The sequence below is a fragment of the Chanodichthys erythropterus genome, chromosome 5, assembly GCF_024489055.1.
Source record: "Chanodichthys erythropterus isolate Z2021 chromosome 5, ASM2448905v1, whole genome shotgun sequence".
Lineage (NCBI taxonomy): Eukaryota > Metazoa > Chordata > Actinopteri > Cypriniformes > Xenocyprididae > Chanodichthys > Chanodichthys erythropterus.
Window position 1 is genome coordinate 29,332,433 of NC_090225.1, and position 72,089 is coordinate 29,404,521.

Consider the following 72,089-nt stretch of genomic DNA (forward strand, 5'->3'; position numbering starts at 1 on the left):
CCAGAGAAATACTGGCATAAACTTGGCTTGGCATTGGATGTTCCATATTCACAAATTTAGGGACCATCTCTAGAGTTACACATGTCATTTCTAACTTAAAGTGGTCTTTTACAGTTCCTTCTGAACCAAAACAATGAGCTCTGGCGTTCGCGCTCTTGTGCACGCACCTGTTCTGTGTCTTTGCGCTGATTGCGCTGCCTACTTCTCCCTGCTCTTTGTTTTAGTCTGTGTCCGGGAATTGTTGTACGTGAGTGTGACTCTTTCTTCGCTCTTGTGCTTGACAAAACTTATATATGCGTGTGTTAGCAGCTATTATTCTAAATCTGAGTTCCAGTCCCAGTCCCAGTTCCAGCCCGGGGCTTATTCTCTGCTGTCCTGTCGGCGGTACAGATCCACCTTTCTACTGGCGTGGTTACATCTATCTGCCAGCCTGCACCGTCTCCATCAGTCCACTACAGCGGGACTACTGTCGAGGATCTGCGGCTCGGGAAGTCTCTGTTGACTCTATTGATCTCCAGCTGCAGCGCGTTTGTTGTTTTGCACCTGGCAGTCTGTTTTTGTTTACTAATTGGGACAACAATAAACTTTGTGAACTACTTTCGCCTCTGGGTCATCAAGGGTCACCTGACAGATCCGTAATCCGTACGGATCAAAGCCCCACGGTTCGACACGCATGTGATTCGCAGATCAACTGCAAGTTTCACCGCAATAGAGTAAGGTTATCATTTGCATGTGTTTTGTCTAGCTAGCTTTAAATAGATTTAAATAGATATAAAACCATTCCAGTGCTACAAGAGGCAAAAGTAGATTTAATTCGGTATCGCACTCCACACTGTTATCGGTGCGCATAAATTCACAGACATACAAGGCTTTCGTGCATACACAGAGAGAGAGGTGTGTTTTAGATAGCTCATGATTTCTTTTTCGCGTCATCAGTGCACTTGGATGGACACATACACGCATTATGTTAGTCAAAATACCCCTCTCGGCAAGTATTCTCGTAAACACATTCGGTTATGTCTTAATTGAATGAAGTGAGAATTCGGATGTGTATCTATCGGATGTGTGCGCGCATAGAGTCTTACTCTAAAAGTGAAAGCAACCTATAAATACCTGCTGTTGTCTCTCATGTAAATCAAACAACAAAACACAGCTTTAACAAAGATTAATCTATATTAAATTTATACAGTGAACAGTGTCATTTTATATTTAATTATTACATTCCTGTACATGAGAATGAATACTACTACAGTTAGACCTTATAATTTATTTGTAACTGTATGTTGTATTTATCTATGCTTGTAATTGGTGTACAGTATTTGTTCTTTTTACAGTCTGTTCACTTGCCTTTACTAATGTATTAGTTAGGCTAGTAGTTTCTGCTGTGGTATCGGAGTAGTTAAAGTGGGCTAAGTAATAAATGCATAGTTACCCCAGCCCCTTATCTGCTTATCTCGAAAAATGATCCGATCCAGTGTATCTCTCTTGAGCAGAAGACAGAACAGGGGGTATGTCCAAAATCACACCCATGCCCTTAAAGTCTGCGTGAACTGGAAGTTGCAAACGACTTTTCTCCAGTGTTGTGACGTATTTCCAAGTGAAATGGAATATTTACAGTTTTTTACAGACGCTAGGACACATTTCTCAATACTTAGGTCACTTTTGCAAAACTCTTCACACAGTGAGCACAACAGAAGTCTATGTGGGCTAAACTGAGGATCAGTTATCATTGCTTTGGCACAAAATGCATTCAATGACTACATCTCTCAAATTTCATGAATTCTTTTCTCACTCAGACACAACAACTGCCAAAACTCTTTGTACGTACAGGCCAATTTGAACATGCTTACATACTGTTTTCAAAACTGTTAAACTTATGTTCAAAACCATAACATAATACAAAACGTCTCGGTTACATAGGTAACCCTCGTTCCCTGAAGGAGGGAACGGAGACGTACGTCGGACAGACCGACGAATAGGAATCTCGCTAGAGAGGCCAATCTACTTCGAGTGTAACTAAACGAGCCAATGCACATTGGCATGCAATCATATGCATCAGCTGCTTGCCTCGCAGCGCGGGTATATAATGAGCAGCAGGTGCGTTGCATCTTCAGGTTTTCGCTGAGGAGCCGAACCAAGCAGGCGGCAGCATCAGCAGGACAACGCCTGTGGCGACGGGACGTACGTCTCCGTTCCCTCCTTCAGGGAACGAGGGTTACCTATGTAACCGAGACGTTCCCATTCAGTCGGTCACGTTCGACGTACGTCGGACAGACCGACGAATAGGAATCCCTACCAAAGCGCCACAGGAGCTGCCCTCTTCCAGCGCTCTGACGTGAGCCACCTGAACCCCCTTGCCTAAGGACGGTGGGACCAGGCTCACGCAGAGAGGGTCGATCACTGTTGTTCCCAAAACCCACTCAGTGCGACAATTGGATAACGCTGGGAAAGCGTAGCCTTACATGCGATAAGGAACGCTGCGGAAGCCATATCCTTCCCCGAAGGAGTTATATGGATAAGTACATATGGACTAACCTTGTAGGTTGTACAACATATGGAAGAACTGGGGTGACTCCACTCGATGAGAGATGGGTTCTCCCAGAGGGAAAGACACGGGCTTCGTTTAGGAGCAGCCGTGGAAAAAGCCATATGGGATCCCCGTAGGGTCACACATATGGAACCCAGCCTAAATCCGGTTCTCAAGGATACAACGGAGTATAGGCCTGGCGCCAGACGCTCCGCCACGTCGGCTGCCGAAGGGTAACCGGAGGACTCAACAGGGTCTGCCCGTAGGGACTCTCTGGAGAATAGAATGCGCATGTAGCGCAGCAAGTCGACACTAAGCCGGGGCCTCTCCGTGCCTCTGACCTGAGGCGAGAACACGGGAGGAGACCGGCTCGACACGAAGGCTATAGTATCTAGCGAACGTGTTAGGTGTCGCCCAGCCCGCAGCTCTACAAATGTCTGTTAGCGAGGCGCCACGAGCCAGCGCCCAGGAGGATGCCACACCTCTCGTGGAGTGGGCATGCAACCTGAGCGGGCAGGGCACGCCCTGAGCTTGGTAAGCCAGGGCGATGGCATCCACTATCCAGTGGGCCATCCTCTGCTTGGAGACAGCCTTTCCCTTCTGCTGGCCTCCATAACAGACAAAGAGCTGGTCTGAGGTCCTGAAGCTTCGAGTTCTGTCTAAGTACAGTCGCAAGGCGCGAACTGGACAGAGCAAAGCCAGGGCTGGGTCTGCCTCCTCCGAGGGCAGCGCTTGCAGGCTCACTACCTGGTCCCTGAAGGGAGTGGTAGGAACCTTGGGCACGTAGCCAGGCCGGGGTCTCAGTACCACGTGGCTGTCACCCGGCCCGAACTCTAGGCACGATTCGTCGACCGAAAATGACTGCAGGTCCCCTACCCTCTTGATGGAGGCCAATGCCACCAGCAGCAAAGTCTTCATAGAGAGAATCTTTAAGTCTGCTGACAGCAAAGGCTCAAAGGGAGCAATCTGGAGTGCTCTGAGCACCAGAGTAAGGTCCCAAGAGGGTATGGAGGGGGGACGAGGAGGATTTAACCGTCTCGCCCCCTAAGGAACCTGATGACCAGGTCGTGCTGACCAACAGATTTGCCATCTATGTGGTCGTGGTAAGCGGATATGGCAGCAGTATGGACTTTGAGGGTGGAGGGGGACAGCCTACGCTCCAACCCTTGCTGCAAGAAGGAAAGCACGACTCCGATTGAGCATCTTCGGGGGTCTTCTCGACGAGAAGAACACCACTCGACGAACAGGTTCCACTTCGAGGCGTAAGCACGTCTCGTAGACAGTGCACGTGCCGAAGTGATGGTGTTAAGTACCTCAGGGGGTAAGTCACCTAGAACCTCCGCGTCCCGTCCAGGGACCAGACATGGAGTTTCCAGAGGTCTGGACGCGGGTGCCAAAGAGTGCCCCGTCTCTGAGAGAGGAGGTCCTTCCTCAGAGGGATGGGCCAGGGAGGGGCTGTCGCGAGGAGTGAGAGTTCTGGGAACCAGGTCCGGTTGGGCCAGTAAGGCGCAACTAACAAGACCTGCTCCTCGTCCTCCCTGACTTTGCACAGGGTCTGTGCAAGTAGGCTCACTGGGGGAAACGCATATTTGCGCAGGCCCCGGGGCCAGCTGTGAGCCAGTGCATCTGTCCCGAGTGTTCCCTCGGTCAGAGAGTAAAACAACTGGCAGTGGGAGGTTTCTGGTGAGGCAAACAGGTCTACCTGAGCCTCTCCGAACTCTCTCCAGATCAGCTGAACCACCTGGGGGTGGAGTCGCCACTCTCCGGGCAGCGCAGCTCGTGATAGCTCGTCGGCCACACGGTTGAGCACACCGGGGACATGAATGGCGCGAAGCGACCTCAGATGCTTCCGACTCCACAGGAGGAGATGGCGGGCGAGTTGCGACATGCGACGGGAGCGTAGACCACCTTGACGGTTGATGTACGCAACGGTCGCAGTGTTGTCCGTACGGACCAGTACATGCTTGCCCTGAAGCAGGCCTTTGAGGCGGCTCAGAGCAAGGCGTACTGCCAGCAACTCGAGGCAATTGATGTACCAATGCAGATGGGGTCCCGTCCAAACCCCTGAGACTGCATGCCCGTTGTACGTGGCACCCCAGCCGGTGGCAGAAGCATCTGTGAAAACCACAGCATGCCGGGACACTTGTTCTAGGGGCACTCCTGCCCGAAGAAACAAAGGGTCCGACCACGGACTGAAGGTTCGGCGGCACTCCTGAGTGATTGGCACCCGGAACGTGCCGCGTTGCCACGCCCATCTCGGGACTCGGCCGTGAAGCCAGTGCTGAAGCGGTCTCATATGAAGCAGACCGAGCGGTGTTACAGCCGCTGCAGCCGCCATATGCCCCAGGAGCCTCTGAAAGAACTTCAGTGGGACCGCTGTCCTGCCATTGAACGTATTCAGGCAGTTCAACACTGACCGAGCACGTTCCTCTGTGAGGCGTGCTATCTGTTCGACCGAATCCAACTCCATACCGAGAAAAGAGATCCTCTGCACTGGGGCGAGTTTGCTCTTTTCCCAGTTGACCCGAAGCCCCAACTGGCTGAGGTGACTGAGCACCAAATCCCTGTGTTCGCACAACTGATCCCGAGACTGTGCTAGGATAAGCCAGTCGTCTAGATAGTTGAGAATGCGAACACCCTGTTCTCTCATGGGAACAAGGGCTCCCTCCACGACTTTCGTGAAGACGCGGGGAGACAGGGCCAGCCCGAAGGGTAGAACCCCGACCTCAAATCGGCTGGAGGGACCGGCTCTATCGCGTCCTTCGCCAGTAGGACTGCGATCTCCGCACGCAGAACAGGGGCATCGGCATCTTTCACTGTAGTGAAGAGGATGCCCCTGAACTTGGGGGGGCGCCGGGCGAACTGAATCGCATAGCCGAGCCTGATGGTCCGAAGGAGCCAGCGAGACGGACTGGGGAGCGCTAGCCAGGCTCCCAGAGACCGCGCAAGCGGCACCAAGGGGACCACCGGCGTACCCGCCGCGGGGCAGCGAGGTGGAACGCAGGGACGCGGCCCGGGAGGCTCTCTGTGTGAGGCGGCCCGAAGCGGGGTCACAGTGTGCTGTGCAACACTTACCTGCTTCCACGGGTGGACAGAGGGAGCAGTCGAGGTTTTGCCTACCTGCTGCTCGCTGCTGTCCGCTGGCGACAGAAGAGGTGGATGAAAGTGGTGAGGTTCTAGCCCTCCCACTGCTCTCCGAGCCCTCTTCGGACCCGGAGATAGAGGAAACTGCTCTTTTATTGAAAATTTGGGTACCGCTGGCCGTTGAGCCAGCGGCGGAACAAAAAGGGGAAACAAAAGATTCTCCACCCGGCCCTCCTCCGGGGGAAGGAGCGGTGCGGTCACCACTTCCTGAAGAGCAGTCCCGTCCATCTCCGGGTCGCCCGTCCTAGGGCCGCTTGGACTTGGCCTTGCCACCCTTCTTCTTAGGGGGTGGCTGGACGGGCTGGGCACCCCGCCCGCGACCGGCTCCACGACGCCGCTTGGATGGAGGCTGCTGCTGCTGGGGCGTCGGAGCGGGGGCGGCTGCAGGGGGGCGCCCTCGGCGACGGGCAGTCTGAGGTGCCGCCGGCGGTGGAGGTGCAGCAGCTGACCGCCTCGGCAGGATGTGACTGATCGCCTCTGACTGCTTTTGTACAGCCGAGAACTGTTGGGCAAAGTTCTCGACCGCGTCGCCGAAGAGGCCGGTCTGGGACACGGGGGAATTAAGAAACCTGACTTTGTCGGTATCCCTCATGTCCGCAAGACACAGCCAGAGATGGCGTTCCTGGACCACCATGGTGGACATCGCACGACCCACTGACCGCGCCGTAACCTTCGTCGCTCGGAGCGCGAGGTCCGTCGCGGCACGAAGTTCTTGTAGAACTTGCGGATCGTGACCACCCTCGTGCAGGTCCTTCAGTGCCTTGGCCTGATGGACCTGCAACAACGCCATAGCGTGTAAGGCGGAAGCGGCTTCCCCACAGGCCTGATAAGCCTTGCCGGTAAGATCCGACGAGTACTTACAGGCCCGGGAAGGGAGAGACGGCTCCCCCCGCCAGGTGGAGTTAGGGCACAGTTGCATAGCAACGGCCCGTTCCACAGGGGGTATGCGTGTATAACCCTTAGCCGCTCCACCATCAAGGGTGGTGAGGGAGGAGGACCCACCGACACGGCTTCGGGCAGTAAAAGGTGCCGTCCACGTGCCAGTGAGCTCTTCATGCACCTCCGGGAAGAAGGGCACTGGGGTGGGGGGCTGAGAACCAGCCCTTGCCACCCCGAGATACCAATCATCCAACCTCGAGGGCTCGGGACACGGTGGAGGGTTCCACACGAGCCCGACCCTGTTGGCGGCCCGGGAAAGCATAGCCATCATTTCCAGGTCTGAATCGGGCACAGTCGTCACTCCCGAGGGAGGCAGCTGCGCCGAATCGTCATCCCCAGAAGCGTCAGGCTCACCCTCCGATGCAGCGATCGACATCCGGTCGTCTTGGGGAGCTCCGAAGGATACGGATGGTACACACCTCTGGGGTGGTCCACCGCGTTCCCCCGGCAGCTCTACTGGCTGCGGAGCGCAAGAGGGGTGAGGGTTCCTAGGGGGTTGGTTCCCCGAAGGAAACGCGCTCACCGTGATCCTCAAGTCACCAGCCCCGCCGCCCGAAGCAACCCTCTGAGGAGGGTTGGAACGAGGCGTCGGGACCGGGACTCCACCCCTTTGCAGAAAGTGGAGTCTCGACCGCAGCTCCGCGACGGTCATCTTCCCACAATGGGTACATGACTCGTCCACAAACGCCGCCTCAGCGTGCCTTAAGCCCAAGCACGCGATACAGCGCTGGTGACCATCCCGAGGCGCCAGGTAACGACCGCATCCAGAAACACACAAGTAGAACGACATCTTTAAAAAGACGCGAACTACTCGTGTGAGCTCTTTCAAGGACTGACTCTTTTAGGTGCTGAAGCACGCAGGGGAAAAGCCGCTGCAGCACAGACAGGGAAATGTGCAGCCTGTCGTGTGCACTCTCCTTGAAGGCGCTCTCTTACCAGCTGTAATAACAGCTTTTTAGCGCTCTAGGCGCACCGTTTCACCAGCCGTGAGAACGGCCTTCACGCTGATTACAGCTTTTGCTCAAATAAAAAAGGCAAAGAAAAACAAAGGAGAAATCGGCCCCGCTGCTGCGCTGTCCGCCTGCACCGCAACCAAGAGACGTCTCGAAGAGCAGACTCGTTCACACTCGTGGTTTCAGTAGCTATCTTCTTCAGTGTTGAGAAGGTTTGGCTCCGAAGCGAAAAGCTGAAGATGCAACGCACCTGCTGCTCATTATATACCCGCGCTGCGAGGCAAGCAGCTGATGCATATGATTGCATGCCAATGTGCATTGGCTCGTTTAGTTACACTCGAAGTAGATTGGCCTCTCTAGCGAGATTCCTATTCGTCGGTCTGTCCGACGTACGTCGAACGTGACCGACTGAATGGGAACTGAATAAGACAGCAATTTGCTACATTTCTACAGTAATATTGTAATGAAATATATGCTGAATCTAAAAAATCAAATACGATCAAAGCAATTAGATGAAACTGAACACCTACACAAGCATTCGTTTTTCAATTTCATTATCATCCATTCAAAGAGGAAAACTTCGGAATAATTTTGTACTGTTATGTAAACAAGGTTCATGTAACAAACTGCAGTGAATTATAAACAATAGACAGTGTTATTCTTGTTTTGTTAAGAAATTTTACAAAAGAAAACATTGCATAATGATACCTGATGTCAGTGTTTTTAGGTCAGTATTTTATGACTGACAACGTGTGTTTGCTTGGTGAAAACCTTTGCTAGTGTTCTGGAAGAATGAGTTGATTTGAGACATGAATTAAGTGTTTTGGTAGATTTAATGCATTTTGAATGTGAAATTAACTGCTGTACCAAGATGAAAGTTGGTTAGGAGAATTGTGTGAAGAGTTTTGAAAAAGTGACCTAAGTATTGAGAAATGCATCCTAACGATTGTAAAAACTGTAATTGTTTTCCCAACATTCATGCTGGTAATGCAGACTGTGTGAAGAGTTTTGAAAATGTGGTTTCGGTATTGAACAATGCTTGTTAGCAACTGAAAAAAACTGTAATTCGTGTTACAAATGCTTTCAATAAAGTGAAATTGTGTTACAGTATTCTATATGAAGAACTGATTTATGTGGAAAATAAGGCTTCCTTGTTGTTAGTGTTTTTAGGTCAGTGCGTTGTGAATGAAATGTGTGTTTTCTGAATGAGAATTGTTGCCAGTGTTATGTTGGTCTGAGTGAGTTTTGTAGGTGAGATTAACTGTTTGGCCAACATTCATGCTGCTAATGCAGACTGTGTGAAGAGTTTTGAAAATGTGGTTTCGGTATTGAACAATGCTTGTTAGCAACTGAAAAAAACTGTAAATACATTTTTTTAAAAACAGAAATAGTATATTACAGTTTTTTACAGATGCTAGGACACATTTCTCAATACTTAGGTCACTTTTGCAAAACTCTTCACACAGTGAGCACAACAGAAGTCTATGTGGGCTAAACTGAGGATCAATTATCATTGCTTTGTCACAAAATGCATTCAATGACTACATCTCTCAAATGTCACACTCAGACACAACAACTGCCAAAACTCTTTGTACGTACAGGCCAATTTGCACATGCTTACATACTGTTTTCAAAACTGTTAAACTTATGTTCAAAACAATAACATAATACAAAACTGAATAAGGCAGAAATATGCTGCATTTCTACAGTAATATAGTTATGAAATATATTCTGAATATAAAAAATCAAATACTATCAGAGGAATTAGATGAAACTGAACACCTACACAAGCATTCGTTTTTCAGTTTCATTACCATACTATCAGAGGAATATATTCAATATATACTATCAGAGGAATATATATTCAAAAGGGGAAACTTAGGAATAATTTTGTTCTGTAATGTTAACATGGACCATGTAACATATACTGCGGTGAATTATAAGCAGTAGAGAGTGTCATTCTTGTTTTATAAAGAAATTTAAAAAAAGAAAACATTGTATAATGCTAACTGATGTTAGTGTTTTTAAGGTCGATGTTTTATGACTGACAAAGTGTGTTTGCTTGGTGAAAACCTTTGCTAGTGTTCTGGAAGAATGAGTTGATTTGAGACATGAATTAAGTGTTTTGGTAGATTTAGTGCATTTTGAATGTGAAATGAACTGCTGTACCAAGATGAAAGTTGGTTAGGAGAACTGTGTGAAGAGTTTTGAAAAAGTGACCTAAGTATTGAGAAATGTGTCCTAGCGATTGTAAAAAACTGTAAAAGCACATTTTAGGTCATATTTTATGGTGTCTCAAAATAGCACACTTGAGTACACTTAGGTGTTCTTAAGATTATCTTAAGAAGTACTAAAGAAGAATGTTTAGTATATTAAGTACAAAATTAGTGAGAGAAAATAGAGCGCTTTAAGTACATTATAGAAGTGTACTTTTTTTCACCTGGGTGGCCTCTGATGGGGCCCAGCTCATAGGTTCAGGTCTCTTAACTGAGGTTGTTGAGGCCATACTTAATTCCAGAGCTCCCTCCACAAGGAAACAATAAAGATTTCTTCAAGTGTATGAAGATCTTGAAGTAAATGTAGAGTATTCACTTCATGGTGTGGAAATTGCCTTCTGGACCCAGTTAACTGCCCACTTGGTACAGTCCTAAGTTCCTGCAGGAGCGGTTCTATGAAGGGTTGGCCCCCTCCACCTTTTAGCTGTTTGTAATAATAATAATAATAATAATAATAATTCCTTACATTTATAAAGCACTTTTCAGGACACTCAGAGCACTTTTACATATTGAAGGGGGAATCTCCTCCACCACCACCAATGTCCAGTATCCACCTGGATGATGAGACAGCAGCCATATTGCACCAGAATGCCCACCACACAACAGCTTATTGGTGGAGAGGAGACAGAGTGAGGAAGCCAATCAGAATATGAGGATGATTAGAAGGCCATGATGGACAGAGGCCAATGTTCAAATTTGGCCAGGATATCGGGGTTAAACCCTTGCTCTTTTCAAAGGACATCCTGGGATTTTTAACGACCACAGAGAGTCAGGACCTCGGTTTAACATCTCATCCGAAGGACGGTGCTTTTTGACAGTATAGTGTCCCCATCACTATACTGGGGCGTTAGGACCCACATAGACCACAGGGTGAGCACCCCCTGCTGGCCTCACTAACACCTCTTCCAGCAGAAACCTAGTCTCCCATCCAAGTACTAACTAGGCTCAGCTTCAGGGAATGTGGCTGCTTACCACTCTCCTTTGGGTGATCTGTTGTTGGGGAGAGACTGGTTTCTTCTTCCGAAGCCTTATCTGGTATACCTGGACTGGGGCACTTGTAAGTATGGAGGCATGGGTATAAACATTTCCACAGCGTCAAAGACTCTGATTCAGCATGAGTTCCTTCGAAAAGGAACATCTCAGTTTATGCATGTAACCATGGTTCCCTGAGAATAGAACGATATGCTGTACCCCTTTGCCATGCATCCTGCATACCTGTGGCCGACTTGCTTCGGCCTTTTTAGAAGCTTCCATTGTTTGGTCTCAGGGATGCTTTGTAGCCTCCTGGTCATGACGTCACCTGCCTATGATGCTCCATCATGCCATTGGACTGATTTCACATGTGCTCCATGATGCAATCACACAGAGGCGTTCCCACAGTGTTGAAGCGTTGTCATTATACTAGTCATTTTTTTGTTTCTTTTTTTTTTTAAATATTTGTTGTTGTTGTTTTGTAACTATTATTTCTTCAGGACTTTGCTGTTGTTATTTAGTAAAAAAAGTATTTTGTTGGTCTGAGTGAGTTTTGGAGGTGAGATTAACTGTTTGGCCAAGATTCATCTTGGTAATGCAGACTATAAGAAGAGTTTTGAAAATGTGGCTTCAGTATTGAATATTGCTTGTTAGCAACTGGAAAAAGTAATACAGTATATCAGGAAGAAACATTTGTAGCTCTTTTGTTGGTTTTACAGAATCATAAATTCATGCATTCACATGTTTTTTTTTTTTTTTTTTTCTATCCTCTATTATGCATGATAAGAATATATTTTGTGATGTAGATAAAATTCTCTGGCCAGTTGAAAATTAGAGACATGATCAATAAAGTTCATTGATTGCAGTACTGTACAACAGAAAACATTTTCTGCATGTTTGTGTATGCAATTTTTTTGGGATCGGGGAAAAACATATATAACAAAATCCCTCATTGATGAACTTTATGATAAATGTGTATATTCATGCAGTGAATATTGAAATATGTTTTGTCAGCACAAGATTGTTTAGTTTTCTTAGTTAATTGTTTTGAGAGTATCTACTTTCATTTGAAGAAGAGTCAAATCTACTGAGAAAATAAGGCACTGCTAAAAATTATTTTTAAACTCAAATTATGCAGTGGTGACCATGGTGTTTTATGTACCCTTGTTGTACTTACCCTTGTCTTTTTGTCTCTTCTAAAGAATTGAGAAATTATTTATTTTTGCTTCTCCAGCAACAGAAAGGAGGAGACAGGAAGTGATTTTCAGCATTCAGCAGTAAGCAAAATCCATGAGGTTACTGTAAACCAGAGCTGCACAAAAAAGGCACCAAACAAAAAGTAAAAAAAAAATGAAAGAAAGAAAAATCCTAGCCAAACATAAAAAAAAAAGGCTATATAAAAATATAAAAACATTTTTTTTTAAATGTATGAGGCCAAAAGGTGTAATCACAATTCCAGAAATGTACAACCTAGAAATGGTTGTTTTTAAACTCAGCATTTTTTATAGGCACACAAATAAGCATCTTACTTCACTGTTGTAGAAACTTTGTTCTAAAGCTTCTTGAAGTGCCAAATTTAAAAAAAAAAAAAAAAAAAAAAAATATATATATATATAAAATACCCCACAAATGTAGGTGCATTTACATGCATGCAGTGTAAATAAAGCAGTTGAAATGATAGTAGTCCGTGGCCACACCCCCGTGTTAATAGTACAGCCCACTGTGCAAATTACAAGACAAAAAATGGAAAAATAGAAACTTGGATTTTATTTATTCAAATGATTGTGTCTAAAGCAAAAGTAAAATTGAAAACAGGGGGGAAATGGCAAATATCTATTGATTAATAGATATTAATAGAAATTAACCGAAAAACAAGAAAAATGAACGTCTGGTTTCAATTTTTCATTTTTGCATTTGCATTGTATGGTCTGAAAACTGAATTGTGAAGCATTACATGGATCATAAGTAAATGTACATCCACAAACCTCATTAAGTTAAAATGCATAGCTTAAATTGTGGGATACGCCCTTATGGAGACTGTCACTTAAACCAAGAATTTTTAGTGCCCTACCTTGTGCACAGCAGTAACAGATTCCAGCGTTTTCTTTGCTTTATGTTTATTCACAGCCAGGAGCCTCTTCAACAGAGAAACTCACCCAAGTTTATATACTGTAGGAAACACATGGCCAAAGTTAGCATATGACACTGTGATTGATTCTATCCTTTTTATATATAAGCAGTTTCATATTGCAATAGGCAGATAAAACGTGACACAATTAGTGCAGCTATTGACAATGTTCTTGCACAAATATAGTACACTGCACAAACTAAAAAGAAAAAACAGTCAAAAGTTTCCCAAAAGTCACTGTTTGAATTTAAACAGGCAAAAGTTAAGAGTATATAATTGGATCATTATTGCAGTGATTATTATGTTTCTAGCATGATATATATTTGGGAACAGTTCATATAACCCTAATTGATGGAGTGTGTACTGTAGCTTTTCATTTCTTAAACAACCATGTAGGAAAACACATCATGACAAAGCCAAGATTCATCAGGCTCAAGTTGTGAAAGAATGGTTGATAGGGAGCATGAAGAATCATTTTCACACATGAATCGGCACCTCTGAGTTCAGACCTTAAATTCTTCAAGTCTTTGGGATGTGCTGGAGGAGACTTTACAGAGTGATCCTCCTGCATTGTCAATACAAGATCTTGACCAAAAATTTATGCACCTCTTGGTGGAAAAACATCACAACATATTAGGTGCTTTCACACCAGAGGAAACTTAGCTCCTTTCATTTTTCCTAGCCGAGGTGGGTAGTGACAAAATACATTTTGATATGTTTTTGGAAAGTTTGTACTTTTGAGAGTAGATTTAAATGTGGGTACTTTTACTTTAACTTGAGTACATTTCTAAGCTGTACTTCTACGCTGGGCAACATTCCTCTCATTACTTTTTTTTAATGCAATACTGCACATGTTAAGAAATTCATAGTTTATTCCATCTCTCTTTTTTTCTTTTCTCAGCTGTCTCTCTCTCTCTCTCTCTCTCTCTTTATATATATATATATATATATATATATATATATATATATATATATATATATATATATATATATATATATCTTAAAAGCACGAAAATTCTAACTGGCTTGGCTTTCCATAATAGGTAGGCTACCCACGAATTACCATGGCAAGTGTTCCTTTCATAGCATACTCTCTGAACAATGGTAGCTCATTTAATGTATAAATTAAGATATGTGTCCAAAAACAGTAAATAAAAGCTACATACTTTGTAGTGGTGTTATTGCGGCGTAATAATCTGTTTGGTTGTAAAATGTAGGCTTTAGGCTGTATGAACTGAAATTAAATGAAAATGATACCTGTGGAATTGTTCACAGACAGCACACACAGTTCAACTAATAAAGATCTTCATCGCTGGCTATAAATCACACCAAATAATTCAAGCTACAATAAAATTAATAAAGAAAGTTATAAAAGAAAATTGAATGCTTGAGGAAGGATGTGGAGATGTTGGTAAAAGCAGCAGAGATGGAGAGAGTGAAATTAAAAGAAAACAAAAAACAGTGTTAATGGCCATTTTGAACTATGCAGACATTGAACATATGAAAACATTTCCAAGTCAAGACAATATCTGTGGCACATGATTAAAGACAAAACGACTTACTGAACTTTTTACCTTTCTTGAATCACACCATAAAATGAATAAGGAATAAAACAGCCTACCTGCAACCGGTTTGAATTCACTTTGTGTATGCAACTTTCAGAGTCTGCAGCACACAGCTCATGTTATCTTTTATGAAAACATTAAACCACATCCTTTCAAACAACAAGCCTGATGTTGAATTGATTCTATGCCACTTTTCATGGGCATGAAATCTTCACATTCATCAATGTATACAGGAAATCTCAGTGGAACAGACATAATAAAAACATCCCCTGATCCCCTCTGTCAAGGCACACAAAAAAAACCAATGGCATTTGCCATTACTAATATGAGGTCAATCTTGTGTCTTGAAGTGACAATTTGTACTGTTTAAATGAACGCATACTGCAGAATTTAAGTGCAGTTACGAATTGATATGATTATCGGTGCATAAAGAAAAGTTAAATTATTATTTCCATCACAGCGAGCAGTCATATTTTTGATGTGCTATATAGAACATACACAAATATATATTCAAATATAATAGATTACTGTAATTCAAGTTTTATAGTGCATTTGTACTTTTTTAAGCTGCAGATACTCAAAAGAGTAATCACAAGTACAAGCCAAGTACAGTATACTTGCTTACAATACTTTATACTTTAAGTATATTTTTATCAAAGATTAAGTTCAAGTATAGGCCAAATATACTATCTGTGTCACGGAGTCACAGCCAGCACCATTGTCACCAGATCTTCACACTCCACCCACTTGTTCACAGTCCCCTGAGTTTTGATCACCTGCACCTCATCACCAGACACTCTTAAAAGACGCTCACTCCCTGCACTCAGTGTCTGGTCTCGTCAGACTAACATGGACTACTTACCTGTTACTCACCAGTGTCTTCCTCCCATCGTCTTTGGTCTTCAGTCTTCTGCCCCTCACTAGATTCCATACCTGCAAGAGAGACTCTTAGTCACTGTTTCAAAGTGCTTGTTCATCAACTTACCTGCAATCGACTTTCCCTGTGTTCCTGTCTCTGTGTCAATAAACATCTGTGTTCACTTACATCTTTGTGTCCTGACAGAAGACCAGACCCCATGCAGAGCACCTCGGACACAGGCGGGGATTGTACTGCGGATCCGTCAACGCAGTACGATCCTCACTCCCTCAGCCAGCCACAAGCACTACACCCACAGTCCCGGCTGATATTCCCCACACCATTTGCCACGCACTCCAGCACCCAGCACCTGCTGCTTCTTCTGCAGCTGCCTCTGTCAGTCCCATGGCCCGACCAGCGACATTCACCGGCACAGCAGAGGATTGCAGCAGGTTCCTTCTACAATGCTCCCTCTATCTAGAAGCCCAATCTCAGCTATTCCATTCCGAATGAGCCATTGGGCACAACCTCTCTGGGACTCCAACACTCCAGTTACAACGTCCATTAACTCCTTCTTCGCCTATTTCAGAGAAGTATTTGGACAAACTGTGGAGTTTTTGGTACATGATCAACTATTGAATCTACACCGAAATTATGAGTCTGTGAGTATGTATGCCCTCCGACTTGACAGTTGTCCAGAAGACGATCATCAAAACCCTCTACAATGAGGGTAAGCCACTGAGGGTCATTGCTGAAAGAGCTGGCAGAGTGCAGTCCCAAGACATATTCATGGAAAGTTTACTGGAATGAAAAAGTGTGGTAGGAAAAGGTGTACAAGTAAAAGGAAGGACCACAGGCTTGAGAAGATTGTCAGGCAAAACCAATTTAAGAACTTAGGAGAGCTTCAAAAGGAGTGGACTGAAGCTGGAGTCAGTGCATCAAGAGCCACCACACACAGACGTCTTCAGGAAATGGGCTACAACTGTCACATTCCACATACCAAGCCATTTCTGAACCAAAGACAACGTCAGAAGCGTCTTACCTGGGCTAAGGAGAAAAAGAACTGGACTGTTGCTCAGTGGTCCAAAGTCCTCTTTTCAGATGAAAGTAAATTTTGCATTTCATTTGGAAATCAAGGTCCCAGAGTCTGGAGGAAGAGGCACAGAAACCATGTTGCTTGAACTCCAGTGTGAAGTTTCCACAGTCAGTGATGATTTGGGCTGCCATGTCATCTGCTGGTGTTGGTCCACTGTGTTTTCTGAAGTCCACAGTCAACGCAGCCATCTACCAGGACATTTTAGAGCACTTCATGCTTCCTTCTGCTGACAAGCTTTATGGAGATGCTGTAAGGATTTTACAGGTATTTAATCAATTAGCTCAAATCATGGGTGAAATATATATAATAAATCATAAAGCCTTATGATTAATTATGATATATGTTGACCCAAGAGGGAATTATGCACATATATTGTGAATTAATTACAACGGATTATAATCAATTACGTATATGATTAGTTTTAGTTTAATAGTTGGTCTAGAAAAACTATCCTAGTTTGTCCAGCAAACCATCAGTTTTCTCATAAACTATTATAAAAAGAATGTTATTCTCTGGCCACGAGAATAACTTCCTATTATAGCATTAAAGCGTAAAGCAATGTTGCTGGATCGAAAACGTAGAAGTGACTTGGTTTTCTGAATGAGCAGCAGAACAATCAAGCATGAATATAATGTATTTAATAAATGAAACTACTAATACAGAGGTTATACATCTAAATATGCACAGATGATATATATATATATATATATATATATATATATATATATATATATACAAAAGCAAAAGTAAAGACAGGAAAAGAGAGAAGACAAGTAGCAAAACTTACAGACAGTCTTTGAGAGCCAGCAAAGAATCAGTATCACTTTGGTAGGTCGTATGACTTATCACATCTAAGATAGAGAGAAGCGGTACTTGCATGAGTTTGCATGCTGAGTTTCAAAAGATACAGGTGATGGTTCAGTGCTGCTGGAGTTTGTTGGCTTCTTCCATTTCCACAGGAAGATTTGAACTGAGCACTTGAAAGTTTGTTTCGCCGGAGATGGTCGTCCCGAAGAAGAGGAGTGCGTGATGGAAGCACGGTCGTCGAGACGTCCGGGAGAGACGTGCATGAGAGGGCAAGGGAAAATTGAGACAATCGAGAGACAAAGCAAAAATGTGTGTGGTTGTCTTTCATGGAAAAACAAGCCAACACACCTCCTTGGGTGAAACAGCCAATGGTAAGGGTGCAATCGTGGTGGGCAAACTTTTTCTTTTTCTTGTCTTGCAGCTCGATTTGCATAATTTATGAAGTGTTAGATCAGAGTACAATATTCTTCGAAGCACCATTAAAAATAGAACTATGCATTTTACAGTAATGTGACATACATTGTTGAATAAGGCATAAAGAGAGCTTTACAAAGAAACCAAACTTGTCAGGTGGCAAAAACATAAAAGGGGAGATACAGTTTATACTCGAATTTTGTCATTTAGAATTAACCTGACACCACTACAGTCATAGCTGAGCTTATACACTAGGGATACATACATGCAGTGTGTGTGTGTGTGTGTGTGGTGTGTATTGGGGTTTTGCTGGAATGCCGCCACATGGCTTGCAGTAATTCGATCCGAGTTGACCATGATCGTTTGAAGTCACAAGGGAGATGTTCAGGAATCTATCAAAATAGCCATAAAATGTGTCCAGTGAGCTGTTAGTGTCTGCCAGGCCAGAGCCATGCGAGATTTAAAAACAAAAGTTCAAGAAGTTAAGACTTCAACACAGTTTACAGTTGGCCTGCTATTTTTTGATCCTGTGCAGACCTTATAATGCTGATTTCATTTTCCAGCAGGATTTGGCACCTGTTACTGTGCTTGATTGGCCAGCAAACTCGCCTGACCTGAACCCTATAGAGAATCTATGAGAGGAAGATGAGAGACACCAGACCCAAAAATGCAGATAACCTAAAGGCCGCTATCAAAGCAACCTGGGCTTCCATTACACCTGAGCAGTGCCACAGGCTGATTGCCTCCATGCCACGCTGCACTGATGCAGTAATTCATGCAAAAGGAGGCCCAACCAAGTACTGAGTGCATAGAAATGAACATACTTTTCAGAAGCCTGACATTTCTGTTTAAAATATCCCTTTTTTTTATTGATCTTATGAAGTATTCTAATTTATTGAGATAGTGAGTTGGTGGTTTTTTTGTTAAAGGTGAGCCAAACTCATCACAATTAAAATAACCAAAGTACTTCAGTCTGTGTGCACTGAATTTATTTAACCACGAGATCCACAATTTGAGTTGAATTACTGAAATAAATTAACTTTTCCACGACATTCTAATTTGTTGAGATTCACCTCGCACGTCTCTGCAGCGGCAGTTCATGCTCACGCACTGCTAACGCTTGCAGTGTGAAACCGGCCTTACTTCTCGAGAAAGCTTGTTACTATAACGAATTACTTTAGCTATCCTGGGTGAAAGCCTCTATTGACGTTGATGGATATACGAAGAACCTTTTACAACCATGGAACTTCCATTGCACTAAAGATTCTTGTTGAGTGGGAAAATGTTTTAGATCATTAAAATATTCTTCACATGAAGAAAAATAGTTGTTATTTTAAGAACCGTTGACTGAAAGGTTCTTTATCAAAAATGGTTCTATTGTATTGCTTTGAAAAATGTTTAGTTTAAGAGTGTACAGAACAAACATTAACAATGTGAATCTAAATGTGTAATTATAGTTGTATACACTGTAATGAATTGCTGTAAAAATTACAGCAATATTTTACAGCCGATGGCTGTATTTTAATAATACAGCATATTGCTGTAAATTGCAATGAATTCCGGGGGCGTGGCGGTTTGAATCAAATTTACAGAATATTGCTGTAAATTTCAAATATACAGAGGCATTATGGGATTTCCAACGGTCAAGATTCGGGTAGCAGCAAGAGGAGTGATTTACAACTGTGGTAAGTGACTTATTATTTTATTTTCCCCCTCAGTCTTTGGTAAATATGTATGTATTTACATTCGCGATTCATATTGGTAACCCCGGATTGACGCATCCTCCGTCTGCGGGGCGCGAAGCAGACTTGCGCGGGGTTTTCCTCAGCGCGGTCGCGGTAGGATCTCACACATTCCCCGGTGCTTTAGCATAGCGGCTATGGGTCAAAAATTAATCATTAGAAACAGTTGGAATTCACGAGAACTTCGTGTTCATCAGCGCACTTGGTCGTGATTATTTTATGGCGTAAATCACATTTGTACAGGCAGACAGTCATCTGTTAACGGGCCGAAACAAAAAGGCCTCGCGAGTCGCGACGCGATCAGGCCGCTCACGGAGGATGTGTCACGCAAAATGGTGTTGCTTCATGCTGTTAATGTGACCAATGTGATGTATTTGTGGACATTTTCTAACTTAAGGTAATGCAAACACTTTAACATATCTGTTTGATATAAGTTTGCCTTGTATAGTTAATTTAATATTACCATTACCAAAACCAAATCTTTTTTTAACTTGAAATGAAATGTGCTATTTAACGTTACAGATATGAACAAACTGATCATCCTGTATCTTACTTGTCTTTTAGATGTACATTTTACATCTATTGAGGCCTTTAACACAACTACAACTAACTATTTGTTCCTCAACTAAATTAGACATTTATTTTTTAGGGTGAATGTTTTAGATGTCTCTCTATTTGACCCTGGCAAACAAATTAGTTAAATAAGGTGTTTAGATTAGTGGGACATCTAAAACTTTCAGGGAGGTAAGTATTCAGGACTGGAGTTGTAGGCTAATACTGCTCTACCACATGGTATAATTTCAAAAACATGATTACATGCCCCAAAAGCTAAAACCAATCTGAATTCTTGACCCTTTAGGCACTTTGTAGGTATTTATCTGGAGAGAGGAACAAAGACGAAAGGAAAAGTGTCATCTAAAACAACAGGCCACAGTTCAGAAGAAACGGGTTGCGTTCAACCTACATGTTACCACTCTTCTGTGCAAAGTGATGGATTTTCAGTGGAATTTCTGAAATGTAAGAAATACACACACACACCAAGATCTATTTTTCCTTTTATTATATACTTTTATTATTCTATATCTGTATCTGACTATCTATCATCCCTCTGTCTGTCACTGACTGTATCTGTCATCCCTCTATCAGTCTCTTAAAGTATTATGTTTTGTAATATATCTAATGTATTGTCCTCTGTGTTTCTTTCAATATTTCTAGTCTCTCTTTGCATCCTGGGATGGAACATCATCTGGAGCAGAATTGTTCTTTTTTGATCGCAAGTTTGTTGGACTTGTTGTTTGGCCATGTTGGTATGTTCATGAAGTGATAAAAGTGATGTGGGTTTTAAGAAATGTTTTTGTATGACCATGATGTCCAATAAGTAATTTAAAAACATTTTCATGACAAAATTTTGTCCCTTTAAAAAATAAAATGATTTTCTAAATAAAAAATAAATTCAAAATAATACACCTTTTTATTGCATTTTTTATGTAAATTTGAAAGATATATTTATTACATTTTGACTGGTTTTTCAAGATTAAGAAGCCTCAAATATCTTTTTTTTTGGGAGGGGGGTGAATTAAGTTATCCATTATACAACACTTTATGCAGTTAAAATTTGTTTAAAGCTTATGCAGTTAATAGATTAAATTTAAAATTCAGCTCCCATTAAGTGAGCAATAGCGAAAATATATTGTATACTGCATTTTACATATTTATTCTACTTGACTAAACTACTTGAATGTGTGTGTTTGCTATTTAAAGAAGTATGTTAAACGCAGTATACAATGTATTTTTATGTAAAAAAAGTTACTGTAATTTTTACAGTAGTTTTTCTGTAATTTAATTTACAGAATTTTACTGTAATTGAGAATACAGTAAAATTCTGTAAATTAAATTACAGAAACACTACTGTAAAAATTACAGTAACTGGCTGGCAACCCTGCTGCCAGTATTTTACTGTAAAATTTACAGTAACTTTTTAACAGTGTAGTTGTAATTTCTCCATTTAAAACTTCTGCATAGTTCAAAATGTCCATTAACACCGTTTTCATTTTTTTCTCTCTCTCAATCTCTACTGCTGACATCTCCACGTCCTTCCTCAAGCATTCACTTTTCTTACATAACTTCCATTATTAATGTTGTTATTTTAGCTTGAATTATTTGATGTGATTTATAGCTTGTAATGTAATTATCCAATTGTTAGTTTAAACAAATTTAAGCTTTCACCATCCTCAACTTGTTAAAGGTCTACCTCAGAGAACATTAAAACACAACATATGAAAACATTTCCAAGTCAAGACAATATCTGTGGCACATGATTAAAAAAAAAAACGACTTACTGAACTTTTTACTTTTCTCGAATCACACCATAAAATAAGGAATGACAGCCTACCTGCAACCGGTTTGAATTCACTTTGTGTATGCAACTTTCAGAGTCTGCAGCACACAGCTCATGTTATCTTTTATGAAAACAATAAACCACATCCTTTCAAACTTCTTCTCATTCTTTCTTTTTGAAGTCACATTGGCAAAAGGCTGATGTTGGATTGATTCTGTGCCACTTTTCATGGGCATTTAATTTTTCACATCCATCAATACAGGAAATCCCAGTGGAAAAGACATAATATTTTTAGTAACATTTGTAACAACTAACGACAACAAATGGAAACTTGCTGTAAAGTCTTACAATATTTTTTGCCAAATAATCACCATCAATACAAATATACAGATCCACAGGCAGACTCACTTTGGTGCTGCTTAGATTCTGAGGTTTTCAACTGTTGTCAAGGGAAAAACATCCCCTGATCCCCTCTGTTAAAGGATTAGTCCACTTATAAATAAACTTTTCCTGATAATTTACTCACCCTCATATCATCCAAGTTGTCCATGTCTTTCTTTCTTCAGTCGAAAAGAAATTAAAGTTTTTGATGGAAACATTCCAGGATTATTCTCCTTATAGTGGACTTCAATGGGCACCAAACAGTTGAAGGTCAAAATTAGTTTCACTGCAGCTTCAAATTGTTCAACACGATCCCAGATGAGAAATAAGGGTCTTATAGTGAAACCATCGCTCATTTTCTGAAAAAAAATTGAAAATTATATAAGTTTTAACCAGAAATGCTCATCTTGAACTAGCTCTTCTCTTTTTCTTCTCTATTTGAATTCCAGCAGTGTAGACACTGCTAAGCGTATTACTGCCCTCCACAGGTCAAAGTTTGAACTAATTTTATATGGAATATGCTAGTGCAAGTATATAACAATTAGTTCAAACTTTGGTGCCCATTGAATTCCACTATAAGGAGAAAAATCCTGGAATGTTTTCATCAAAAACTTTAATTTCTTTTCAACTGAAGAAAGAAAAACATGTACATCATGGGGGTGAGTAATCCTTTAAGGCACAATAAAAAAACAAAAAAAATAACAATGGTATTTGCCATTACTAATATGAGGTCAAGCTTGTGTCATAACACTTCTTGAGGTGACAATTTTTGCAAATTGCATAAACCTATCTCACGGCGAATTCGTACTAATTCGTACGAATTAACCATTGTGGCTAAATCGTACGAAATCGTACGAGCTGGGGTCGTACGAATTCGTACGATTTGTTCATTGCATTTAAAACAACCTCGTCAAGGCGAAATTCGTACTAATTCTTACGACTTAATTACGTGGTTAAATCGTACTGTATAGTACGATTTATTGTTCGCGTTGAATAAGCGTGACCCAGCTCTCGATTGGAAAGCATTGCGATATTAAACAGCAGTTACACGTGCCACATCTTGGTAAGTAGTCTGTCATATGCTGTCCTAATGTCCTTTTATAATGTTCCATATAAGTCCATTATATGTTATAATATTATATGTTATTTATAGGGACGATCACGTTAACCCGGGCAACTAATCAGTTACGTTTACCCGGGGTTTAGTATTTTTTTGTAATGAAAAAAAACAAAACAAATATTTTCAATATTGTTACATTATGATGAGACTCCACTTAGAAATTGGACAAAATTCATCCTCAAAATCAACATTTTTGAAAAACTTTGAAAAAATGCAAAACTTTGACAAAAAGTAATTTGTATTATAATTGTGATTTCATAACATTTAGATATGAATCCAAAAAAAAAACAAAAACAAAAAAACAGTCAAATAACACAAATAGTGGAGCTCTGCAGCCATCTACTGGTTAAAGTGATATATATATATATATATATATATATATATATATATTTTTTTTTTTTTTTTTTTTTTTTTTACTTTTAAAACTACATTTTCCAAAAGATGGGCAAAAATCTTACACTAAACCATGTCAAATTATCCATGTTATCCCCATGAATGAAAGTTAGAAATGTGGGTCTTTTATGAAGTGAATTTTACATAAAAAGCTGTTTTTGTATATAAAAACAAATTGTTTTATTTATTTATATAAATTTAAAAGATATGACAAATCCTCCAAAAACTGCACAAATATAAAGTAAAACCATTAATAAACAGAGTAAAATTAAATTTGTTTTTTAAAAAACAATTATTTTGTTACAAAATTACATTTTGTTGCCTGGGGTCTGTGGAGACCTAACATAAGATTATATATTTTTTGCACTAACATAAAAACATGCTATCACTCCAATTGGACTCATTTGGACAAAGAGAACATTTTTTTATTCTTTTATTTGAGCAAACGTCGTTTGGGATCTAAAAAGACCCCAAAGACCCTATAAGGGTTAACATCTCTTCACAGACCACTGGAATACAAAATCACTTATTAGGGGCCAAGCACCGAAGGTGCTTAGGCACCTATTGTTATTGTTGGCGTTCCGTACGCTTATTAGGGGCCAAGCACCGAAGGTGCTTAGGCACCTATTGTTATTGTTGGCGTTCCGTACGCTTATTATTATTCTTCCGCTTCTTCTTCCGCTCTTGAAGTCTATGGCAGCCCATAGAACCGCTTGCGGGAAAGTTGTGAAATTTGGCACACAGTTAGAGGACAGTCTGACCTTTGTCCATAGCAAATTTGGAGTCTCTAACTCAATCCCTCTAGCGCCATCAGCTGTCCAAAGTTGCACTTATGTTTATGTTAATAACTTTTGAACCATAAGGGCTAGAAACAAAATTCTTTTTTCCTCTGATTCCTTGGGTCAAGACGAATCGATTGCACCATATGACGTCATTTTCCGTCATGAAAATTTTTCCGCCATTTTGAATTTTCTGAAAAACGTACTTTTTCGAACTCCTCCTAGGCCGTTACTCCAATTTTCACGAAAATTGAACCAGATCATCTTCAGACCATGCCGACAAAATGTTATGGAATTCAAGTTGATTTCTCAAACCGTTTTCGAAAAACACGCAAACGAATTGTACGTAGTGCTTGCGAAAATAGACATAAGGCTGTATCTCCGCAACGCTTTATCGTATTCAGACCAAACTTGGTAACTGTCATCACAAGCATGACCTGAGGCAACATGCAGCGTTTCGGCGCAGCGCCACCTAGTGGTGCGGAGATATGAAAAATGGCTATTTTTACTTATAACTTCTGATGGGTTTGGCCAAAAATCATGAATTTGGTCTCGTTGGATTCGGGGAATCATGCCGAGTCGAATGATATCCAATTTTGATATCCTAAAATGCTGTATTTTACGAACGCATTAGCGTATCGTTATGAAACTCGGTATGGGTCATCAGCACAATGCCCTGAAGGAGCATACCAAGTTTAGGACCAGCGCCACCTTGTGGTCAAAAGTTATAACAAAATTTACAAAAATGCTAATAACTTTTGACTATATTAACCGATTGTAATGAAACTGTTTTCAGTAGATTCCTTGGGTCATGCTGAGAACATAGATATCAAACTTTCCATAGTCAGCTGAACTTCCTGTCCGCCATATTGTTTTTCTTTAAAAACCTACTTTTTCGAACTCCTCCTAGACCGTTGCTCCGATTTTCACCAAAATCGAACCGTATCATCTTCAGACCATGCTGACAAAAAGTTATGGATTTCAAGTCGATAAGTCAAACCGTTTTCGTATACCAGAGCAACGAATTTGAGGCATGATGCAAAAATGACTCTTGAAGCTGTATCTCTGCAATGCTTTATCATATTCAGACCAAACTTGGTATGTGTCATCACAAGCATGACCTGAGGCATCATACAATGTTTCAGCACAGCGCCACCTACTGGAGTGGAGATATGAAAAATGGCTGTTTTTGCTTATAACTTCTGATGGGTTTGACCAAAATTCATAAATTTGGTATGGTTCATCAGGACAATGCCCTGAAGGAGCCTGAGAAGTTTCGGACCAGCACCACCTTGTGGTCAAAAGTTATAACAAAATTGACAAAAATGCTAATAACTTTTGATAATATCTACCGATTGTAATGAAACTGGTCTCAATAGATTCCTTGGGTCATGCTGAGAACATAGATATCAAATTTGCCATATTCAGCTGAACTTCCTGTCCGCCATATTGTTTTTCTTTAAAAACCTACTTTTTCAAACTCCTCCTAGACCTTTGCTCCGATTTTCACCAAAATTGAACCGTATCATCTTCAGACCATGCCGACAAAAAGTTATGGATTTCAAGTTGATAAGTCAAACCGTTTTCGTATACCGGAGCAAAGAATTTGAGAGATGATGCAAAAATTACTCTTGAAGCTGTATCTCTACAATGCTTTGACATATTCAGACCAAACTTGGTACGTGTCATCACAAGCATGACCTGAGGCATCATACAGTGTTTCGGCGCAGCGCCACCTACTGGAGTGGAGATATGAAAAATGGCTATTTTTGCTTATAACTTCTGATGGGTTTAACCAAAATTCATTAATTTGGTATGGGTCATCAGGACAATGCCCTGAAGCAGCCTGAGAAGTTTCGGACCAGCGCCACCTCGTGCTCAAAAGTTATAACAAACTTGACAAAAATGCTAATAACTTTTTTTTCTAATTGCTCACTGCTGCTGTTGGTCTGATGCTCACGGCCATGTTGGCTGGCTTCTTGTGCCGTTTTTGTGCTTGGCCCCGTAATTGCTGCTTGCAGCTATATTTTTATATTGAGCCTGGTGTGTGAAAACTTTCACAATCATATCAGTGTTTCTGATTGCTCTGTCCCCTTTTTTGTTTAATAGTGTCATACGGTGTTGTTCAGCAGTCATATAAATCAGCTTATGTGTTTAAAGCACGGTCATCTAGCCAGGTCTTACTAGGCTAAAATAGACTATTGTGATTAATGAAATATTTCAGTGTCACTTTTGTCAGTTAACCCTTTCCTGGGTCCTTAAAGGGTTAGTTCACCCAAAAATGAAAATTCTGTCATTAATTACTCCCCCTCATGTTGTTCCACACCCGTAAGACCTTCGTTCATCTTCAGAACACAAATTAAGATATTTTTGATGAAATCTGATGGCTCAGTGAGGCCTCTATTGACAGCAAGATAATTAACACTTTCAGATGCCCAGAAAGCTAAAGACATATTTAAATCAGTTCATGTGACTACAGTGGTTCAACCTTAATGTTATGAAGCAACGAGAATACTTTTTGTGTGCCAAAAATAACAAAATAGTGACTTTATTCCAAAAGTCACAAAAGACTATATTTCTAAGCTTTGCGAATCTTTTGTTTCGAATCAGTGGTTCAGACAGAGTGCCAAAATCCCTTGATTTCAGTCAACGAGGCTTCGTTACGTCATAAGTGTTTTGACACTTCAATGGTTCACGTGACTTTGGCTGTTTGATACACGCTCCAAAGCACTGATTTGAAATGATTCGTAAAGCTTCAAAGCTTCATGAAGCAGTGTTTTGAAATCGCCCATCACTAGATATTGTTGAATAAATCACTATTTTGTTATTTTGGCGCACAAAAAGTATTCTCGTCACTTCATAACATTAAGGTTGAACCACTGTAGTCACATGAGCAGTTTTAAATAGCTCTTTCTGGGCATTGAAAAAGGGAGTGTTATTGCTGTGAATGGAGGCCTCACTGAGCCATTGGATTTCATCAAAATATCTTAATTTGTGTTCCTGAAGGTCTTACAGGTGTGGAACGACATTTGGATGAGTAATTAATGACAGAATTTTCATTTTTGAGTGAACTAACCCTTTAACTAGATATTCTGATTTGTGGAATCTTTTACAGTACATTTTACAGTACACAAGTTTTTCAAGTCACTATTGAGATTTCTGAAAACTTTCACATTGCAGTTTTGAGCCATTAACCCTTCCTTTAGTGTTTACCTCACTTTTCTGATTATAAATATATAGGGCAGTTAAATTTAAATTTAATATAAATTTATAGGGCAGTTTTGGGCCTTTAACCATTCCTAGAGTCCTTTACTTCACTATTGTGATTTGTTTTCTCAAATGTTGTTCTCAAACTCTGAATTAAAAGACAAAAGAAAGACAATACTGATACTGTTAACGTATTTATTCTTGAGAAGGAATATAAAAAGAACAGCAGAGTGAAGGATTCAACTGGAGAAAAACAAAAACAGGCTAATTTTGGCATGGCAGAGAAGACGTCTCAGTCTTTCCTGAGTGGCACGAGCTCTTCTCGAATGCCTTCCTTGGTGATGATGCAGATCTTGAGAGCATCTCCTGTGTAGACGTCCCTCTCAGCGGCTGAGATGAAAACATCCTTCACCAGCTGCACGGCCTTCTCCAGGGTCAGGGGCAGCTGCTCCACGTTCTCCATGTTCTTGAATCCGATCTAAGCACAAGAGAAACTAGTTCAAGAAAACTTCCTCCCGTTTAGCTCCCTTACACCAGTCATACACAGGGATTACATCGTCAGTTTGAGTATTACTTTCATTTTATAGACTAATAAGGTGAAATGTGTCCAGGATACAATTCACACAACAATTTTGCTCAATGAAAAATGAAACCTCTTTCAAAACCATTAAGATTTCTTGAATGGTGACATTCTCATGACAAATAAGCACATTTTCCAAATATTAACATTAATACATGTTAATGTGTGTATATTATATCTTGTTTTTTCTAATATATATATATATATATATATATATATATATATATATATATATATATATATAAAATGAACTCAAGATGATGAATTATTACAATGTCTACTTTATGGCCTTTATATAAAATGCTTGTAAGAATCTGAAGGATCGGCCTGCAATTGTGCAGACATTTCAAAATAAGAGTCCCGGTGTATTTCAGGCTTGTTTATAATTAAAAGTCACACGCTAAGTTTTTTCTTTTTCTTTTGGGCATTATTGGTATTTTGGTTACACAATAAATTGTATTTAATTTGATTTCAATTTAATTTATAGTAAATTATTGCAGTCTCCCCCACAGGAAGAAAAGACTAAGAACATTATTTGACACATATATTATTCATTTTATAAATTTTACTAGTAAAATCTGTGTCCCATTCACTGAGAGAGACACTATATAACAGCAAGGAGAACCATTTAAATGCTGTAATTTTGCATAATTTACAATGCATAATAATGCAAAATATTAGTATGTAATTAAATGTAATAGTATGCTATGTAATTAAAATTAATTTCAATAAATAAAAATATTGTTAAAAATCACACATTATTTGTTTGTCACATGCAGTAGGTCATTTGTTTTGCCGTGGGTAATAGGAGAATTTTTCACCCGGATACCACCGCAAGTATATTTCAAACCTGTAGGAAGCAGTATTTATATATATATGAGCCCAACTTCAACAACTCACTATTTTAAAAGCAATGTGAATTTGGGGTGGTCTTGAAAATGTCAAAACTCAAAATAATGGTCCTAAAATCAACCTTCATTTTCTTCAAAGTGGTGACTATCAAGTTTTAATGTTGTTTGTGTCTATGTGATGTTTTTAATATGCTCAAAAATGGAGTTTGAAACCGCCCGTTTCCTGCAGTCACAAACATCAATCCCATCAGCTTTTCTCCCCTGACTTTCTATGATGTTCAAAGCGTTTCTAAGGAAGCTGATTTTTAAAGGCCACTGTTTTGACTCTGAGATGGCGAACAGGAACATGGTTTGTGTAACATTAGCAACACATTATTAGCTGTTTGATAACTTAGTCAAGCCAAAAGCTAATCATATCAATAGGTTGTTTGCAATCATGTGGTTCTGGTGATGCGCAAAATACCGGTGGAGGGCAAGCAGTGAAAATTAGAATGGAAGAGATGGAGAAAAGTCCTTTCTGTGCTGGTTTAGAAAGCTATAAACAGAAAATCACAACATATGTTGGACGTGATCTTTATGTTATGAAGATGAGCGACTTTTCCACTGAATTGAAAGACTTTGAGAAAGGAGGTAGCAGGCTTCCCACTCTTTCATGAACACCAGATTCAAGGACTTTCAAGAACTTTTTAAAGCACCGCTTATTTTATATCAAATTCACATCACATATGGAGCGTCATACAGACCTCTTACAATACTTAACATTTTAATCCTCCTATTGCATTTGCATCATTTGTACACTAATTTTGGAAATAAATTAAAACCTTTCTTATCCCTAATGTTAACAATTATTCCATACTAGTTTTGGTTTTAATTTTTTATGAACCATTACTTGAGTAAAAAACATAATATAGAGAGAATATTATAAAAATACATTTTGCAATTGAGTGAAAAAAAAATGTATTATATGGATCGTAACTGTGGCTTAAAGTCAGAATATATACAATATATTATAGATAAGCTTCCAATTCTGAGAAAAGAAAGTCAGAATTGAGAGATATAAATGAGCACTTCTGAGGAAAAAAGTTTATATAATCACAATTCTTTAAAAGACTTTATAAGACACAATTGTGGTCTTATACTCACGCAATTCAGACTTTTTAAAGGGTTAGTTCACCCAAAAATGGCATGGATGAAAGAACATCATCTACAGCTCAACCTGGCTGAGACTGAGCTTCTCGTCTTCCCTGCCAATCCGACTCTAAATCACGATTTCAGTATCCAGCTAGGCACATCCTCAATTACCCCATCAAATTCGGCCAGAAATCTTGGAGTAATCCTTGATGATCAACTGACCTTCAAAGACCACATTGCAATGACAGCTCGGTCATGCAGATTTGCACTATACAACATCAGGAAAATCAGGCCCTTTCTAACAGAACATGCAACACAACTTCTGGTCCAGGCTCTGGTCATTTCTAGGCTTGATTACTGCAATGCACTTCTGGCTGGACTGCCATCATGCACAATCAAGCCTCTACAAATAATTCAGAACGCAGCAGTACGTCTCGTCTTCAACGAGCCCAAAAGAGCCCACGTCACGCCTCTCTTCATCTCTCTTCACTGGCTACCACTTGCTTCTCGCATCAAATTCAAGGCGTTGACGCTTGCTTACAGATCTACCACAGGCTCAGCACCCTCCTACTTCCACTCACTCTTACGAGTCTACACTCCTACCAGAAACCTGCGCTCATTAAAGGAGCGAAGGCTTGTGGTACCATCACAGAGAGGCACAAAATCACTTTCCAGAACATTCTCATTCACTGTCCCTTGCTGGTGGAATGATCTTCCTGCCTTCATCCGGAATGCGGAATCCCTGCCTATATTCAAAAGAGAGCTGAAAACCCATCTCTTTCGTGAGCACTTAACCTCATCTTAAGAAAAAAAAAAAGAAAAAAAAAAATCTAATTCCTATCCTTTCACTTCCTCTAATCCCTCTCTATTGTAGCTTAGGATAATCTGAGCACTGCCCATAACTTGTATTATGAGCACTTCTTGTCTATTTGCCTCGTCATAACGACTCGCTTGTTGTATTCCTCACTTGTAAGTCGCTTTGGATAAAAGCGTCTGCCAAATGAATAAATGTAAATGTAAATGTAAAAATGAAAATTTTGTCATTTATTCACCTTCAAGTTGTTCCAAACCTGTTTGAATGTCTTTTGTTCTGCTGAACACAAAGAAAGATATTTGGAAGAATGTCAATAACCAAGCAGATCTCGCCCCCCATTGACTACCATAGTAATGGATAATGGCGATATCTGTTTGGTTCCAAAACAAATATACTAGGACTAAGAGGGGCGTGTTATAATTTTCTCAAAATGTATTTCAAATTTAATTCAAGCACTTTCAAGGACCAATATTTGTTTTCAAGTATTTTCCAGGCCTTGAATTTATGTGTCATAAATCCAAGTCCTTTCAAGTACTTTCAAGGGGCGTGGGAACCCTGAGGTAGATATAGAGAATGTGAAGCTGCCGTCATGCCGCGTTCAGTTCTAGTTTGGTTTGTTTATATCGCGCTGCCTTTCTGCTAGTGAAGTTAGGGCAGTATTTTGATTTTCTGTCACGATTGTGAAAAATGTCGCCATTGTAGGTCATTTATGCTGAATCGAGAATCGCAACAGGAGCTCACGTCATCGTTCAGGGAAAAAACTGGATGGTATAATACAATTGTTGCCTTTTATACGTGTAAAAACACGTAGGGAAGGTTGAGGAGGTGACGGGAAGACGACGTATATCAAATCTAATAATGTCACTGATTTAACCCACTCCCTATCAGTCAATAAAATAATCACATAGCTGAGTGTTTTTGAAAGTGTTGTCTTTGTTGTTGAATCGACTTCTGTCAGCTTGTTAAACATTTATTTATTTGGACATTTTCTACTGTATGATTGCTACAGCAGCGCATGACACTGTTCTCATGGTAACCAGACCAACATTGTGAACAGAATACTACAAAACTGAAGTGAAAACACCAAATTATCATTCAATGGGATAAAATAGCTTCTCTTCCCTGCAAACGATACCATGAAGAATGTGAATATTTAACGGAGTCAAAAACAAATAAGGTGAGCAGGTGTACATCTTCATTTCAGTATCAGCAGATGCAAAACGCTATTAAAGGCGACAACTTTTAAAGTAAAAAAAAATGATATAAGTTATAAAAAACAGTACAAGTTATGTAAACTATATAGGCTAAACACCTTCTGGGTTCTCGATTTTATCGATTTGAGCAACCATAAACAACGCAAAACATACAGATTTTGAGTTTTTGATAGGATTCTTATATAAAACATCATATAAACAACACTCCCTGCCCTCCAGGGAGTGCTGCTGTGACGTCATGTCAGGGTTCCTACGCGGTTTGGAAAAGTATGGAAAAGTATGGAATTTGATTTGAGTTTTTTCCAGGTCTGGAAAAGTATGGAAAAAAGAAATCAGAGTTTGGAAAAATATTTGTGTTTCCAGACTATTGCCTCTATTCAGTTTTTTAATTTATTATACCTGCAAACTAGTCACTTTGTGGCGAAATTAGCAGTTTTGAATCAAAATACATCATTTATGTGAATCGTTTACATCCGAAGAGTTCTCATAAGAATTGCAAATGGGCTACTACTTTCCCATAGACTGGAGTTAGTCACGATCTTTCTTAGCGCTCTGTGGCGTGACAGATCGCTGTAGCGCTCGTGAACCAGCCATCTCTTTGGCTTTACTAGTTACAACACAAAATGATTGAGAATCTGAAGGCATGTTGAAAGATACAGTACAACTTACCAAAATCTGTCATGTCGCATGCAATCGATTAATCAGCGTTTCAACCGCAGAAAGGCGTCAATAAAACAGCTTGTAAAAATGTCACATTTAGCCTACCTCAGAAAAGCCTTACAATGTCCAATAACTCATCATTTAGCTACAAAAATGAACTTTGAGAGGAGCATTTTGATAAATATATGCTCTATAGGCTATTACATATTCATTGTATTTGTACTTAACATGTGCTTCTATATTGAATACATAAATCTGTTTTATGACAGTCACCATTTAAATGTTTAGGCCTACATAAAAAGAGTAGAAAAATAATTGTCACTTTGATTATAACGTTATTATAAAAACTTCCTTATGTGTAAGTTAGCCTATATGTAAGTAACTTACGATCAATTTAACCTAATATTATAATGACGTACCAGCTGTGGTTCCCTGTATTGTTTACAGCATTAGTTGAGAGATTTTTTTCTTTGAGGAAATTTGCCATGTACTGTACCTGATAGGCCCAAATTAATCAATACTGAATCAAAGGTAATCAAATCAAAATCAAATCGCAAGCTTCTGAATCAAAATCACATTCAATTATGAAATTTTTCAATGCTCAGCCCCGGTGCCAAAATGTTTTATTTTTTATTTTTTACTTGAAGCAAATGTTGTTTTTTTCCATTTATGTTCTTTTCAGAGTGCACCAGAATGCTTCCTTTACATGTTAAAATCACAAAAATATTCTCCTGGGGGAGGATGCCCCCAGACCCCCTACAACTATCTACTTTCTACATGTCACCTTTTTCACCTCTCTTCACTTTGCAAATATGTTTATAGAGTTACAAATTTCTAATATATTACGGAAACTGCTTGTGCTACTCATACTCGTAGGCTACTCTATAAAAATACTTTGATACATATAATATATGAAACATATAATGTTTCATATATTATATGTATATATGATATATGATAATATATGATACATATAATGTTGAGAACAGAGCAGATGGATAAATCACAGAAGGATCTCTATAAAGGAAATGTATCGAATTAATAGACAAATTAAATATTCACGCCTATGTAGCGAGTGGTATGGCCGGAAAGGGAAACAAACTAAGTCATGACAACTTGTTAAATGGAATATATTAGTACTTGTAGATTTTATTCCCAACAAAAGTTACACAGGTACGTGGTTTTTAAGAAGAGAAGGGCCTAGGACATGAATACTAAATACAAAACTTTATTTCAACAATCAAACACTAATTTAAAAATCACTAAAAGACTGTAGGACCCGGACTACAAACATGAAGCAGTGACATTTCCTCTCTCAAGATCCATTAATCAGGAGAAAAGGAGACCGAGGCTCACCAATGGCAGAAATCGTTTGGAAGGAGGTCTGGAAATTTGAGTATGGAAAAGTATGGAATTTTGAAATGGAAAATGTGTAGGAACCCTGTCATGTGCAAACAACCTATTACCGTCATGTGTCTGATGTTGTAGAGAGGGATACATAAATGGCATCACCATTCTGAAACACTGACTTGTAGACGAGCCTGTGTAATTCGCTCTTCTCAATCAGTTTCTGCTTCAAACATATATTTCTGATTTGTGTAGCGTTAACTACAGTTGAACGAGAGGATCAGGCAGTCTGAGCTGCTGTGATTGACTGGAGGTGGAGACTAATTTGCATATTCATGAAGCAAGGGTGTCAAGTTACATTCAAGCGTTTTAAGGCATGAATAAATTATTTCCACAAGTAAGAACATTTAAATATGTCATTTTACTCAAAGATGATTTTTAAAAGATAAAATTATGTACTGCACGGGGCAAATGAGAATTTCTCCCTGTATTTAGGTGGTGTAAGAATCACCCGACTATTAAATCCATCTTGTTTAGAAACACAGACGCTATTTTCTGTGAATGTGCAACACTTCCTAATTCACTAGCTACAGGCAGAGAGCTAAAATAATACAATGCAGTAAACGGTAAAAAACAAACCAGTGTGTTTTTAATTACAAAACATAATATGAGAAATACCCATTTGCATTGCTATATCAAGCAGCATAATGAGCTGTTATGTGCAGCTGAAATAACTTGAAGACTCACACATTCAAATGGCTGCATCGCTCTTACAGTAAAAATAAGGTGGACAGAATCTCATCTGACCTAACCTGGACTGTCTTACCTGGTTGTCAAGAAGAGGCTGCAGCATTGCACTGGCTGATCCACCGGCTTTATAAGAGTCTCTCTGGTAAGAGCCAACCGGATCGAAACTATAAACGGCACCTCGACCTGGAATGAGAAAACACACTGGCTACTGAAAAACAATCGATTGAAATGATTTTGGCCTATTTGGCTTTTCATAATGTGTTGTTTGAGACTACTAGAAGGAAAATATCCAAAATAATTTTTTTTTACTGCACTTTATCTGTTTGCATTTGTTGATTTTGATTTCAGCACACATTTTTAAAGGCTGAGTCAGTGTACTTACACACACCAAATTCAGCCTTATTACTGTCTATATTCAGAAGATTCATTCATATATCATTCACCTGATTTACAGAACATTTTATTCCTAAAAATATGGTGGAAATATATTTATTTTCTGGCTGCTGACAGAACTTTCTGATTTAATGGAGTGATAAAAAGTGAGACCCAAAATCTAATCTGTAAAAACTTTTAACTCAAACAAAATCAAATTGATCCTGGCTTTATCCAGCGCTCAGATTTCTGTTCTGTAAATCTATGCAAATGTCTGCATATTTAATTATTTTATACCTCATTTGAATACTGAAACATAACATTTCAGAAAACTTGTAATACACAAAATGTTTGCAATTCTTAATGTAATCAATCAAATAAGGAAGTAGGGTGATGTCTAGAAGTACGTTTTTTACCCTGTTCACCTGAGGTGTCTTGCTTTAAAAGTCGACCACACATTTCAGAGCTAGTGAAAAACAAGATAATGTTTTTGACACACTTCAGTCCCGTTGACAAACTCACCCTCCTCATCGAGACCGCCGATGATGTTGTACACGTAGTACGGGAAGAAACGCCTGCCGTACAGGATGGTGGACAGCATGGCTGCGATGGCTCCGCTGGTCATGCTCTTATTGTTTGAATGCTTGTACATCTATAAGGGAAAGAATCATTATGTGACTGAACATGATCTGACCAGAAAATACTATGACATTTTCATTTCTAGCTTCTGTTGTCAAACGCACCTTCAGTCTCGCCTCAATGATTTTGGTTAGCGTCAAGCAGTCGCCATGGAAACCACTGCAGCCAATCACTGTAGTGTCTGTCCTGTGTGGGAATGAACCAGAGAGATCAGGTTCAGCCGTCTTGAAATCTCCAAACACTTACAGTTAGATCAAAGTTTCACAGAAAGCACTGGAAGATGGGCAGAAACCTGCTATCTCCAAACTGTCAGTCAAACCTGTTTTTGGAGATGAGAGATTTCTTCCTGACAGCGATGATAAGGAATATTCACTATATATTTGCTTCCTGAAGGCAGAGTAATCAATCAGTGTCACTAGTTTAACCGTTCCTTGTCTTGTGACTTGCAGGAACAAGAACATTGAGACAGAGATGGCTTATTAAATATCTCTGATTTAAACTGCAGTACAGTTGGTAACAGTATTATATATATATATATATTCAGCATTTTCATCTTGTGATTTTTCTGGGAAATGTCACTATTTTCTTTTTTATTCACTATTTTAGTTTCAGTTATTATTTTAAATCTTATTAGATTTTTATATTTTCTGATTTCATTTTTCGTAAAGTTTAAATTTTTTAGTGTGCTTTGTTTTTAGTTTTATTTTTGGTTGTTTTTAAACTTGGCCTTTTCGTTTTTATAAATGTTTATTTCAGTATTAACATTTATTTCAAGCAATGAACTATATCTAGTTAACTATAATCTTTATATTGAATAATATGCATCATATAATTATCTTAGTCTTTCCTTCCTGAACAGTTTACTTTGAATCAAATGAAAATAAATATAAATATATGGAAATATAAAATTTATTTGGTTTGTGTAACGAAATAAACAAAGGAAATTGATATACATACGACTTTGATTAAAGTCGGCATGAAATCAAAATCGACCGTATAAACTTTACTAGTGCATATTATTACTCTTGTGGTGAACAATTAATCCGTGCAAGTTAATACACAGAAAAAAAAATAGTTTGTCGTGGCAGTCTTTAATCAAAATCTGAAGTTACTTCCGGTCTGGAATGCTGTTCCTTCCCTGATGACGTCAGTTTGACGGCTTGGGTTGAAAACGCTTAAACCACTCCTCTGCAACTGTTAGCCTGCTATGAGCGAGAGATGGAGAGGAGGAGCACTAAAGTAAAACCCTGCCCTCTATTCAATATTCCGTTTCACTTGGAAATATGTCACAACACTGGAGAAAAGTCATTTGCAACTTCCAGTTCACGCAGACTTTAATGAACAGGCCAAAATACAGCGGGACTCTTATTTTGAAATGCATGCACTTTGCTTTTGCTGCTCATTCAAGATCAGATGAGGGAGATAATAAAAAAACTACATTATTAAAAGCATTACAACACATTACTATATTAATAATATAAAGTAAACTGTCATTATTGATCAGCATTAGTTCATAAGCAATCGTTTGACTAATGTTCTCTAATCATTGATTGTGAGCTGAACTGAGGCTCTGCTGCAAGAGCCTGAAGAACGTGCAACAGCGCCATCTTCTGACTTTAAAACATGCAGCGCTCACATTTAATGAAATTAATGTTAATAATCACATTAGGGAGTATCACGATTTGTTTTTCTCTCCACAAAATATAAAACGTCTTAAAATGATCATTAATACTTTTGTTATACTGTTTAAGGCACTGAAGACTTTAGATGACCTTAAATTGATCTGATGAGCACAAGCACAGTGGAATAATGAAAGTGATCAGCGTGATTGATATTCAAACGGTAAACACGCGCTGCACTGTGTGTGTATCTGCAGTCTGTAGAGCCGGTTTCCCCTTTTGAATGACGAATATAAACAAATTTATATGAAGAAATTGTCAGTTTCTCCTTTACTCAGGAGCAGAACGGTGTGTTCAAATGCAGCTTTTTTGCACTGATACAGGCGACAACACAGTCAGCTTTTATCAATGCTAGTTCTTTGGTGTCTGTTTGGTGTGTGATATTTTCCCTAATATTGTGAAACTTTCACATGCAGCATCTCATTTAATTACATAAACACAGCACATGATGTGATAGACTACTGGGCACAGAACACGAAAATAACATGCACATGTCACTATTATCAGTAAAAATATCACTCACAAATGAATATATTTATTTGCAAATGCAACCGTTTTAGGCACAGTCTGGAGTCCTGTGTTAAGTTTGTTTGTTTGTTTGGTCGGCTGGTTGAATCAGTCCTTAATTTCCAGTCATTTAAAAAAATAGATCCAAAACACTGACACAAATATATGATGTTCACAGATGGATCCATCATGCCTTGATTATATTTAATTAAATTACTGTACTTTATTGTACTGTGCAAAGTCTGGTTAAAATAATAGTCTATATAATAAATGACAGATTATATATACACTAAATATGATCAAAAAGCTAAAAAAACAAAAAACATACAGATTTCATTTTACGTGAATGATTGATGTGATAACTCACAGTTTGTAGCATTTGGGAGAGTCTCTGCTGTGGATGCTGTATCCCTCACTTAAACGTGTGTCTGAAGCCACGAGAGCAAAGTCTTCCCCAGCCACCGCCAGCACAGTCCTGAGAAACACAGTAAAACATTAACATTTATAGTGACGAGAACAGACAGGACGATCTCAACACTGCACTTAAATTATACACAGGGTTACTGTTAGGTGTAATGCATTACTAAATAATTATGTACTGTAATTTAATTACTTTTCGCTTGAAAAAGTGAAGGGATTACTCTGTATTTTATTACAGTTACTTCTAATGTAATTGAATTTAATACTTTATAGACTACAGAACAATTCTGTATAAAACAATAATGTATTTAACATCAACATTTAACATCTAATGTTAAAATGTATGTTTTTAATGTGATCTTCTCCCTTATATACTTTGGTCAGTTCAAAAATAATTTATGCAACTGTACATATTTATTTGGAAATTAAAAGAGCAGTTTCATTTCTATTATAAAAAAGTAAAGCAGAGTGTAATTAGTACAACAATCGAATTACACTGTTGAGGATATAATTAGTAGCTAGTAATTAAATACTTTTAGTGTAACTTATCCAACACACACACATATACATATATATATATATACACACACACACACACAGCCCATAATAGTAAGTTTGAAATGAATCTGCAGAAATCAGGCAGCAACATCAATACATCATGAAATATACACATATTATTATGCAGATATCAGCCGTTTTGACTTATATTTTTTACTTTAAGAAAGTGTAAATCAGTCTCTTTAATTGTCCGTCATATTCTGCAGTTTTGATAGTGAAAGTAAAAAAAAAACACCGTTCAAAACAACTTATTATTTTACTATTACGACTGAATTTAACTCCAGAATGCCTAGCTTATTATACGGTGGAAACTGCAGTGAAATCGCGGTGAAAACAGACTTTATATAGAGTTTCTCAGTGAATTTCTGCGGTGAAATGAACTGTCATGCTCGGCGCGTGAGGAAGATGATGAAGAGACAGAAACTCGCGCGCGTCTGCTGCTTCTTACCCCCCGTTGAAGGCATAAGGAGAGAATTTATGCTCCACTGGACCGCTGTAGTGATATTCCTTCATCTTTCCATTATCTCCATAAGCTTGAGAAGAAATCATGATGGAGCTCCCTCAGCAAAACTCGCTGTATCACCGCAATATGGCCGCCGGAAGTTGACAGGTTCTTTGTTTCCTGTGCGCTCACGTCACAGAGTTTGAAGTCACGTGGTAGCTTATGCCGCCGTCTGCTGGTAGCCTCCTTTATTCACAGGTGCTGGGTAATCATCATAAACTTTAGTCAGTTGTGTATAACCTGTATTATTTATGCGTAAACAAGTTCCCAGTGTGTTTCATCGCGCTCAGGTGAAAAGGGACAGAGAAAGTTAGGCTGGACTCACTGAGGTGAACTGGGTTAGCTTATTAGCTAAAGGGCTAGTTCATCCGAAAATGACAATTCTGCCCTTCATTCTCTCTCTCCTCCTCCCCAGGATAATTAATTTGTAATTTCAGCATGTGAATGAAGCATTCTGGTGCACTGTGACAAGAAAATAAAGGGAAAAGACAACATTTGCTTCAAGTAAAAAAAAAATAAAAAAAAATGTATTGACACTGGCCCTGGGGATTGACACAAATTGTACAATTTGATTCAATTAGATTAGCTTGGGGCCTTATCAGGTACATAGCAAACTTACTCAAAGAAAATATATCTCTCAGCTAATGCTGTACACTATAAGGAACCCATTTGGTACATCTTTATATTATTAGAGGTTAAAATTATTGATTTTTAGACTACTTTAAATTACACATAAGAGAGTTTTTATAATAACGTAATAATAGATTGAGCAGTGATAAGATGATGTTGATGGGATGATATTTTGCTTTGTATAAGGATGGAAACGGTTTAATGAATATCTTTAATAATTTAAATAATTTAATATATATATTTAAAATATATAAATATAACTAAATCAAATCTACACCCAACATATACCACACATGATTTTAATGGACCACCTCAGCTTAGGCATACATATATATACAAATAATAATCGTACTGTGAATGAGAAAAATAAATAAATACATAAACATGCACGCTGACACAGAAGCTAGGATGTGTGTATGTGTTGGGTATGTGTCATTATTTCATTATTATTATTACTGTTATTATTATTGATATTAGCCTACTGTTGCCGTCATCACAAAATATTATCATCATCGCCATCTTTAGCAGGCCTAACATTTACAATCGTGATAATATTCAACAGAACAGCACTCTATGCTACTTAAATCATATGATATAAATAAAAAAATGCATCATTTTGAATTTTTTACCCTAGTATGTGTCTTCTGTGAGTTCTTATGTGTGCGGTTACTCGTTTATTTTGATTTCTCCAGTCTCTCTCAGAGACAGAGAGCGCCAACTCACTACCAGAAATATAGGCTAATGTCCATTATCTGACTGAATGTAATAAGATCAGCAGTGCCGACGTGGAAACGGTTTGATCTGATATCTGTGGTTTAACAGAGAGTTCTGCGACGAATGCAAGTCCTTATCACAAGATTTCACAGCGATGTCATTAATTCTGCGGTGAATTCAAGTGCTGTGTAATCTGGAAACCATGAGAAACATTGTGCCACTAACACTAAATAACTGTGGCAGAGATGGTCAAGAGCTTTTAAGTGCTTCACACAACTTTTCCCAGCAATTATATTGCCTAGTTTGAATGTTATTTTTAATGTGATGTCCGAAACATTATTTGTTCATCCTTTGTCCCCATTTGTAAAACTTTAACGATGTAGGAAAGCAAACACTTATTTAGAAATAAAAAAGACAATAAAAGAGCACTGTAGTAGATGCTGCAGAGGAGAACATTTATTAATAATTAAATACAAGTTAATGTTGTCTGCATCTCAACTCAAGCTCAGTGCTTTTCTCTCTGCCCTCACAGTGCTGCCAAATCAGGAGCTGCCACATTAGAACTCTTAATGGCACCGGTTCTTTTCTGCCCTCCAGGGTTTTTACAACAAAACCCGCCCAACTGCTACTCTAGCCCAATCACGTTTCAGCGGGGGAGAAATACACGTTTTTTGCGGGGTTCCCCTGCTAAAATTTGCTTTCAGGGGCAAAATATAATCTATTTGGGATCACTTCAACCCGCGGACATGAAAAACAACCCACGGCAACAGTGTTAAAGGGTAAGTTCACCCAAAAATGAAAATAATGTAATTTATTACTCATTCATTCATTACTTCATTCATCTTCAGAACACAAATTAAGATATTTTTGATGAAATCCGATGGCTCAGTGAGGCCTCTAGACAGCAATGACATTTCCTCTCTCAAGATCCATAAAACATTTAAATCAGTTCATGTGAGTTCAGTGGTTCTACCTTAATATTACACTCTAAAAAATGCTGGGTTAAAAACAACCCAAGTTGGGTTGAAAATGGACAAACCCAGCAGTTGGGTTAAATGTTTGCCCAACCTGCTGGGTAGTTTTATTTAAACCAACTATAGTATAAAAATTGCTATATGGGTAGCTTAAAATGAACCCAAAATAGTTGGGAAATTAAAAACCAGAATATTTTATTAATATAAATGTAGTAGTTTAATAGTTTATTAATATAAATTTATTAATAAGCAATTTAATAAATGTTTATTGTTTAGTAATTATTCATTGAACATTTATAAATGTTCATTTCCAACATACTTTGGGTTCATTTTAATTAAGCAATACAGTAATTTTTAATCAATAGTTGAGTTAAATAAAACTACCCAGCAGGTTGGGCAAACATTTAACCCTACCGCTGGGTTAAAACAACACAATTGCTGGGTTTGTCCATTTTCAACCCAACTTGGGTTGGGTTTTTAGAGTGTATAAAGCAACGAGAATATTAAAAAACAGGCGTGGCAAGCGCTTCTGTTTACAGAAGCAAGATGGCATGACAACATTTTTATTTGAAGGCAACATGGTGGAGGAGGCGCTCATTATTATCTTATTTTATCTTTTCCCTAATTCTGCTGTTTGCCTATTTCTATTATTTCCATTATTGTCATTATTGCATCACGCCTCAAAAGCGCGTCTACGCTGCGCTCTTTTTAAAACCATTCCTGAGCGCTGCAACTCGAGTTTTTAGATGCAAAGACACGTTCTGTGTGAATGGACCCTTAGTCTGGAGCCCTGCAATGGTTTTTAAGGTCAGAAAAGTAATAACGATGTTAAAAGAATGTTGTCTGTTGTATATTTTAACTGCAAAACAACAAGAAATGCACATTTTAAGAAAGGCCGCTGCAAATTCAGTCATTTTAGGGGCCATTCACACAGAACATGTCTTTGTGTCTAAAAACCTTGGCCTGTAAAATGTACTTACTCCACCAATAAATGATTTGAGGAATCTGATTGCCTTAAATGGATTAAGTTCATCAAACTCAAAGTAATAAAGTTCCATAAGACTAAGCAGAAATTAACATTGGTACAAAGCAATGATGACAGAACAGGAGCACTGTAAAACTCAGAAAGTTCAGAATGCTCAAAATATTTGAGGAAACTTATTACTTCAAAACACTGATGTAAAATAACGTTTTTGTTTTTAAGTTAGTAGAACTTACATTTTTTGTGACAAGTGGGGAGGGGCCGAGAGCCTTGGAAACGGAGCAAGGCCAGTGTGGTGCACAGATGTCTCACATTAACAATCACGTCATCAGCATCCCTTCACTCCCACAGTTCTCAGCCTCGCCCAACTCATCATAATGTTAATACAGTTCATTTACATAAACTTCAGATCATGTTAGACAGCAAATAACACATGCTATTATAACTATCAAAGAGATATGTCATTATGTACTTGCATGTATATAATCAAACATCATATGTGGTTTTAAAAGTTTTGCAGCCCATCCTCAACCCAACCACAGGCTCTACTCTTCACCACAACCCTACAAAACTAACATAACAGAACCAACATAACACAACATTAAACACTAACTTATGTCTCCCTATGTTAAACTCGTGCAAAAACACACAAAATAACACTTAATTTCAACATTTATTTTCAAAGCGTGCTGGGAATTAGAAATCTGCTGCAACTCAATCATATCAAGTTCAGTTTACTGCAATCACGCAACCTTTTTCTATTAAGTACAATGAACTTTCATTATTATTTGAGTGAAACAAACTCATTTCATTTAATTACATTCACTGTTTGGTTTTACAGTGTATTACAACGAAATTAAAAATTGCACCTAAATATAATTTTATCGAAGAGAAAGGTACAAAAGCTGTCACAGGGACGGTAGCCTTTCAAAAGGTACTGATATCTACCATAGGTACTACAGTATATACTCTAGGTATATAAATAATATACAAAGGAGTAGTCTACTTTTTGAAAGGGTGTCGATATAGGCCTATTTCTAATTTTCTACATTTTAATAAATGAATGTATCTGTAATTATTCATGTTAATTTGTTCCATTGGTTAATGATTATATTTATGTGAACTTGTGAGATATGTGATAGACAAAGAAAGTCACTCCAGCCTTTTGTGTTGCATAAGCAGCTGCATAATAACTTGATTTAACATTACAATCATTAAAACAACAACGTCAACAACTCGTAATCCAAATATTTTTAAATGATTTTTATTCATGAATAGATCTCCATTGTAACCACTTCAACTTCCTCATTTATTTATTAGGCTACCACCTGACATAAAGGATAATATCAAACATAACATTTCTAAGGGGAAAAAACATTGAACCAATCACAAAACACAAGGGACATGGTGATTTAAATAAATATGAGATGGCATGGAAATGTCAATGCTTTTGCGTTTTCTCGCAAATGTTTTGTGTTCCCCCGAGCAACTTTGTGTTCGCTCGCAAAACTTTTGAGTTCGAAGTTACTCGGGGAATAAAATACATTTGCGAGAGAACGCAAAAAGCATTGAAACTGTGTATTTTAGCGTCTCATTTTACATATTTTTTCAACATCATGGCTCAGTATGTCAAGAGGATGTTTCAGAGAAACTGACACTTAACGGACACATTTATTCAAAACCACAACAGAGAGCACAAGCAGAAGCAATTATAATCGGAGGAAGATACCATCCCAAGTGATCATCGAATAGATCAACACGCAGCACGTGGTCTCCTCTTTGTTGTAAGATAAAGAAGGCTGTATGTCATTCATGACCTAATGATTGTGCTGAAATGTGCATTAAATACTGATGAAAACAACCATATATGCACATTGCACCCTGTGAACATGCAGTGAAGTTCAGTGTTGGGTGTGACGGATACCTGCAGGCAGGGCCCGACCGAGGGGGGCCGCTTCCTCTAAATCTCACTGTGCCCCGCCCCGCCCCGTGCTTGGGTCGGCCCTGCCCGCAGGCACTTGTGTTTACAAAACCTGTCCATCCAGGGAGTGTGAGGCGGTGTTTCTCCACCCACCATGCTGAAATGTTTCTTGAGTCACTCGAAAATTTAGTCTGTAAATTAGCTGATGTGTAGAGCCGTGTCTCATCAGCTGGCATTAAGAAAAAACACACCCACCAATGCACCCCATGAACTGCTCATCTCTGATTCACGGGAAATAGTGAGCACGGGGATCAGACAGCACTGTCGTTTCTTCATGGGCGTATGAAAAGGGTGGACATGATTTCCCTTGAATTATTCTGATTATGCAGTTTCAGGATTTAATGATTACGCCCTTTGATTCATGCAAACACTGCAAAATTCACTAGATTATTATACATTAGTAGATGTCTCAGAATAGAGAGCATGCACAAGATTGTAGTCATGTTTGGTCGTTCTGTACACAGCGCACATGTTTTTACAAAGACTATATTTTTGGAAGAGCTGAACAACAACTACTAAAATGATAACGACAAAGATATAGTTCTAAAAATCATTCTAAATATAAAAGAATAAGAGAGTCCACACCACGACACGGAATGTTTGACATGACATGGAACTGATGAATGATAAAAAGCATTGATAGCCAATCAGAATTAATCTTGCTTTAAAAAGTTTGAGCATTCAAAGCTGCAGACGACAAACAATATCGTTATAGTTATCAGTCTTGGTGTGAACGGGCCTTTAGAAAGACTTGCAGTCTTGCAATAAATATCTGTTAAATTAAAGGGGACCTATTATGCCTATTAAGATGTAATATCAGTCTCTGGTGTCTCCAGAATGTGTCTGTGAAGTTTCCGCTCAAAATCCCCCACAGATCATTTATTATAGCTTGTCAAATTTTCCCCTATTTGGGTGTGAGCAAAAACACTCAGTTTTTGTGTGTGACCCTTTAAATGCAAATGAGCTGCTGCTCCCGCCCCCTTTCCAGAAGAGGGCGGAGCTTTAACAGCTCAACAACAACAAAGCTGGAGAATGTCACACAGATTGTCAGTAACGGTGTTCATCCTTACATTGTTCAAACCGGAGTCGACACTGATGGAGAGACTCAGGAAGAAGTTACAACTTTTAGACGTTTCTGAATGGTTAGTGGATAAATTGATGTAGTTGCTGTGGAGTTGATTCAACTCATCCACTAGCATGTGCCGTCATGTTCATCTTTTGTGTTGAATTGATCCTCGTTTGTGAAGCAGTCCGGTGTAAAATGACGGCATGACAACAACACTCTACTACAACAACTCTTCCTCTTCTCTAAAGCAGCCCAACATGGCCCCGCCCCCTTTGTTGTGTGTTCTCGGGGGTGGGGTTTATGTAAATGTTAGGGTTAGTGATGTCACTAACCCAGGAAGAAGCTTGTTGTAGTCCCTACCAGCCATTTCACGAGTTTACACGTACATGAAAGCAAAATAAAGTAATTTGTATAGTAATTGTGTGTTTTTGGGTGCTGTCCGGTGGAGGGCTCCGAGCTCGGCATTTGGCCAGAACCCAGAGCACCTTAGCTGGGATTGAAACCAGCCAAGAGTGAGGGGATGGGGTGGTGTGAATGCTGTGAAACTTGTCACGGGATAGAGGTGAGGGACAGCTTTATCTACCAACTTCCTCTTGCACTGATTGGTTGATTTACCTGAATGTGCGCCTCCTGAATTTAGTTAAATAAAACTTCATTTGTCGTAGTCCTTAAAAAGTGATTTCTGTAAAAGAAAATTTCTCCATTTTTATTGAATTTTGAGAGTTGTAACTTTGCAGATGTTGTTTATGATCAAACAGCAACATTACACACTAACTAAAGTTAAATCACATTCAAATCATTTAAAGTTAAATTAAAGGTTCCAAAAGATTATTATTTATTTTGTTTTTTTACAGCAGTGCCACAGAACCAGCTTAGTTCTTCTAAATGAACCTTTATTTCTCAGTATAAAGAGCATCTTTATAATCTAAAGAATCTTTTTTCAACTTTAAAAACCTTTTGGAAAGATTCTGTTAAAGGTTCTTCATGGAACCATCCATGCCAATAAAGAGCCTTAATACATAATAAATTAGACTCTATATTATAATTTGTCATGTATAATATTTAAAGAGGTTTACCGAATATTGATCATTTAATTTCAGAATCTTAATAAGTTGAAAAAACATATTGGTGTCTTTCTATGTTAATTATTCATAGTAAGTGAAATATATTATTTCAAGTTCATGTGCCCATATAATCTTAGCATAAGTGGTAAACAGATTTGGCTTGCTGTCTGCTATAGAGGGGCTCGGAAAGAATATCCTAGTCGAGCTCCGATTGCCCCCTTATAACAGGCAAAAATAAGTACAAAAGGAGGAGAAGGGGAGGAGGGATGCCAAAAGAACCAACAACAGGAAGAGTTAAGATGCTTGTTTTATACCTCAGTATTAATTGGAAGATTAGATGAGTGTACTCCTCCCGAAATTATGTTTATTAACTTCACTTATTAAAGGTTAAACACCTTTATTTCAGTATCAAACTGCAGACATGAACTAATGAATAATGTAAGGTGTGAAAATCTCCAGACTCATGAATGACAGGGGTCACACAAATGTCCATCATTTTAAATAAATGTGCAATAAGCATTTGTCTCAAAAGAATTAAAGTTTTATATATATTTTTTTTTTCAAATTCAATATTCAATATTAAATTCAAATTTAAAAGGACAAAATAGTTTTGAAGGACACTTTCTGTGTCTCACAAAAACATGCATATGCTTGTTTATCGACATAACCTCCACAAAAAATAACTAGTGTTTACATTCACAATGTTTGACTTTCTCATGACCCCTGACTCCATCAGTCGCCGGAGGCTGATTTAACACAAACATACAGTACTGTTTAAGAAGCACTTCAACATTACGTTTTTGAAAGAAATTGATGCTTCCCCCCCCAGTGAAGCTTATAATCGATCAAACAGTGATATTGCAAATGATTCATTTTCAAAGTAACTATTACATTTACATTTTTACTTTACCAGCAAAGCTATATCTTGTGAGTCAAAAGCAAACTGTACAGAGAGAGAAGTGCATAAATTAATATTTATACTGTCAAATCGATTAATCATGATGTTTTGAATTGCATGTGTGTGTGTGTGTTTGTGGACAAAAATGTGTATAATGACATGACTAAGGAGAGGGTGACCCCATGTCCCCATTTTTCAAAAGGCTTATAAATCAAACAGAATGAGTTTTTTTGAGAAAGTAAAAATGTGCACAGTTTCCTGTGATGAGTAGGTTTAGGGGTAGGGTTGGTGTAGGGCGATAGAAAATACAGTTTGTACAGTATAAAAACCATTACGCCTATGGAATGTCCCCACAATTCACAAAAACAAACGTGTGTGTGTGTGTGTTTGTGATTAATTGTGATTTATCTGTTTGCCAGCACTAATTTATACCATGTTTACTGGAAACATATGTGAAATTATTTATTTATTCATAACACTTGTGAGCTTTAATGATAATCGTTTAGATTCTCATCTGAAACACAACCATCAAAGCAGCGTGACTGAAGCCTGTTTAATTTTGCATTAGTAGCGTGTGAATCACCAGCACACACAAAAGGTGTGAAAAGATTTGCTCAAAGATAAAATTTGCAAGCCATTTGACCTCTACAGAAGTTTACCAGAATACAATGCTATGTAGAACATCAATCATCTAAAACTGACACTGACATAAATTAAAAGGATTTTAAACTCACCATGACCACCCTTACAGGAATGAATCATTTATGGTAGTAACACATTTACATGGTTTCAAGGATGATACTTTTCAAATAAAATATTGATTGTAAATGTTGCATAAAAGTATAGAAAACGATATACATTGGCATGATAATGAGGAGCCATCGTGTGATTCGCAGCTTTAACAAATGCCACAATTACAAGAACAAAGAAGAATCAAGAGCTTTAAAGTCTGAATGAATTCTAGACCAATCTTGTTCTTGTGTAAAATGCGTTCTGTTCTGATGATGATGTTGATATTAGGAAAAACATGGCTTTCTGATATCCAAAAGAATCACATAAATCATGATGAAATGAAAACAATATCTGTTCAGAGTAGGAGATATGCATTTTTAAATAGAAGGATATGTGAAGTGATGTTAGACCTGAGCTTTTGGGAAACAGTTTGTGAGAAAAACCCTGGAAAATCATCCCAGAAAGCATGGGAAGAAACTTCACCTTAATATCTGCATGCAAGAGTAGTATTTAAAGGGTTAGTTCACCCAAAAATAAAAATTCTGTCATTAATTACTCACCCTCATGTCGTTCCACACCCCTAAGACCTTCAGAACACAAATTAAGATATTTTTAATGAAATCTGATGGCTCAGTGAAGCCTCTATTGCCAGCAAGATAATTACTTCAATGACGATAAGACATATTTAAAACAGTTCATGTGAGTTCAGTGGTTCAATCTTAATATTATAAGTGACAAGAATACTTTTTGTGTGCCAAAAAACTAAATAATGACTTTTCAACAATATCTATATGGGCCGATTTCAAAACACTGCTTCATGAAGCTTCTGAGCCTTATGAATCTTTGTTTTAAATCAGTGATTCCTATCAAATGGCTAAACTGCTGAAATCACGTGACTTTGGTGCTCAGATTCACTGATTCGATTCGTAAAGCTCTGAAGCAGTGTTTTGAAATCGGTGCACAAATAATATTCTTCTCACTTTATAAAATTAAGATAGTACTTTTATTTTAGTACCTTTCTGGATCTTGAGAGTTTGAATGGCTTTGCTCTCAATGGAGGCCTCACTGAGCCATTGGATTTCATCAACAATATCTTAATTTTTGTTCTGAAGATGAATGAAGGTCTTATGGGTGTGGAACGACATGAGGGTGAGTAATAAATGACAGAATTTTCATTTTTTTGGGTGAACTAACACTTTAAGGCCTGCACAGTATTGCTTTCTTAAAATTAAATAAATAAAAAAATAAAAATATAAATTAAAAAAGAACAATAAAACATATACCCCCATGTCACCCAACTCTACAAAACTCAAAAAAAGCGAAGTGTGTGTGTTTTAGGCCCAGCCCTGCTCGAGTGGATCTATTCAAACAGGTCGAGCCTCTCCAGATCAGGTTTCACTGTAGGGTGGAGCTCCGGGAAACTTTCAGATAAAGAGTGGCACGAAATTATCCAGAGAGCTTCTTCACACTCGGTTAGGAGACACGAAACAGAGCAACTCTCCAAAATGTTTCGTTGCGGAATCGCGTATCCAAGATGCAGGTGGATCCTGCCTCTCCTTCTGCTGTTCGCGATCATTTTCGACATTATCGCCATCGCGGCGCAGTCCGGATGGGTCGAGGACGAGAACGCCAAAACGCACTACGCCAACATGTGGAAACAGTGTCGAGGCCGCAACGACCTGTGGGACTGTAAATCTCTCATGGAGCTCCGTAAGTATTGAGTTCAAGTCCTGAATTCATGTTTAGTCCAGTGTTTCAGACATTAAATAAAGCTCAAATGAAAGCGTTCACCAAAAACTAGTGGAAAAACGTGTATTTTGAATTCATTTTTAACAATTATTATGCCTTTAAACTAATTTATTATGCCACAAAACAGAGAAACATTGATTTGTCACGCCTATTGTATTATAAGAGATCATCTATATGATGACTTTGTACAGTAAGATGATAACTGTCACATAATAGTGTTGCATGACTCACACTTGAGTCAGACAAACAACCCTTTGACTTGTTTCCAGCTATCAGGGAACGTTCTCGGAACTTTGGCTAACGTTCTGGCAAGGTTCCCTCAAAGTTATGAACAAACGTTCTTCCAGTAACGTTAATAAAAAGTTCATGTTTGATCTTTAATAATGTTCTCAAAACGTTAGCACAAAAACATTATTTATAAATCGTTCATAGAACTTTTTTTTTAATTAAATGTTTTAGTTGGACGTTCTTCTGATATTTTTTAAATGTTACTATTTGTTTCAGAACGTTCTGAGAACAATCAAAAGTAACGTTCCAATGTTTGCAGAATGATAAAATGGAATGATAAAATAACGTTTTCATAACTTAATGATAACGTATGCAAAACGTTTTTAGAATTATATATATATATATACATACATATATATATATATATATATATTATACATACATACATACATACATACACACATATATATATATATATATATATATACATACATATATATATATATATATATACATACATATATGAAGAGTTTCGTTGCAAAACGAGATAACTCCGTTTTTAAAATTTTTGTCAAAACATGTTTATTATTATCTTATCATGTTATTATTTTGTTTTATGGTGCTACTTAGCTGTATTTTTTAAGTTATGAAGGTTTAAATCAAAACAAACCCACTGCAGTTAAATTGATATTAATTGGAATGCACAACCAAAAAACAAGATTTCTGAAAAATTAAAAAAACGGAGTTATCTCGTTTTGCAACGAAACTCTTCATATATATATATATATATATATATATATATATATAATGTCATTAAGTTGATAAGAAATTGTTACATGTTCATCGGCCCATAAAAGAAGTTTAATAACATTTATATAATTTTTACTCTCTGGGAAATGGAAATAATTGGTGTCAGTTTAACTGAGTTTGCAAATGGAGCCACATACAGAGCCTGTTGAACCAGTTGAATAAATAAGACGAGAACGTTGATGGCTTTGCAAACACTTTAAGCTCCAGGCAAAACCTGTCATTTCTGTTGTGTTGTCCTTTACCTCAGCTGGTATTCTCATTATTGTGCCAATAGAACATGTCTAAACTAAGGCCTTTCAGTAACAATCTTTCATTACTGTTTAATGCAGGAATAGCATGCTGCGTCCCTCTTTATGAACAACAGCGTGTCTAAATTATTCATAGATGGAGCATTTTCTATATGCTGTGATGTGCTAATCCACTGTTTTAGCAGTTCATATTTCTTTAATGCTCTTGTGTTGTACACAAATGAAGTGTCATGAAAGATATAATTATGTAATGTGAGGACTGTGACTATAAAGTTGATCATAAATGCCAAAGATCACTTTTGTCTGAGTGGTGAATCACACCAAATAATACTAGTTGCATCAATCATAGTTTTGTCAAACCCGTCCACACCCTTCCTCCTCCCTCAGCAGTCTCTGGGTGTGACTGTGGTCACAGACTTCATGGAGGAAAAACACATTCCTCTGTTGAGCGTTCGGAGCCCAAGCGCTGTCTTTACAAGTCCTCAGAGCAGCAGTGAAACTGATTTATGACTGACTAAAACTAGTTAAGCATTGCTGTTAATGTGTAACCATTCATATTAGACCTTATCACTGAAATTCGCCTCATGTGTTTGATCTAAGTTCCTCATGTTGAATGAAATTAGCGAAAGTGATGAGATGCACTTTTGTTTAGATAGGTGCATTAACCGTGCCTTAGTTTGTATAAGTAGTTAAAAATGTTAAAAGCAGCTCCCAGCCTGCTAAGGCGCATAATAGGTTTTGTATTGTGTTTTTGAATGCATTAGTGTGACCGTAATGAAACCGCATGTGAAAATAAAGTCTTGTTCCTCGTTGTCCCTCCAGCATGGGCTCAGGCGGTCGCTGCTCTGATGATCATAGGCCTCATCATCCTCATCATCGCCTTCATCATTTCATTCGTGGCTCTCTGTTGTACCCTCAGCATCCCTATGCTGCCTTTGATTGGAGGCCTGCTTATTTTGGCTGGTAAGAGACTTTCTTTGCTCTTTAGTTTGTTGGAAATCCGGAAAGGGCGGTGTACACATATTGGCCAAAACTCAAAAGATGAGTTTATTTTTCCAGTTCATGTTGGTTTTCAATCAAAGCCTTTCCAAGGAAGTTCCACAGTAAGATCATTTCCTTCAGTTTATCTGTAGTGAATCTAATGGTTTCTAGATAATATGTGGATGTAGGGATGGACGGTGTGATGGTATGAAACATGCAACCGCAGCAGTTATTTCAGTACCATTGTAGTTTTTATTAATATTTAGAAGTTTTTATTTGAATATTTTCCATTTTAATTTTAAATAATTTAATTGCCATTTTTAGTAGTTTTTAATACATTTACATAGTTTTTGTTCATTTATATTTCTGTTTTAGTTTTTTAGTGCATCAAGTTTAACTAAATGAAAATGAGAAAAGTGGCCTTTTTAACATTTAGTTTTATTTCAAGTAACGAGGATGTTTTTATGGTTTAGTTGTGGTTTTAGGACCATAGTCATGTCTGTAACACTTTATTTTTGATGGCTTAGACATTTCACTGACTATAAATAACTTTACAACCACATGTCGACTAAATCTCATTCGAGTATCTGCTTAATATCTGCTAACACTTTATTTTGATGCTCCTAACAGACGTTCTACTGACTATAAGTAGCTTTACAAGTTCATGTCAACATATTTCACTAATTCGAACAGTCTACTAATGAGAGTTATTTGACATGTAGTTGCAAAGTTACTAATAGTTAGTAGAATGTCTAAAATGGACCACTGAAATAAAGTGTAACCAAAATGTCAACAAGTAGAGATTCTGTTATACTGAGGTTACTTTAGGTCAATAAAATATTAGTTCACTTCGGAATTAAAACGTCCTGATAATTGATCACCCCCATGTCATCCAAAATGTTTGTCTGTCTTTCTGCAGTTGAAAAGAAATTAAGGTTTTTGAGGAAAACATTAAAGGATTCAATGGGTTAAAAGGTCCAAATGTCAGTTTCAGTGCATCTTCAAAGAGCTCCACACGATCCCAGACGAGGAATAAAGGGTTTATCTAGCAAAACTATTAGTCTATTTTGTAAAAATAAATAAAAATTATATACTTTTTAACCACAAATGCTCGTCTTGCACTGCTCTGCGATGTACCAATCAAGCGTTTACAAAGTGACCGTGCAAAGACTAAGTCAAATGCACTTTACAAAAAAAGGTAAAACAACGATGTCAGACGATTTTGAATTTGGAGGAGAAAATGAGAGTTTTTTACCCTACCGCAGTATTTCCACCTACGCATGACCTTTCCAACATGATTATGGATCGCAGAGCAGTGCAAGATTAGCATTTGTGGTTAAAAACTATATACTTTTTTATTTTTTTTTTTAGAAAATGACTGGTGGTCTGTCTAGATAAGACTCTTATCTGGGATCATGTAGAGATCTTTGAAGCTGCACTGAAATGATAATTTGGACCTTCAACCCATATTGAATGGGAATGTTTTGCCCAAAAACCTTCATTTCTTTCTGACTGAAGAAAGAAAGACATGAACATCTTGGATGACATGGGGGCGAGTAAATTATCAGGAGATTTTAATTCTGAAGTGAACTAATCCTTTTAAACAATTCAGAGCAGAAATCATCCCAAACAAGTTGAGACAAGAAAGAACTTCTCATTAAGGCGTGTGGAGTTCAAAGATATACACCACTGCTTTACTGACTGTACTGAATGGCTTTTGTTTTGCTGTTGCTATGGGATCGAGTGTCAGTGTGTTTCGCTCTAACCCTCCCCCATCCTCGTCACTCGTGTTCAGGTGAAAGTGAAGAGCCACTGTCGGGACAGGAGAGGTTTGCTCACTTATTCCTCACTACCTCTCCTTATTAAGACGTCAGATCACATTATCTCATGTTATCTGACGTCTTACAATTATTGTTGACTTGGAATGTTTCATCATAAATGTTTTGTTATTAAAATCAGGGTTATTATAGTTAAATAAAACACCATGACACCATGAAAAACCTTTGAAATAATAAAATAAAAGTTTATTAAAATAAAATGTACATGTTTATTTCAGCTAGCTGCCTAGACAACATTTCTCATTTTCATGTAGTTTAAGCATAACTAAGTATAAAAATAGAATTAAAATACTAAGTACTTTAAGTATAACTGTAGTAGAATTAAAAGTAGAATAAAATTAATAAAAATTATATAGACATTAAAAAACAGAAACTAATACAAATGACAAAAACAGCACAAAAACAAATGTTAAAAATTTAACGAAAATGAAAATATAAAAGCTAATTCAAAATACTGATAAAACAGTATTAGTATCTCAATGATACTAAAATAACATCTCACATTCAGTTTCATTATGAAAATAAAAACTCAGCCTCTGTGTGAACTCTGCCTGTTTGAGCAATAGTTCATTCTGTTTCAGATTAGATGAGTACAGCATTGTTGCTTGAAACGTCAGATGCAGGCCTGTGTGAAAGTTCCCCACACACCCAAACAGGGCTTGGCTTCACTCACACGTCTCTGCAACACTCTCAGTCACGCCCGTCCCTCCCATAAGGCATGATGGGTTAAAGCTTTTTGTGGACAGAAACAAATTGCTGCCAATATTATATTATAGGTGCAGTTCATCAAGAACCTGTTGGAACATTTTGAACGTTTAGCCATTTTTTTCCAGATCCAAACTTTTTGGCAACTTTTGTGTACGTAGTTGCCCTAAAAACATATTTAATCCACATTAAAATAAGTGAATTGCATAAGATAAGAACATATCAGAGCATATGGCAAAATTGTTTTCAGATGTGCAAGCACAACATTTAACACAAATAGGTTTGTTAGGTTTGAAGTGATAAAACTAAAATGACAGATAAAAGATAAGTATTTGGAGACTAGCATTAGATGCAAATCATTAAACCGTACTGCTAGAATTAACTTCACATTCTAAGCTTTGGAAATGTATTCCTGTAGGTCAAAAAGTAGAGTTAGGCAAGATTCGTGGGTTTGATTTCTAGGGGCGTAGTTTGTGGGGGGGATGGGGGGGAGGTAACCCCCCCCCAATATTCAAATCCATCAGTTACAACCCCCCCCAATATTTTAACATGAAAATCACAGTAGATCTATACTAACATATGTATGATTAATTTATTTTGTAACAATAATTTTCTTTCTAATCTAATATGAGTTTGTCATTTTTCAATAGTGTCTTATCAGTGACAAAAGTATTCACATCGGTGTTTGTTTTCTTCCTTAATTAATCTGACTTTTGAACGAATTGGCTGAATGAACGATTTAAGTAGCTCACTCATTAAAACGTCGAATCGCTGCCGCCTACTGGCGGTTTCAATATATAACATAATTTATTTCTTTTTAGAATCACACTGTTATGTTAGAATTTGATGAATGGTTATACATAAATTCCATAAAGTTATGATAGATAGATAGATAGATAGATAGATAGATAGATAGATAGATAGATAGATAGATAGATAGATAGATAGATAGATAGAGAAGAAATAAATTATCCAATAACGCTACACATAAAACAGATTTTTTTAAAATAAAAAAAAAATAAATAAATGGCAGCATACCAACACTCAACCCCCCCAATGTTGAAACCAAATCTACGCCCTTGAATGTAACCCTATTAAATGTATACCTTGAGAGTACATTTACATGACAACAGTGTACTAAAATGATCCCTGATCCCTGTGCATCTGCGAAAACAAAAAAAGCTGTGTTCTGCTGCCAAGCCACTAGATGGCGATGTCACTTTGTAAAGAAACACTATGCGCATGACGTCACCATTTTCACAAATTCACATTTTTGTAGTTTACACGGAGACAATAACAGTATTTTGAGTATCTCAAAAAACTTTCAAAAGTTTGCATTTTCAGGCCCCCAAAATGCTGTTGTGTAAATGAACAGCCAAAACACATTTATAGTTTAACATTATTAGTTGAAAATGGTGTTGTGTAAACGGCCCCACAATCATGATTTGCAATGGCGATCCGCTCATACTTCCTGGATTTCTCAACCTGTTCTATGCTTGGATTATGAATAAATGCCTGTAAATCAAACAAGACTATTTTTTGTTCTTACCAGTAGGTAACTTATACACGCACTACCTACCAAACCTGATCAATCAAATGAATGCAGCAACCACAATCCAACAGATCAGGAATATGGTATATACGGACGAGCCCCCACATATACACCCAATACCCCTTGATTTTTACATTTGGGGCTGTAACAGTCAACAGTCCCTCAAATTGTAACAGGAACCACAGGTAGTTCATAAAATTAACTGTGGTCCTCTGTTAATGTTTAGGCTGTATCCAAAATCACATACTCTTGAGTAGGTACTTATTTTGAACAAGAAATTACTTTGCAATCGCTAAAAATGTATATTCTATATAGTATGTAATCTAGATGTTCTACATTTGCTCTGGTGTCATTGTCACGTGACCTACCAGCGTCAGTTACATTGCTTCACTACCTTTCACAAATCCTCTCCTGTGGCCTCATGGGATAGTCAAGTGTCCATCGTATGCACACTTCAGGATCTCGCCATGAGTAGTAGGTCATCCAGGGACTTTTTGCCTATTCTTTTTTGAGTACTGTGAATTCGGACATAGTCCTGTTGTCACATATCGTTTTTTTTTGCCTACTATATAGTAGGGAAGTATGCGATTTCAGATGCAGCCTTAGTCTCACAGCTTTCATTGGCCAAGAGGACATCTGACCAACATATAAAGCAACCAGTCACAGTTCGTTTTATTCCGCGTCATGTTTAGGGGTGTGAAAATGTCCCTACAGTAATAGACCGGTGTGCATCTAAGGCCCTGTTTCCACCTGGTATTAAGATGTGATTTGGTCGATCAAATCACAAATGGACGAGGGAGACACATACCCATTTACACTCTTTTGTCCACTAGAATTCTGGAATGGTGAGAGAACATTGTGCTTGGTACATTTTCGTCTTCAAACAAAACTTGGTTTCAATCCCATCTGGCTAGCGCTCTTCCCATAATGTTTATGCATTAGGTCAGGAGGTCTTTTGTGGCTGTTTGAACTCATTCAACCACATGAGCGTTTACACTATGAAAGCAATCCGTTTTCAACTACCTCTGGATGTAGTCGAAAGTGGACAAGCTTTTTAGACCCTGTTTACACATGAATTCAACTAAAACGCATCTTAATACCAGGTGTAAACAGGGCCTAGTATATTATTCATTCAAGAACATTGTGCAAGTTTACTGCAACAATGGTGCCGCAAAATTCACATACTTTTGGAAACCCAATGTTTAGTTGATCTTGATAAGCACTCTTTGTCACAGTTGTAAACACAATGGCATGAGGGGATTTGGCGTCACGACGGCTTTGTTTCAAGGCAGACTGTCAGATAACACCCGGAAATCCTGGAGAATTCGGATGGGATGTCTTATGCATGGGGGTGACATCTGAGGCTGAATGTTTTGTTCATTTTGAATGGGGCGTCTTTTGTTTTATCATTTGAAGCCTAAAAGTGTGCTTGTACTTTCTGTCCAATACATGCCACCTGCTTTAGTATTTTGTAAAATAATGGCATTTAAGCATGTGTGACTTAAGTGTCCAAATACTTTTAGGGTCACTGGAACTGAACTAAAAATTGTGCAGTTCGTCTGAATGTGAATCTGTTGTGCCACTGAGTAATTTTGCTTTCTTTCTTTACAGTAATCGTGCAGATAATCGCTCTGATCATCTACCCAATCAAGTTCAACGAGCAGATCTATGAAGGTTATTACGACTACACGTGGGCGTACGGCTTTGGCTGGGGCGCTACCATCCTGATGCTGGGATGCGGCATCCTCTTCTGCTGCCTTCCTCGCTACGAAGATGAGCTTTCCGGGCTGGCCAAGACCAAATACATCTACACCTCTGCCTGAAAGCCCCAAATATCCCACCTCTCATAAAGGACCATGTTAAGCCACCCAAGACTAAATGCTCAATGCTCGCAGAACTCCAGAAGCATTGTCATTTTCCCAAAGCAACCGTAGGATCGTACTGACTTTGATGAGGCTGTGATGCGCAGCCAAACTGTGGTCATTTCTCTAACCTTTGGGGTTAATGCATTTACTTTTATTTTAATTTTAATTTTTCATTCACAAACCATTTGGGTTTTGATGCTTTTTTAATGTCACTCAGCACAGACTCCACAAAGCATTCTTCAAACCTTTTGTCTATACATTTTAGAGAGTTACACTGTCCATCACATATTACATGGAATTACATTAATACAGCTCAGAAAATAATTGAAAGTAGTTTGCTTTCTTATGAATTTACACTGTAACACTGCAATTTAAAGTGTGACTGAGTTTTGTTATTTGTATATTTCCTGAATGTAACTGTACCTGTATATTAATGTGTCATTCCAATGTCGGGCTGTTCTTGTTTATCACAATGGCGTACTTGATTGCACACTTCCCTAAAGTGCTCTTACTGTCAGTTAAGATTGTGTTTTGGCCAAAATGAACGTGAATGAAGGCATTCACAAAGTTATTTTGGTAAACCTTTACAATAAGGTCTCATTTGTTAACATTAGTTAATATATTAACAATGAGCAACACATTTGTTACAGTATTAAACTTGGTTAATGTTAGTTAATAAAAATACAGTCGTTCATTGTTCATGTTAGTTTACAGTGCGTTAACTAATGTTAACAAATACAATTTTTGATTTTAATGTATAAGTGAATGTTGAAATTAACATTGACTAAGATTAATAAATGCTTTAGAAGTATTATTCATTCTTAGTTTAACTAAAGTAACTAATGTTAGTAAATGAAACCTTACTGTAAAGTGTTATTGTTTTTACAGCAAAATTGGTGAGCAAGTGGATAAAAATGCGAAATGAATGAGGCAAATGTTTTGCTTTGCTTTGAACTTAGCGTTGCAATCTTAATAGATCTTGATGCCTTCATGAATTGATCTTTTCAAATGAGCTTGGTGCATATGTAGAAAATAAAATAAAGGATACTTTGCTTGTAAACTATGCAACATTGTAGGTTTTTTGAAGCTAGATTGTAATTTTTCACTTTGTCATTTGTGGTTCTTTGTAAAATGATTTGTAAACTAATCTTCAATAAAAGGGAGTTTTACTATTAAGACACCAATCAGATTTTTTTCAAGGGGTGGTTCATTGCATTTTCACTTTTTTAACTTTAGTTAGTGTGTAATGTTGTTGTTTAAGCTCAAAGTTCAATGCAAAGGGAGATATTTTCGTCCTGTTGCATTCTACATGTTGTCACTTCTTCTTGAGTCTCTTCATCATTGTCCGACTCCGGTTTGAACATAAAAGGCTGAACAGTTTCTGACATTTGCAGTGAGTCTGCGTGAGGTAATCAGAGATGCTAACATGAGCCCCTGAAACTCTGCCCCCTTTTGAAAGCAGCAACTCATTTGCGTTTAAAGGGACACACACAAAAACAGTGTTTTCGCTCACACCTTAAAAAAAGTGACAACTTTAACATGCTATAAAAAATGATCTGTGGGGTATTTTGAGCTAAAACTTCACATACACACTCTGGGGACATCAGAGACTTATCTTACATCTTGTAGAACTGGCATTAAGGCTGATTTATACTTCCGTGTCGAGTGTATGCTTGCAGTCAGACTGCAAGCATAGAAAGGGTTTAGGCACCCATTTGTTAGTTTTCTAAATTATTCATCATCGGTTTGAGCTAATTGGCCGAATAAACTCAAGGAGGTCTTGACAGATCTGTGTGAGTCATCGAATTCACCAGCCAAGTGACTGCTATTGAGACGATTGCTAACAGATAGCTCTGTCTACACCTCCTCGATTGAAATCACCACGTTTATCTTGCCATGAATCAGATCTGCTGCCAAATAGTTTTGAGACAATAATCTGAAACTAAATGATACATAACATGATTGATTGGCTGATGATACTGTTCAGTTCCAAGCTCTTGTACTAGCAACTATTCTTAGCTTTGAACAGCACTGACATGACAAAATATGTGATTTTAAAGTTGAAATTGTGTATAACGCATAACGGTAACAGTGTAAAATATGTATTTTAGGTGTGGGAGTGGCATACTTTGAGTTTTGTTATTTAGGATAGGGTCATTTGGGAGCAGACAATCATGGTTACACCTTTGGTGTAATTGAATCCATGCTATATTCATTTATTTTTTTTATTTTTTTCTTAAACAAAAACAGACACACAAAGACAGAAGCTACAAAGATAAGGGGAGGAAGAGAAAAAAAAAAACATTCACAAGACACCAAAAACACTCATAGTATGTGAGAATAGAAGTACCTTTTACATCTTTCACAACTTTAAGAGAATTCCTTACAGAAAATCTTCTCAATACTTTTATCCTCATGTTCATAATAACAAATAATAATTGCTTTAAACAAATATGTACAAAGTATAGTTTCCAGGCAAACTGTATATTGAAACCAGTGTAATTTATACAAGTGAAGAGTGACACAGGCACACAATGAAGGAGTGTTTTTCTGCTGAAGATGAGTCATCGGTGATGAGCGAGACACACCTAGAGACACACCTGCTCTGTGAGTTGCACATGTACTCTGTCACCTCTGTCTAAACTGTCACAACATCTGGTACATTGAGTACTGACGTAAACTGAGTACAGGTGAACTGAGGACAGGACAACACAAGGAAGGAAACAAACTGATATCATGCATGTCTCTAGTTCACATGCCTCACAGGATTTAAAATACTCTAACACAAGTCTGCCAACTTTTGAGTTCACCTTGGGGGGAGTGGGGGGCTTGTTAACACAAATTTCATGATTAGATTCATGAGCTTGCAATTCAGTTTCAATGTCTATTCATTTGGATATATATACACCGACCAGGCATAACATTATGAGCACTGACAGCTGAAGTGAGGAACACTGATTATCTCTTCATCATGGCACCTGTTAGTGGGTGTATATATAAGGCAGCAAGTGAACATTTGTCCTCAAACTTGATGTGTTAGAAGTAGGAAAAATGGGCAAGCGTAAAGATTTGAGTGAGTTTGAAAAGGACCAAATTGTGATGGCTAAACGGTCAGAGCATCTCCAAACCTGCAGCTCTTGTGGGATGTTCCTGGTCTGCAGTGGTCAGTATCAAAAGTGTCTAAGGAAGGAACAGTGGTGAACCGGCGACAAGGTCATGAGCGGTCAAGACTCACTGGTACACGTGGGGAGAGAAGGCTGGCCCGTGTATAGACATCATATAGGTAGACGCCCTATCGAACGCTACTGCCTATTGGCACGGACAAGCCGTAGAGCGCCATCTTGGACCGGTTGCCAGCTCCACTCAGTGTAACTCGTTTGACAGGTGCAATGAGCTGTCAGCGCATTTAATTAATCATATCTCACTGAATACCTAACTGATTTTGACGCAGGTTTTTTTTGCTGTCATTCATGTAGCTATGATACAGGACACAATGTTCAGTGTATTTTAATATTCATAGTAGGCTTAACAGTTAAATAATATTCTGATATAAGATATAAAGTGACCAGACGTCCAAAATCAAAATATGTGATGTAGGATATAAGGTCATTTATAAATCACACACTATAAATATGATAAAGAAGCAAAATAAGATATATCAGTAATAGGTAGCAGAAGTGGGAGGGGTAACTCGATTTGCGCTTTGCCGTCATGTGTGTATACTACATTGCTTCCTGATATCACGTGCACAAACACAAATAACAGTTATGTCCGGTCGAACAATGTATGTATTAACTTCAGATTGGATTGTGTTGGTAATAGGCACTTAACGCTAACGCTAAAAGTAAGTTTTGTACTGAGCGCATTCTAACAAGTGTTTTTCGAACTTCTTTCTGATCTGAATAGTAAGTTATGTGGAAAACACTTGCGAGGTCCGTCGGTTAAGCAGAGTGGTTAAGGGGCTTGATAATTAATAATCAATATAACCGGACAAAAAGATATTTATTAAATGTTATGCAACAGCATTGTGAACTTTTATAACGGTGCGTTTGGTCATTCGCTTTTAAATGCATCATTAGCCTATGCAAAGATGAGGAGAGTTCTGCATGAAAGACTGGCAGATCAACGTGCGACTACATTTCTCTCCGAAACGGTAGGAAAATAAATTTAATTCATTGTGGAGGATTTTAACTGTGACAAGATGATTGACAGTTTAAACAGTTACAGTTTGCGTAAATAAGCGACACAATGTCCGTTAAAGACGCAGTTATGACGTGGTAGTATGTCCCAAAGCTTGTCTACTCTTCTGCTACACACTCAAAAGTATGTACTTTTTCTTTACAAAAACAGTAAATGCTTTTAGGACGTAGTATAAGTAGGAGAATTGGGACGCAGCTTAGGAGTACGACCGGTCTAAGATGGCAGCCGCAAATCTCAGCGCCCAGCGCCCAATAGAGTGCCTCAGGGATGACGCGTTTTTGTAGGCAAAACCCGAAAGCGAGTTAGCATTTTAGGACTTCCGGTTCCAACGCCGTAAAGTCTATGGGTTTTTTGAATGGGTTTTTGCTAAATCGCCTGAAATAAGGTCTGTGGTAAACAAAGCCTCTAAATACTTTCACGTTTTGATCTATGACATAAAACACACCAGTTATAACCCACTTGTGATTTTTTTTTTTTTTTTAACTTTTACTGTGTCTTAAAGTCGGCGGTTGCTAAAAAATTGCTAAAAGGGACTACTTCCTTTGGCGGGGACTTTAGACGTCATCATGATAAACAGGACATTTGGACAGCATTTCTGATGAAAAAGTGGATAAGTATTCATACACAGCGCATATATAATCAGTGAGCATGTTTTTAAATAGAGTTGTTTTCTAAATAAAGTTTGAGGACGCTTGGTGGTGACGAAGTTGATCCGCGACCATGGTGTGCTGTAGTCCGTTTATAGCCTACTGTTAGCCTTTTATATCTGACCACTTTATTTAGGCTTCAAAATCTATAAATGTTGTGTTAACTTGTAAAGATTATCTTGATAGACAAAACGTGTAAGTGTCAGAACCCCTTGTTAAACACAGAGCTTATTTTCTGCGATTTTCCAAAAGTCTATGGTAAAAATGAATAGGCTTTCAGTCGAGGGAACCCATCCGCTGCTAACTTCCGGGTTGGCCTACAAAAAAAGCGTCATCCCTGGGGCACTCTATAAAGTGCCTCAGGGATGACACATTTTTGTAGGCAAAACCCGGAAGCGAGTTAGCATTTTAGGACTTCCGGTTCCAACGCCGTAAAGTCTATGGGTTTTTTGAATGGGTTTTTGCTAAATCGCCTGAAATAAGGTCTGTGGTTAAAAAAGCCTCTAAATACTTTCACGTTTTGATCTATGACATAAAACACACCAGTTATAACCTGTCAGGGTTCTGTCACTTCAGTCTTGTTTATTTCTTGGTTTTGTGACAGAGCTCTGACACTCCCGTTCTTGTCGTGTTTTTGTGTGAGCGTACGGTCTCGAGTGTTCTCGGGGCTGTGCGCTCTCTTGTCTGCGTGCCTTGTTTCATGTTGGGAGCGTGGCGTTCGGATCCCGGCACTCGTGTCTAGTTTGGTTTCGGTTTCGTGTCGGGATTCGGACACTCGCGCTCCCAGTCCTGTCTTTGTTGTGAGCGCACGGTCGAGTGTTCTTTCACTTGCCGTGCGTTCTTGTCTCCTGTTTTCTCTTGTATTGTCATGTTGTGTAGCACGCGGTTATTTCCACCTGCCGCGTGCTTTCATGTTGTTTTTGTCTTGTGTTGTGTAGCACGCAGTCTGTGTTTCACGGGCTGCGTGCTCTCATGTTGTCTTGTTTTGTGTGAACACGTGGCTTATGAGTTTTCATAGTCACGTGTTCATGTCTCGTCTTGTGTAAGCACATGGCTTGTGATTTTGTCTTCATTGGCCATGTGCTCTCATGTCTATTGTCTTGACCCCGCCCACCTTGTTACCTCATTATTGGTTGATTTGCCCCACCTGTCCTCCCTCATTACCTGCCTTGTTTGCTCTCCTATTTATTCTCCTTGTGTTTGCAGTCCTGTGCTGGTTCGTCGTCGTTTATTCCCTCATGTTTTTCCGTCAAGTCAAGTCCAAGTCAAATTTTTTTGTCTAGTCTGTTTTCCCCCTCGGGGTAGTTTTTGTTGTGTTTTTGTTTTATTTTTTATTATTAATAAAAAGCCCTCTTCCCTGCAAATTGAGTCCTCGCTCCTTTCACCACCTCCAAACCTGACCCACTTATGTTTTTTTTTTAAACTTTTACTGTGTCTTAAAATCGGCCGTTGCTAACAAATTGCTAAAAGGGACTACTTCCTTTGGCGGGGACTTTAGACGTCATCATTAAAAACGGGACATTTGGACAGCATTTCTGATAAAAAAGTGGATAAGTATTCATAACAGCGCAGATCATAATCAGCGAGCATGTTTTTAAAGTTGTTTTTTAAATACAGTTTGAGGAAGTTTGGTGGTGACGACGTTGATCCGCGACCATGGTGTGCTGTAGTCCATTTATAGCCTACTGTTAGCCTTTTGTATCTGACCACTTTATTTAGGCTTCAAAATCTATAAATGTTGTGTTCACTTGTAAAGATTATCTTAATAGACAAAACGTTTAAGTGGCATAACCCTTTGTTAAACACAGAGCTTATTTTCTGCATTTTTTCCAAAAGTCTTTCAACCGAGGGAACCCGTACGCCGCTAACTTCCAGGTTGGCCTACAAAAACGCATCATCCCTGGGGCACTCTATTGGGCGTCTAGCTATATGATGTCTACGGGCCCGTGTGGTCCGATCCAACAGACCAGCTACTGTAGCTCAAACTGCTCAAGAAGGTAATGCTGGTTCTGATAGAAAGGTGTCAGAATACACAGTGCGTCAGTTTGTTGTGTATGGAGCGGGTGTGTCTCCTACATCCTGAAAAGTGAAGCTGTGGGCTCTTTGATCGCCCCCTGGAGGCTGGATGCAGTACAGGTCATAAACCCCGCCCTCTCAATGCAGACGAATGAGACTTCAGTGAAAACTTAAAAATAAATTCTGCTTCAAATAAAACTTTCTGAAAGATGGTTTTGGTCATTTAAGGTAGTTGTTATCACGCTGATATATATTCAATTGTTCGTTTTTGTGATGATTTAGATTTTAGCTAGCAATTTGATGCTATAAAAACGGGGCGTGTCGTCATGATTCGAAGTTGATTGACAGCGTGTCTGAGGACTGTCGGAGCTTCGAGGGGAGACTGAAGATGTATTAACTGTTAATTTTCGATTTCTTTGTTATTTAACACCAACAAAATGAGCTGTTTAGCAGTAAACTGTACTAACTGACCTACAGGATCTGACGGATCACTGAACTTTTTTTCTGTAACATTAAATGTGGGCGTTATAAGCTAATTAATAAATGTTATTAGTTAAGATAACACACCTAATGTTAACCATGTCGGGAAAAAGCAGGTGATCGTTATCTGGCAGTTACTTATTATTTTTATGGGTATAAAATAATAATTAGCAGGACAAAACTAACGATGGCCTACTCTAATTACAGCAGTCGATCTCCTGTAACGTTAGTTGAACTTGATTTAAAATGGCAAGACCGTTTCTGACGATTTAGAGTTGTTTCTAGTGGCATATTATATTGAGTTTATCTACTGAATTTGCTGTCTCAAAAATATTATTGCTCTAGAAACAGAATAGACTATTTTTATAGGTAGAATTTTAAATTGTGTATAATTTTTATAGTTTATTTAAAATATACATGAATGATGACGCAGTTGTCTGGGCGGAAGTTTGATACAGTGCCCTGACTGTTTAAATTTGTTTAAATTCATGTGCCTCATAATCTTGAATGATGTTACAGATCTTGCAGCAACATCTCTTGATTACGTGTTTACTGGCATGAGGGCGGGGCAACCTGTCACTCACATGAGATCCACCAATAGCAAACCACAACCATCCAATCAATTCTCCATGAACAAAATCAAATCCCGCCCTTCATTTGTACTTGTTCAAGAAGTCGTTTCACTCAGATATAAGGAAGAAAATAAGAAAACATGATTTCATCATGCTGAAGTGTTTTCAGGACAACAACACAAGGACCACTCTGTGAATTTATTAAATATCACCGAATATCATCTAATGTGCTTTGAACAAGTGAACTGTTCTTGTGCTCCAGAGAAACATGCGCGCAGACATCTTTAGGATTTTGTCTTTGAACGAAAGTGGATGACAGTGAGGTTAAACACTCAGCCTCAGTAAATCTTGTGTGTGCAGTGGATGGTTCAGATGCTGTGATCAATTAGACAGATTATTACTCCGATTGGTACAAATTAAAGAGAGCCGTGGCATGGATCCTTCCTTTCAAAGACATGATTATAGTGCAGCAATCAAATAACAGCCAAAAACAGAAAAATTTGGAGTTGTGAAACAAATTCCACAGCAGAAAACTGCAAAGCTCTAACAATGCAGGACTTAACAAGGGCTGGAAATGAGATCATCAGGTTCACTCAAAGTCAAAGATTCAAAGAAGGAATGTCCATGCTGAAATAAGGTAATCCATCTGTTAAAAAGAACAGATGCCTTTCTAAAATGGATCCAATAATTCAGGATGGATTGCTGAGAGTTGGAAGTCGTCTTGGTAGATTTGCAATGCCTGAGCATGTAAAGCATCCCATCCTTATACCCAAAGACTTCAAAATTCTGGCTTTCTTCTGCAATCTCCACTGTTAGGAAGATCCACTCCAGATGTGTGACCTGCCTCAGAGCAAAGGCTGCAGAGCAGAAAATGCCAGAGCTGCCCCATGACTAATGAATAATACTAAATCAGACACCCTTCACTAATGTCAGACTACTTTGGACCGTTTGAGGTCAGACAAGGTAGAAGTAATGTTAAAAGATATGGGGTAGTGTTTACCTGCCTGACAACAAGAGCTGTGCATATTGAAATTGCACATACACTAGACACAGACTCGTGTTTAAATGCCATCCGACGCTTTGTGTGCAAGAGGGGTGGGTGTCAATCATGAGAAGTGACAACAGTACTAATTTCATAGGTGCTGAGGCTGAACTGCGCAAAGCCATTAAACAGTGGAACCAATCAAAAACTGAAGGCACTCTCATGCAAAAAGGAATACAGTGGATGTTCAACCCACCCTCTGGATCTCATTTCGGTGGAGTGTGGGAAAGACAGGTGAGGTCTTTTAGAAAAATCCTGAGATCTGTGCTGAATGAACAAACACTTATTGATGAGAGTTTGCATACATTCCTGTAGCAATGATAAACGACAGACCGCTTACCTTTACAACAGATGATCTCACTGATCTGGAACCTTTGACACCTAATCATTATTAATGAAAAGGCAAACAGCCTTACCTCCTGGACTTTTAAAAAAAGACATATATGAAAACAAATTCAGTATTTGCTGACCTATTCTGGAAGCGATGAGTGCGTAAATATTTACCTTTGCTCCAAGAAAAACCTTTCAGTTGGAGATGTTGTCCTGATAATAGCTGACTCGTCATGGGACTTTGGAAGAGTCATGAAAGTGTTTCCAGATAAAAAAAGTACTGGTAAGACCTGTGTTTATTAAAACTAAGACCTTGGAAAGGCTTGTTGACAAGTCGAGCCTTATCTGTGAAATGGACTGTTAACTACTCCTCAGATATTAAGGAGTGTTTGTCTCCCTTATAAAGATATTGGACATTTCAGGAAATAGATAATGGACACTTAAGATCTTTAAAGTGATGCATAATATAAATATTATTTCAGCATGGCTCTATTGCTTTTGTTTAAAATGTAATTGTCAGTCTGCCTGCCTGTCAATTAGGGGCCAGAAATGTAAGAGCCATATTTCATATTTCAGAATTTATATTTTCACATTTTTATTATGTAAATTTGGTACAATAATTGTTTTTGTTAATAGGTAATAGGTTTACTCTTGATTATATTTATTTTGTTTATAATAATCTTACTGCGCATATTCAGTGACATAATTTTTTTGTAGTTCGTGTGAAAAGATATTGACGCACATGCAAAGTTTGAGACATATCTAGCTGCAGAACCAGAAGTGGGCGGGGCTTAAACAGTTATATTTACCAACATAAGATGCATATGCATATAAGCAAAATTTTAAAACATAGCTTATTGATCATGCTTAATATCAATGAACGGATACAATAGGCTAGATTACACTTCAAGGATATAGCCTACAACTATATACCATTTTTATTTTAAAAATATTAATAAATGTGTTTTTTTTTTCCCATTTGACTACATATGTGTATTATTTCCTTCATGTTCATGTTGTTACAAATAAAACAGAGTATGAGTAAGCAATAAGGTACGAGAGGCTGTGCTGTATCGTAAATAAGTCATGTCTGAAGGGTGTTGTTAGGTACGACGCGAAGCCTAGTTTAGCACTAGCCTCTTGTACCTTATTGCATTTATAAAACGGTTACCACACAATACAAACATATGTATAAATATACAAATATATGAGAAATATATGTATCATTGCAACGTTCATGAAGTAAACTTTCATTAAAAGCCTTCCTTCCGCTGGAAAAAATAGTCCTTGACCATGAACAGCAACAGAAGTTACATTATTACGCCATTAGATAGCAGTAAAGACTGTCTTTATGAGTGTGTCAGTCAGTGGGGAAGACTTTTACATTGAAAAGACTGAATTGTTGTGAACACGGAACAAGACGCAACTGACAAATGCTTTGACTAGAGACTGTCAGTCACGGAAAACCCTTAACTGTTAAAAGGACAAGATAATACATCAGATATTTAAACAGATTTTTTATTCTGAACATAGGACTGACCTGAAGGAAAATGCTAAACCAGTCACATCACCTCCAACCATGTCCCTGTACGGCTGTACACACTGTGCGTTCCATGAGAGGGCGCTAATTAATGCCTTTTTTTTTTACATAATTTTTTGAAATTAATTATTAAAATCTATCTATGACCAGAGCAAGAGAGAATGAGAATGAATAAAGTTGTGCGTTTATGTGTTGTAAAGTCAAATGTGTGTATGTGCGTGCATGGTGGGCGTGGAGGATATGGGTGAAAAGAAATCTGATTGTTTAGTTTTGTCATTTTTTCGTTTTCGAAAAATTATGTTACAGATAGTTAATATTTAAAGCTGCAGTCCGTAACTTTTTTGGGTTAAAAATGATCCAAAATCAAATTTTGAGCAAGTACATAACCAGCAAGTGTTCAAAACTATCTCCTTACCTTAGCCCGATTCACAACGGTAAGCTTGTAATAATGGGTAACACTTTAGAATACTGATCCTTCATTAATGAATAACTACACAGGAACAAATGAATAATGCATTATTAACACTCTAGTAACTACTATTAACTAACAAGTAACTCTGATGAATGAATTAGTAGTAGTAATAGTGCTCATTTGAAGGTGGTAGTTCACTATTAACTAATCAGTAACTACTGTTTTTTTCATACCTCCCAGAGAACTACTAAGAACTACTATATACATGTTCATAATTAATGTGGATGATGAATAATTAATTCTAGAGTAAAGGCCTTACCAAATACTATTACCAAATACTTCAGAAGGAATGACTAATTATTTGGATCAGTATTCTAAAGTGAAAAGCATGATAACTCTCTAGTAACTACTGAAGTCACTGTAAACTTTTGAGGTTTTTCTAAAGTATTGGATAGTAATAACTCAAGAGTTACTATATAACTCTAAAGGAACTACTAATTATTTGGGTCAGTATTCTAAAGTGAAGATCATAGTAACCCACTAGTTATTACTTAAGTGTTACCAAATATATCATAAGGAATTACTGTACAAACACATACAAAAACCTCAAAAGTTTACAAAGACTACAGTAGGTAGTTATCATGTTTTTCACTTTAGAATACTGATCCAAATAATTAGTAATTCCTTCTGAAGGATTTGGTAATACTTCAGTCATTACTAGTGGGTTACCAAAGCCTTTACTTTAGAATTAATTATACATTATGCATCATTCATGTTAATAATGAACCTGTATATATTAGTTGTTAGTAGTTTTCTGGGAGGAATGAAAAAAACAATAATTACTGATTAGTTAATAGTGAACTACCTACAACTTAGCACTTACTTACTAATTCATTCATCAGAGTTACTTGTTAGTTAATAGTAGTTACTAGAGTGTTAATAATGCATTACTCATTTGTTCCTGTGTAGTTATTCATTAATGAAGGATCAGTATTCTAAAGGGTTACCTAATAATGTTTTATAATAAGAGCGACATGGTGGATTTCCGTGGGAAATTTTGAGCATGCAGCAGTTCCTCTGTGCGTCATTACGTCACGTCTGGAAGGAGTCCAGGCTAGTCGGTTTTATGACGTGAGGATGCTGCTGGTAGCGGATCAATTATAGCATTTTCTCACAGCAGCTGCAATAATTAAACTTATCATTTTGATGGCGGATTGTAATCCAGAAAGGTTCAAATGACAGTCATCAGTGACAACTGGAGATTCACCCGTTGTAAAAAAGCAAAAGCTTTTTCGGACCACAGAGTGGCTACAGAAAGTGAAATCTACAGGTAACGCTAATACACACTAAATACACAATGCTGATGTTGTTAACCTGAACAATTTGAGAACAAAGTATAACAATAATAATAATTTGCACAGTTTGACGTGATCCGAGCTAAGTGATCGTTAGATTTAATTATCATTGGCAGTGTGATTTATTGTAGGCCTAATGCTTTTTTCCTCAGTTGGTCAGAACAAAAGTGACAGACATGTTACTTACTTGTTCAGCTGATATTTTCCAGTGAAAATTCTTATATTGGTCATACTTTCAAGACGTAGAGTCTGTGATTCTGAATACAGTATCCACACCGGTGACTCACAGCAAACATTAGATTCATCCGCGCTGACGAGCCGTGCCGAGGCACAACGCACGTACAGATAACTGTTCTGCTTATGACTGCAATTGCATGTTTCAAACAGAGATGGCGACAAAGAGTAAAAATCGCGGACTGCAGCTTTAAAAACAGGCTCAAAATGAGTAAACGCTCTCTAAAACAGCTAAATTTGATTGAAACATTTGCAAAAAGGCCTAAAACTATTGATTAGGGATGGAGAAATGATGCTATTTCTACTTACGGAAAAACTGGCGCCGTGTTCGTTCCGTAAGTAGAATAGGGAAGGCGCAGGACATACAGTGTAAACTTTTTGGAGAATACGGAAAGCAGAAGCACTCGCCAGGCGATCATTTGTGTTTATAAAGCATATACAGTTGTAATTTTTTCTTTTTAAATGACCAATTGTTTTACTAGATGAGACCCTTATTCCTCGTCTGGTATCGTTTAAAGCTCTTTGAAGCTGCACTGAAACTGTAATTTTGACCTTCAGCCGTTTGGAGTCCATTGAAGTCCAC

At 38.3% G+C, this 72,089-nt stretch overlaps 2 protein-coding genes across 2 annotated transcripts; one reads left to right on the plus strand and one right to left on the minus strand.

The window, feature by feature from the left end:
• Positions 1 to 27,818: 27,818 nt before the first annotated feature.
• Positions 27,819 to 39,766, minus strand: psmb1 (proteasome 20S subunit beta 1). The gene is made up of 6 exons (XM_067385445.1): positions 39,608 to 39,766; positions 38,549 to 38,656; positions 36,100 to 36,181; positions 35,879 to 36,008; positions 35,061 to 35,167; positions 27,819 to 28,115 (listed from the first exon to the last, which is right to left on the minus strand). Exons 1-6 carry the CDS (start codon positions 39,706 to 39,708, stop codon positions 27,930 to 27,932), a joined length of 714 nt encoding a protein of 237 aa, XP_067241546.1. The 5' UTR covers positions 39,709 to 39,766; the 3' UTR covers positions 27,819 to 27,929.
• Positions 39,767 to 50,109: 10,343 nt separating this feature from the next.
• Positions 50,110 to 59,854, plus strand: perp (p53 apoptosis effector related to pmp22). The gene is made up of 3 exons (XM_067386825.1): positions 50,110 to 50,412; positions 52,560 to 52,700; positions 58,425 to 59,854. The coding sequence occupies exons 1-3, from the start codon at positions 50,208 to 50,210 to the stop codon at positions 58,634 to 58,636; spliced, it is 558 nt and encodes a 185-aa protein (XP_067242926.1). The 5' UTR covers positions 50,110 to 50,207; the 3' UTR covers positions 58,637 to 59,854.
• Positions 59,855 to 72,089: the final 12,235 nt, after the last annotated feature.

Excerpts from the sequence above, each read along its gene's own strand:
- psmb1 (XM_067385445.1), bottom strand. The coding sequence starts at position 39,708 with ATGATTTCTTCTCAAGCTTATGGAGATAATGGAAAGATGAAGGAATAT. Across the intron at positions 36,009-36,099 it reads TCATTGAGGCGAGACTGAAG|ATGTACAAGCATTCAAACAA; the intron begins GTGCGTTTGACA and ends TTTCCCTTATAG. Across the intron at positions 28,116-35,060 it reads AGCCTCTTCTTGACAACCAG|ATCGGATTCAAGAACATGGA; the intron begins GTAAGACAGTCC and ends TCTTGTGCTTAG.
- perp (XM_067386825.1), top strand. The coding sequence starts at position 50,208 with ATGTTTCGTTGCGGAATCGCGTATCCAAGATGCAGGTGGATCCTGCCT. Across the intron at positions 50,413-52,559 it reads TAAATCTCTCATGGAGCTCC|CATGGGCTCAGGCGGTCGCT; the intron begins GTAAGTATTGAG and ends TTGTCCCTCCAG. Across the intron at positions 52,701-58,424 it reads AGGCCTGCTTATTTTGGCTG|TAATCGTGCAGATAATCGCT; the intron begins GTAAGAGACTTT and ends CTTTCTTTACAG.